Source organism: Gossypium hirsutum, chromosome A07, assembly GCF_007990345.1.
Source record: "Gossypium hirsutum isolate 1008001.06 chromosome A07, Gossypium_hirsutum_v2.1, whole genome shotgun sequence".
Classification (NCBI taxonomy): domain Eukaryota; kingdom Viridiplantae; phylum Streptophyta; class Magnoliopsida; order Malvales; family Malvaceae; genus Gossypium; species Gossypium hirsutum.
Window position 1 is genome coordinate 27,460,207 of NC_053430.1, and position 72,089 is coordinate 27,532,295.

General features: G+C 32.3%; 2 protein-coding genes and 1 long non-coding RNA gene across 4 annotated transcripts; 1 reads left to right on the forward strand and 2 right to left on the reverse strand.

The window, feature by feature from the left end:
- Positions 1–10,655: 10,655 nt before the first annotated feature.
- Positions 10,656–12,044, reverse strand: LOC107953040 (uncharacterized). 2 transcript variants are annotated; one of them, XM_016888267.2, is made up of 6 exons: positions 11,940–12,044; positions 11,688–11,779; positions 11,473–11,591; positions 11,197–11,385; positions 11,074–11,125; positions 10,656–10,993 (listed from the first exon to the last, which is right to left on the reverse strand). In XM_016888267.2, the coding sequence occupies exons 1-6, from the start codon at positions 11,965–11,967 to the stop codon at positions 10,874–10,876; spliced, it is 600 nt and encodes a 199-aa protein (XP_016743756.1). In that variant the 5' UTR covers positions 11,968–12,044; the 3' UTR covers positions 10,656–10,873. The 2 variants fall into 2 exon arrangements, with proteins under 2 accessions (XP_016743756.1, XP_016743755.1); XM_016888266.2 differs by having other exon boundaries at positions 11,688–12,005.
- A 9,628-nt stretch (positions 12,045–21,672) lies between these two features.
- LOC107953039 (gibberellin 2-beta-dioxygenase 2) lies at positions 21,673–24,635 on the forward strand. Its single transcript, XM_016888265.2, has 3 exons — positions 21,673–22,151; positions 23,660–24,020; positions 24,178–24,635. Exons 1-3 carry the CDS (start codon positions 21,769–21,771, stop codon positions 24,451–24,453), a joined length of 1,020 nt encoding a protein of 339 aa, XP_016743754.2. The 5' UTR covers positions 21,673–21,768; the 3' UTR covers positions 24,454–24,635.
- Positions 24,636–62,977: 38,342 nt separating this feature from the next.
- On the reverse strand, positions 62,978–64,043 carry LOC107953038 (uncharacterized). The gene is made up of 2 exons (XR_001699037.2): positions 63,654–64,043; positions 62,978–63,276 (listed from the first exon to the last, which is right to left on the reverse strand). It is a non-coding gene; the product is annotated as an uncharacterized lncRNA (long non-coding RNA).
- Between the last annotated feature and the right edge of the window lie 8,046 nt (positions 64,044–72,089).

Consider the following 72,089-nt stretch of genomic DNA (forward strand, 5'->3'; position numbering starts at 1 on the left):
TAAGTTGGTAGAAAACTTTGTAGAAGAATTTGCTATGCTGTGTGATTATGCTGATGAGTTGAGACTATAGAATCTTAGAAGTACTATAAATTTGGAAGTTAATAGAGTCATACCTGAATCTCCACCACATTTCAAGAGGTTTTATGTTTGTTTTGAAGCACTGAAAAGAGGTTGGAAAGAAGGGTGCAGACTTATACTAAGTTTGGTTGGTTGCTTCTTAAAAGGTCTATTTAAGGGTGAGATGTTGTTTGCTGTTGGGAGAGATGGAAACAATCAGATGTACCTAGTTGCCTGGTCTATTATTGAGGGGGAATGCACTGATTCTTGATCATTATTTCTTAGTATTTTGATAACAGACTTAGGAATGGAAGATGAGTTTATATCATCATCAGTGACCAACAAAAGGTAAACAATGCTATTTTTTTTGCACCAATTTATTATTGATGTTTTACTTATGTTTTGTAAATTAATTTGCAGGGTCTTGAGATAGCTATAACGCTTGGTTTGTGCAAGTGTACACAATCATTATCAAGTAATAAGTAAGTAGAAGAGTTATCGTCTCTACAAGGACTGTGTATGTTAATCAATATATTGCAAAATTAAAGTTAACAATTTAATGATAAAAACACAATATCTTGAGTGATGGGTGACTAACTAAACTAAATTATTTAGATGCAAGATTGATCCTTAATGCAATTTAAACTAAATATGAAGTATGAAATGAATAGGCTAGGATAATTACATCATTCAACTTAGCTTATTTTTATCGTGCTTAACAGTGTTCAAAAATTATTTCATGGCAACTTGATTTTTCATGAGTTTCGAAACCAAATTAAGTCATTTCGGAATCTTTTACTTAGTCAAACATGCATTTTACTAATCATATTAAACTAAGGGTTTCTTAGGATTCATATGAAGTAACAGGGACGAGTTAGGTTTGAAGCAATTTAATCACATAAACTTAAAAACTATGCAAGATAATAGAGCTCGATAAAGTTATTACAAACCTTTAATTTAGTCGGGTTAGGATCTAAATTAAGCATGCACATTTCAATTATTGTGTCCAATAGTCATCGTCTGGTTAGGATCACTCAGCTAATTCTAATGCATCCAATCACATATGAATGAAATACATACTTGAGTTTAATTGAAAACATGATCGACTGAGGTACAAACACTATAGACATGATTCAAAAAAACTTCACTAAATAAATGTAATCATCCTAGCTAAGCAGAATTAAGCTACCATTATTGATGACAAGATAATAAAACACATTGCAAACATGGTTAAAATCAAAATAGCAAAGTAAATGAAGAATAAACTCTGTCGAATCAACAATCTCTTGAACTCTGATTGAAGATGTTTTCCTTTGATCTTTGTGTTGCTCCTTTGCTAATGTCTCCTCAAGGTGGCCGACTAAGAGATGATCTTATTAAGGTATTGCTGACTAAGAAAAGAAAGAACTATAGGATGCTATGCGTGGGAATGAAGAGAGGAAATGAGAGAATGAAAAAATGATATGAAATGAGAGATGAATGATTGATTAAGGGATGAGAGATATGTGAGATGGGAGTGGGTATTTATATTTGAGGTTGGTGGAAGAGTTTACTAAAAATAGTGAAAAATATTCCCTCATTTACTCCTTTACTTGGCTGGCCACACATTGTGGAAAAGGGTGGATGATGACTGTTTGATTCAAGTATGAAATGCTAGAATCAAGCAAGGGTTGGACAGTTTCAAGGGCAAACTTTATGTGTTCTTTTCTAATTTAATTTCAATTATAGAAAACTAAAATAAATATCCAAAACTGATTTTTAGGCAGCCAACATGCTTGTGGCGAATTGGGCTTGTATTCCCCTTGTTTGGACGGTTTTGTGACCCATTAAATAATTAGACTTGTTTACCATGTAACATCATTTTTAACTAGGTCAAAGTAACATCCCTAAAACCCAATTTGCATGGTTTTTCCATTCAAGTAGGGTAAAATTGCTCATGTCCATGCAAGAATTATAATAAGCTTCGTATTATATCAACTTCATGGTCCCCCTGCATAATAAAATATAACACATTAATAAATAACATGAAATAATTTAATTTATACACAAAATTAATATAATAAAGCACATATTTGTATTTTTTTTTATAAATTCATGCCTATCATTGGAATATAAACAAAATTCACCTAATTAATTAACCAATATTTGGAATTAATAATATTTTTAAGTTATAAGGTGTTATAAACTGTTAAAAAAAAACCTATATAAATTAGAGTTTACAATAGCCATTAATGACATTCTGCCTAGAGTGGAACATAGAAATTGTGTTAGACATGTCTTATCAAATTGGTCTAACAAGAAGAAAGCAAAGGATGTGATTTTGCTTTTTAGAAAACTATGAAGTCTACAATAGAGAGGGAGTGGGAATAAAACAAAGAATATTTGTATAAGATTGATGAAGGTGTTGTAAAGGAATTGTTCTCCAAGAATTCGAAAGCTAGGACCAAGACCTTCCAAGGGCTTCACTTAGTGTCAGATATTGTTGACAATAACCTCCATGAAGCATTTAACTCTAGCATCGTGGAGTCTATATTCAAGTGCATAATAACCATGTTGGAGGAAATCAAAGTTAAAATGATGACCAAAATAGTGGATAAGAGGAAGCAATGCAATTTATGGAAATATAATTATTGTCCATTGATAAAGAAGAAATTTGATGACAACAAGAAGGAAGGTGTTGGTTGAAAGATGATTTCGAATGGGGAAAATGGGTGTGAAGTTAAGAAAGGCAGAAAGCAGTACATAGTAATTGTAGAGGATAAAACTTGCAGTTGTCGAAGTTGGCAACTATCTAGGATCCTTTGTCTCATGCCTACTCTGCTATATGGTATCTTGAACAAGAACCTGATGACTATTTACATAGGTGCTATCATAAGGAGACATATTTTAAAGCATATGCATATGCTTTACAACCCATAAATAAGTCACATGAGTAGAGAAAATCTGGTATTGATCTCGGGCTTCCACCAATTGAGAAAACAATACCTGGTAGGCCAAAGAAGAATAGAAGGTAGAAAATGAACAGAAAAAAGTGAGGCATGGACAACTCAATAGGGCTGGTCTAATTTTGAGATACAAGAAATGTAACACCCCTAACCTGTATCAGTTGCTAGAACAAGGTTACGGAGCATTACAGGGGTTTACGAATCAAACAAATATAAATTTCAAATGTTTCATAACATATCAATATTTATAATTAAACTAATCAAAATCATATATACTGTCCCTTATACGAGCCCTCAAGGCCCTAAATACACATTAGAAACAAGTCGGGACTAAATCAAAAATTCAGAGAATTTTTTAAAAAATAGAAAAAATTCAAAGCTGCAGGGGTCACATGGCCGTGTGACTCAAATGGTCAGAAGACACACCCGTATCTTAGACCATGTGGGCATTTGAAATAGGGACACACGGCCGTGTCCCAGCCTGTGTCCATGCTCGTGTAACTTTGTAACTTAGTCACACGGCCAAGTCACACGCCCGTGTGTTAGGTCGTGTAATAGCTTGACTTGTAACCCTTTAAAAACTACAGAGGACACACGGTCGCGTGTCACACACGGCTGAGACACACGCCCGTGTCTCTGCCCGTGTGGACAAAAATTGGATATTTTACAAGCCATATTTCTCACCCACTATGACATCCACCTACACTTAACATTGTACATATAAATAAGTCATACTATGGCATCCAAAACAAGCAAAATCAAGCCTTAAACATGTAGTATATTCACATACAACCAATATGCCCTTAGGCACCTCAAATGACAATTATAAACATATTTAACCATGTAATCCATGTAACCAAGTAATCAACCAACTTTTATGTATAATTGCATTAATACACAACATGTAAATCACTTACCAAAACTTACCATTTGGTACCAATTGTATCACTTATTCAATAGCATCAAATACATATACACTTACTATAACATAGTACCAAATCACACCAAGTTATAAAACATAACTCATATGCATGTTCAATTTTACCTTTCATCATTCAACCACAAATCATCCACACATCAACATTATAAGGCAAATTATGCACATACCAAAATACCAAACACAAGCCAAATAAGTGGCTAATCTCAACAAAACACATATAGGCCAACATTTAGCCAAAATAACCTATATAACCAAAATCAAAACATCCGAAAGTACTGATAGAATCGATCGATAGTGTGATATAACTCCAACAAGCCTCCAACCCAATTGAGCTTCCGACAATCTAAAATGTAAAGAAAAACAACTACATAAGCAATGAATACTTAGTAAGCTCGTATAAACTTTAATCATATCAATTCATTTCAAATATGAAATTTATACATATCAAGGATAATCCAATATCCATACCACAAGATTCATGAAGCTATATTCAACAACTCACAAGGTGAATAAAACCACAACATCACTTATACATATCATCTCTAGCATAGTAGGATTTTAAATAATTTTAAACATTACCACTCTTTTATGAGCTCAAGCATATTTTCATTTGAACACTTAACATTTCAATGTAATTTATAATTAAACATATTACCATTCAGCCAACAGCTTGACACTTGTCTAAGCATCAAACAACGACACTAGTTAGCATACTTGAACATATTTCATATAAATTCAACATCGATAACCTTGTTATCTCAATCTGTCACACTTGAGTTTATTACTCGTCTTAACTTACATAATTTCGACATATAAACATATCAAAGATATTCATATATGTACATGTCATGATACATATCATTCTCTTATCGTTTTTTCATATACATATATCATCCATTTCAATATATCAATATATCATGTACCATCATTTCCATATATTTCATGTATATACCTATATTAGTTCGTATCGAACTCATATCATCTCGTAACAGAACATTGCTTGTTGAACCATTTAGAATATCATTGGATACTCGGGTAGCACACACGAGGTGTATTGAACTGTAATCCGTCAATTCTTGTACATGTATGCTCTTACAAGTTGTAAACGGTAAGCTCACATGAGCTAAATATCGGTAAGCTCTCTCAAGCTGAGAATCAGTAACTCTAATGACATGCTATTTGTATCCTACAAATTCCTAAGGTTCAAATAGGACTCGGTAATTATCGTACGTCTTTGGATTTACGCCATTTCATAACACAATGAATTGCATACTAACATATATATATATTTATTTAATCACAATATAATCACATATTAACATTTAATTTAATCAAAATTATATAGAATATAGTTCATACGAACTTACCTGGCTAAATTACATAAAAACCAAGATTCAGGGGCATTTTGGTACTTTTTTTATTTTCCTTGATTTTCCACCCGATCTTGATCTAAATTAATAATTTCATTCAACTGATTATTTAGACAAAAAACAATTCATTTCATTCAATTTGGTTATTTTTTATATTTTTACAAAATTACCCCTAAAGTTTTACTTTTATTCAATTAGTCCTTGAGCCCAAAACATGCAAATTAACCATTTTTAATTCAAACCCAAGCTAGCTGAATGTTCATGATATTCAAAACATCCCATTTATGCAACAATTTCACATTAAATCCTTGTACTTTTATTAGTTTAACAAATTAGTCCCTAATTGAAAAATTCATCAAAATCATTTAACAAAATACTTTTAAATATCAATCAACATTCCAAATTCATAATCTAACATAAAAAATCACAAGATTCATCAATGCCAACATTCAAAATCTTTAACAGGTCAAAATTGAAGGTACGGGCTAATTGGACCCAGTTGAAATGAACTCAAAAACATAAAAATTATTAAAAACGGAGCTAAAATCACATACCAATTAGCTTGTGAAGTTGCCCAAAATTGAAGGTATAAAAATGACTTCTTTATTTTTAGCCATTCGGTGAAGAAGACAAAAATTAAAAGATGATGGTAACTTTTCTTTTTCTTTTATTTAATTTAATTTATCAAATTACCATTTTACCCTTTGTTAATAATTAATTAAAACACCAAATCAATACCCATATTTGTCCATTAACCTTTAAATGGTAGTTTAATTACCATTTAAGTCCCTTTTTCTTTATTCAATAAGCCATTTAATCACTTAAATCAAATAGTGATTAAATTTTACATTTTTTTATAATTTAATCCTTTTTAATTAATTAACCATCGAAACGTTAAAATTTTTCAACGAAACTTTAATACCACCTCAATGACACTCAGTAAATATTTATAAAAATATTTACAAATCGGTTTATAGAAACGAGATCCCGATACCCATTTTCTAAAACCACTTGACCTTAGGGTCTTACCACTTGAACTTAATAAATCGCTTATAAAATAAAAAATAACTATATCAGAAACCTTTTCAAAGTTACAATTAACTCGAAAATATTAAATAAAATTTTTACGAATTTACTCGTCAGATTTGGTGGCCTCAAAATCGCTATTTCTAACACCACTCAAAAACGGGCTGTTATAGGAAATGTGGTGGTGAGAGTCACAATAGAAGATCATGCATTCAACCTAACAGAAATAGATCATAGATATATCATTAACACTTTTTCACTATCAAGTTCTTAAATATTTAAGTCTAATTTGGGGTTTTACATTTTTTTCTTAGTCTAGTGCCATTACAAGAACTAAAAGCCAAAAAAAGAACAACAGAAGATCATGCAATCAACCTACCACAACTGGACATAGGTATATCGTAAACACTTTTTTACTGTCAAGTTTTAAAATATTTAAATCTAATAGGGGGTTGTGATTTTTTTGTCTTAGTCTAGAACGAGTACAAGAACTAGAAGCCAAAAAAGGATGGTATATCAAAAACCTATTAGCACACAAGAATCCACAGCAACAAAGAAAATGAAGAAATGAATTGAGATGTTATTCTAACTAAACCTTTTTTTGTTTGTTGAAATAGTTGCTTAAGATATATTTTGTTTGCCATTACATGTAATAGTCGCCTAAGATATTTTTTGTATTTCAGGCTTCTAGGACTTGCTTGAAGTTGGTATAACAATGATGATATATGTAACAAAATGATGTGTTATACCATTACTGCTATAGGCAAATATATGGGTCTAGAGTCATTTTGTTAGTTACTATTTTGAACATGACATACAAGGTCAAATATTCAATATTTTAGTACATGTAACATTCTTTTGTCAACAAACATTCTTTGGTTCATTTTGTTGGAATACCTTTCATTATACTTCCCTCAAATTAGCTACAAATACAAATTCGAATGTGACAATTTATGTCAACAACAAAGTTTGAAGGTACTAGATATACAAAACACAAGAACATGACACCATACTTTTCAAATTATAACATTCCTAAATAATGTGAAACATAAGATAAATAGTACACTGCAAATAAACATTTTCTTGTAAAACTCTTTCTCTTTCTTGATTCTTAATCTTTGTGCTTAATTTAATGTGATCTGTAACATCATCATTGACCTCTTTCGTTTTTTTGTCCTTGCCCACATTTTGTACACTGTCACTCTCAGACATCTCAACATTACTGTTTCTACTACCACTCTCAAACATCTCAACACTTCCATACTTCATAATCTATTTCCTAAGTCCCGTATCCTCTTTTGCAAGTTTTGTTTTGCTATCACGTAATTCATGTATTACTTCATTCGCCCTGTTACACAGCTTATCAACATACCACTTAAAAAATCTGAATCCACCAATCTATAATTCACACAAAAAAGTTCGACATTTTATTATATAAACCCTACAATTCACTTAAAAATTTAATGCTACAACGAATTGTAGCACCAATTTAATCCAACCGACATAAAAATCAAACAAATTAAAAAAATCTCCAATTTCATATGTACCCTAAAACAAATTGGTTAAATATATACTTACCTAAAAATTTGAGCAACCATAATACCTTCTGCCTAGGTTTAAATCGCTCCATAAAGTCTCTCTCAGAGCTAACTTGTTACAGAAACTTGTTATTTTCTCTCCATCATAAACAAACTCCATTCGTGATAAAGAAACTAGCTTTGAATAAGGTAACTTTTCCATTGATGGCTTCCAACCACTTTTTTCAGACAATACTTTTTATTCTTTTATTGACCCACTAGATTTCAAGCTTCGGTTTCTATAGAATTTTAAATTGAGAGGGAGAGGATTTGAGATTTAAGGTTCTTCATTTAGGAGCTCTTAGATTGTTTTGGTTGTGCCTATGTGTGTTTAGGGTTTTTCATTAATTTTAAAATTATTTACAAAATAATGTCACATTAACAATTAAAAACACTTGGAGCCTAGGTGGAATAAAAAAATTCCAAATCAATGCCATTAGTTAACTAACAGCCACATCAACATGTCCGTTAAAAATAGACCAATTTGACCCCAAAAAATGTTAGAGGCCAAAGTACCCAAAAAAAATATAAAGGACCAAAGTGACCAAACAACCAAACCTTAGGAGCCATTTTTGACATTATGCCTTTTGTTATAATATTGTATAATATATATTTAGAGAACTACAATACTCATAATACACGTGGTAATCTTTTATTGTGCCAAATGTCAAATAAAGAAGTTATCGAACTAACTAAATTTTCTTTATTTGTTAAAAAACCTCACTATAGAATATATATTAGATTTTTGTTTCATTAATGATACATGTGGCATTCTTAGACTTTGCCAAATGATATGATGTGTGGTGTATATATATATACATACACGATGTGTTCGCTTATAATTATTTGTAAATGCACAGTATGTTTGATTAATAATTCTAATATAAGATTAGCTTATTTAATTTATTTGGCTTATTATGTGTTTTATTCATACAATATAAAATTATTTAAAAGCAAATTTTATTAAATTATTATTTTTTATTTAAATTTTTAAAATTTTCATAAAATTAGGATAATTTAATAAATTTATTTTTATTATACCTTAAATTTTATAATTGTTGTCTTGAATTTGACAACCATTGAATTTATAATTGTTTATTTTAGAGAATTTTGTTTGCTTTTAATATGAAAAGAGCAGTGAAACTAAAAATATAAACCTCCATTTTTTATCTTCTATTTAACATTCTAGGCTTCCCAATAAGTTTAAGAAGATTGGTTTTTCTCTGATTCTTTTTTCTAAAATTGTTAATGTTTGTGACAATTTGGGTTTTGTCCAGTAATGCAAGCTAGTATAACATTATTTGTAAATTTTTATGTAAAATAAAAATAAAAATAAAAAATACGGAGAATTTATTTCCAAAAAATAAAAGCATATAAAGAAACTAGTAACTAACATTAATCAAATAATTTCATAAAAGAAAAAGATTAATAAACCACAAAGTAGTATAAAAATAAAAAAGTAATTTTATCAATAATTTCAGATTTTGTCTGGAGTTTTTAGATAATCTAAAAATGAAGTTATAATGATATTGCACCCTATATTATGATATGTTAACATTGTTTAAGAATTCAAACATCGTAATCTCTTTTTGAAATGTAACATTACGAGCCATAATGTAAAATTCGGTGAACCAAATGCCTCTTGAGTGTAATTAGTGCACCCTAATTCAAATTGACTGTGTTACCATTTGTTGTATAAAATATATCTTGAATTTTTTTCAATTTTTGTTCAATTCCAAACAAAAAAAATTCATTTATAAAATCATAAAAACTATAAAATATTAACATTGTTTTCAATTTAGCCTTATTTGATCCTTTTTAATAATACATGAACTAAATTGATCCATTTAATAACAAATGGACTAATTTAATATAACAGAGTTCTCCTAGGTACTTTTACCCAACCAATTACGATATGTTTTCCAAACACATCTATACATTATTTGCGTTTAAAAATTTATTTTTGTATAATTTTTTTATGAAGTTTAAGACATTTGATTTTTAAAATATAATTTTATGTTATTTTACTAATTTCATTTAAATAATTTAAAATTTTTATTGGTGAAAGATTGTTATACATTTTAACTTACTAAATATTAATGAATTGCATAGTGTTTAATTCATAATTAATTTTAATTAAATTATGCAATATTAATTATTAATTATTTATACTTGGCTAATAAACAACTAAAGATGACAAAGAATATATGTTATTGTTAGAGAAAGAAGTCAAATAAATATGAAATGCTAGAATAGTTTGATTTTTTTTGGTTAACTTTATTGGTAATTATATTATCAAATACGTTATTTAACTAGCATACATGATTTAATTTTAGATTTTGTTAATCATTTAAACAATTTTTTTCACTAGTATTATGGATAATTTTTTTTTATAATAATCAATGTTTTTTTAAAATTTGAAATTACATAATTACGTGATTATTTTAGTTCCAACATGAGATAAATAAATACAGCAAACAGGGGCGAAGTTAGGAAATATTTTTAGGGGCCGAAATTAAATTGTAATTTTTAATAGCTTAAATCTTTATAATTTTTAAAAGATTAAATCAAAATTTTATCATTTTTAGGGAGCCAAAATACAAATTTACCTTTACTAATTTAAAATTTTAACATTTCTAAAAGGACTAAATGAAGAAATTTTCATTTTAGGGGGCTGGCAGGGTAATACGCCACTGACAATAAACACGTATTAAAAATATTTGTAATTAGTGCACTTTCATCCACTTAATGATGTTTTCTACTTTTTCAAACAGGAGGGCTTTGAGATATTGCCTTCTTACACACCTGAACTCTGATGTGGGTTTGTCTGTTAACGCAGCATTCAGGCATTAGATATGCAATGCAACAACATACATTAAATCTTGTAAAGATTCCATTTGGAAACCAAATTACTGTTAAAATTCGATACTAGCAAAAAAATCCTTATTAGCTCCTCCCTCACTCGGACATGTCTGTACCACTAGCATTGCCATTGACGGTTGATTGTAGCCAGCGGGATAAACACACAAGGAATGGCGTGTAAGCAAAATAACAGGTCACCGTCCAAGTAACTAGCCCCTGCATGAAAACACAAAGAACTCTTTTTTAACTTTGGAATATGCCATACAAATTCATCAACAATCGACAGAGTTTCTTACCTGTCCAAAGATATCAATATTTGCTTGCGGGTAGTACCAGAGGTGGAAGAACCTGGAAGAAAGTGAGCATCAGCATTATTTTTGTGGGTGCTGAATTTGATGCAAATGAAAAACCAGTCTTACTTCATCAATGGGATTTCAGCCAAGGGACAACATATGCCAATGACAGATGCTAGGGTGAAACCAAGGCGTGTTCTGTCTAGTGAGTACCATAAAACCTCTGCCGCTGCAAATAAAATGTAGGCCTCAACGTGGTCCGGAACTCCATTTTTATACATTTCAGAACTCAGTTCGATAAATAGTACCAATGCTCTGTATTCATACGTCACAAAATCTGAGCTTCATATGGCGAATTCATTTTTCAGTAACTAGAAACTAGATAGCATTAGATTGACTCACATAAGAGACCCAACAGCTTTTTCAAGGCTTCCCTGGGGAACATTTGAAGAATTCTTTTCATCCAAATAGATTTGCAGTAACCCAACTGTAGTGTAGAACAATCCCAGCAAAGGTGCGACCTAAATGATACCATTGACCATTCCAACATATAATGAAACAACCATCGGAAAATTACAAGGAAAAAAGAGAAACTCCAGTTTACAAATTACCCTTACCCATTTATTGGTGTGGAGAGGACCGATGTTTATTGCTCCATTTTGGTAGACCACAAGGTCGACCCTTGAATGAAGGCCATCAATGAGGGGACCTAAAATGAAACCACAACCAAAAAGCGAGAGAGAGATGGAAGGCCATGAGCTTTTTAGACTTCTCTTGCGCTGTTTTCTTACAGTGCAACAATTTATAGAAGGGGAATGTTTGAAATTAACATTTAGAGGAAGTTTAGGAAGCAGATGAGAGGAACTTACAGCGATGAGGTTGGGCATGGTTTACCATCCCCTCAAGTTTTGCGACTGCTATATTTCTTCATTTTCAGATTGAGCTAAAGTTAAATCTCAACCACATAAGCAATTGTGTTTTTGGGTAAACTACTAGTTGGTCACCCAACTTTTAGGGTGATTTTATTTTGGTCACCCAAAATGAAATCCTTGCAATTTCATCATTCAACTTTTCTGACACGTTCATTTTAGTCACACAACCGTTTAATTTCTAATGGCAGTTATCTTGTACATGTCATATCATGTTCACATTTTCATTTTGGTCTCTCAACTTCTAGGTTGCTTTCATTTTGGTTACCTAAAAAATATTATTATTTTTTCTAATATTGATCGGGGTAAAAACCATTAAGGATTAAAGTAAAAAAACAGTAGAAACTAAAATATGCTTTAAAAATGATCAAATTATACTTGTTTATCCCCTTGCAGAAAGTTTTATTTTTTTTTCAATATTAAAATTATAAATTTCAAAACATCAAAGTCAATTAAATAAGTTATTGAATTTTTTTTAATAAGTGTACATGAAACCCAAATTTATTTTTATTATATGATCTCAAGTCTTTAATACTAAGCTAATAACAAAGAAAAATCCTTACAACTAATTAAAATTTATCTTTCCATGCCAAACAAAATCTAGTATTTATTCATCACTTTTTTACTCAAATGAAGAATAAGCAATTCATTTAATTAATTGGAATAATTTTTCTTTACTTTTAGCTTAGAAGAGAAGATTCAGGATTATATAATGAAATGAAATTTAAGTTTCACAAAGAATTATTAAATATGAGTTATTAAGTTGATTTCATTAATAATAATATGGAAACATAGAATAAATTTTTAAAATTTAGAAGGAGATTAATTCAATTAAATTCAATATTACAGTAAGAAATCGGCTAACAGTATCAATGTATAAAAATTTCCAACATTTTATTTAATTGATTTTGATGTTTTGAAATATAAAATTTCAATATTGAATTTTCTTTTTTAGAATTTTTGACAATAAGATAAACAAGTACAAATTGACAATTTTTAATGCATTATTTTAGTTTCTATCACTTTTACTTTAATCCTTAATTTTTTTTACCCCAATCAATACTTTCAAAAAAAGATTTTTATTTAATGAAAGCGACCTAGAAGTTGGATGACCAAAATGAAAGTGTGAACATGATGTGGTGTATACATTTAAACACAGTTAGAAATTTAACAGTTGGGTGATTAAAATGAAAGTGCTCTAAAAGTTGAGTGATGAAATTGCAAAGATTTCATTTTGATAAATCAAAATGAAAGAACCCTAAAATTTGAATGACCAATTAAGTAGTTTACCCTTATTATTATTACTTTTTTAATTCTTTTAATAATAACCCATGCATCGATGGGCCTAAAGACGCCAGGGAAATGAGGAGTCTACGAAATAAGACTGCATTTTTTACCAAATACCAATTAAACACAAGTAAGAGATTGAAATTTCAATTTAGAAAAATTAAGTGGTGAAAGAATAAATATTGAGAAAATAAGTACAGAAAAATTAAGTATTGAATTTATACTATAAAATATGCTTGGTATTTTATATAAAATATCTAGCAGTTTTCATTTTGTGTTTGTCCAAAAAAATTAAGTTGTTGGAAATATTGATTTTCAGTTTGTTGAATTTTTCAACACTTTATCAATTAAGATCTAAGTTTTAGCTTGGTTGGCATTAATATTGTTTCTAGTATAGGAAAATATAGGTTTAAGTGCGTTGAAACGTGTTTATCTTTTTATTTAATGGTGGAGAGGGGTTATGGGTAATTTAAACTTTGTAAAAAAAAACTAAAATTTAAATTAGAATCCTCCCTTAGAGCAAAAGCCTTAAAAGTTTTTTTTTGGGTTAATATACTATTTGATATATATTTAAATTTAGTGTACAATTTGGTATCTGGGTTTGACTTTAATGTTTTGTTTGATGCATGAATTTTTTCAAATTAATATGAGTTTTTTTTTTGGTCTCATACATGTACTTAAGTTTGACTTTAATGTTCAATTTGATACTTGAGTTTTTCTTTTGTATCAATTAAATATCTATGGTTTTTTTACTAGAGTATACGTGTCAAATATTTATTGTGCCACATAATATTTAGTTTGGGTATCAAATTGAACATTGAAGCCAAACTTAGGTACCAAATTGGGACAAAATAAAACTTTGATACTAAATTAAATATTGAAGCCAAATATAAATACCAAACGGTATATTAACCCTTATTGAAAATGTAGGGACAGTGGCTTGCTGTATATATAGATTACAGTATCTCAAATTGGGTTGGGGAAAATAGTTCAAATTGGTCTACCGATTTGGGTTACATAATTAATAATTGGGTTATTGAATTTGGATTAAGTTTGTAATTTGGGTTGAATTTAATATAAATTTTAACAATCGATACACAAAATCCTCTCATCAACTAAGTTTAAAAGTAGGTTTGAATAAGAGGTTTGGGTTATGAATGTTATACCTTATCTCCTTCATTCAAAACTGTCAGCTTTTATCTTACCCAATCTTCAAAAGCAGCATCACTCTTCTCTCTTATGACTTCAATTCAACATTAAAGTAATTGAGACAAATATCTTCTTAATCTTCAGTCCTTAAAAGGTGTTAAAGAAAGTTAAGAACTTGGATTGATCAAAGGTAATGGGTGATGAACGATAAATCAGAAATTCATATTTAACCATGGTCCAATACAAGTTGGATGGATTATGGCACCCAATAAAACAATAACAGACACTTATGTACAGCTGTGCATATTAGAAATGTGGGAGATATTGGAGAACAGACAAGAGAGTAAAATTTATGGATGGCGTGACCACTTTGTATCGGAGATATGGCAATGCCATTACCATTTCTCTCCACCCATTCATTGCCTCCTCCGTACTTTTCCCTCTTTTAGGCAAATATGTTTCTAACTTTTCTTTTGCAAAAACCAACCTTCACTAACAAACTACTACTATTGTTAAATTTGGAGTCAACGGCGAATTACGTCAACTTTTTTTTTTATATAATGACAATAACAGTTCAAAGATAGAAAAAGAGTAGGATAATCTCATACAGTTTCTTCTTTCAAAGCATCATGGTGATGGTCTTCTCCCTATAGACAATAATGGTCTAGCAATTTTGATTTGACCCTATATATCTCCTCCCTAATCCAAAAAGTTTGACAATAATGGTCTTCTCCCTATGTATATCATGTGGAAAACGGTTCTTCACGATAAAACTAGGCCCCCTTCCATCTTTCGATTGGTGGGCTACACGTGGATTATGTTTTTGGATGTGGACATACATTCTTGGACACTCTACCCAACCTCTAGGTAGCTATATTTTGCACATCTGTTGGCCCATTTTAATTAGGTTAAAGATTTATGTTTGTTTAGCTGTTCTCCTTTGTAAAAAGAACGTATGTCATATAATAAAGATGCCAAAATGTATAAGATTACTTAGTAGAATATTCTGTAGCATAGCACAAACATAATAAGACTAACCTGCCTCAAAGCCTCCTTGAATTATTTATTTATATATAATGAAAAAACTTATGTTGTTTTAACAGTCAGTGTCTGCAGACTGCAGTCCAAGATTCATTCCACATGCAAACATTCAGAAAGATTTTATACTCCCTATGGCTTTATGATGTCTGCATTAATTGTCTTTATCTTCTCCTTGCGTGTTTTCTCGCTATTTGTCATCATTTGCAAAGCTTTTTCACTTACTATCATAACTTTTTAATGTATATTAAAAACTTATTCCAATTGGCAGTCACTTTGAGTCTTGGGTTGGGGGGCCATATAATGAATGAACCCTTTTGACTGTCTAGCTACCTTTTCTGGTTGCCGACTAGAGTCGTTAGACAATAATAAGACACAACAGCTGGGTTCTAATATATTATGTTATAAAACTCATCCTTATTTAGGAGCTTTGCTGTCGGCTCCCTCCGTGTGTGTGTTTCTTTTATTTCAGTTTTGTCCTTGCAGATGTTAGGTTTTTCGATTAACAGATACAAAACAAGTTTTGGATTATTGGTTTTTATTTTTATTTTTTTGGACGTCATCAGTCGTTGAACATCTCTCATATTATTTGAATTCCAAGTGAATGTATTGATTACATGTACTTTAAATTGATTTTCTTTTGAAAAATATTAAATGAGTTTCAGTTTGTTAGTATCTGACTACAAAGATCACCCACCTCAAACTCAATTATTATGCAGCAATTTCAGATTATTCAAAGCTGGAAAATAACATTCTCTGATGATTGCAGGACGGCAATTACATCAGAAAAATAAAAGAAAAGGGCAGTTGAGAAGCAGGTAGTTCTTATCGAAAATAATCAATGTGTGGGCAAAACTTATATTGCCAAGGGTTTTGAATAAGCCAGGCACACAAGCTCATATCAATTTCATATTTGCCTGATCATACACAAATGCCTATATTGTCTTTCCAAAATAATTGATCCATGGTAAAAGTATTACCAACTATTTTAAATTAGGACTCAAATGGATAAATTAATTTTTGTATATTAAACTAAACAGCAAATTTATTTTTTTTTAAAAATTGCATCTATTTCTATTGTTAAAAATGAGCGTAACTAATGAAATAATCAAACAGTCACACATCGTGACGTATCATGTACACCTCATGCTAACGTATAATAACTAATTTTTAACAAAAAAAAATAAAATAAAATTTTGTACGTAAACGTGGAGGGTCTAATTATTACACCAATACATTTTAGCTAAACATGTTTATTACTTTCCATTTTGTCATGTCAAAACTACTGAACTTGTCTTAAAAAACCATCTACAAGAATATATTTGTCAAAAGGACAATAACTAATTCTCGCTGTGAATCAGGAAAATGGTTATAATGGTACAATTGTACTTTTGTCAAAACTCAGAATTATAAAATCTTATGGTAATCATAACTTAAGTACTTGACATACACCAAAAGAAATGTACCGATAGGATAAGATGTAAGATTGAAGAAAAATTCCCAAATTAATATTCTTTTTTTATCAAACTAAATTAATAAGATTTAAAACTTAATAGATATTATTCTATGTCGACAGTGTCAACGTCGGTGTCATAAATGCTAAGAATCGATAAATAGACAGTCTATAAAAATAAAAAAAGTAATAATGATAAATTTAGTTATTAATATTTACGGTTTTTTTATTATTTTACATTTATTCTTTTTTAAGTTAAGTTTGATCATTAAATTAAATCACTCTAATAGAAATATTGATTAAAATGTTAATTTTTTAAACAATGTTGGCGTGACAATTCGTATGGTAATATATGTATACTTCATGATGACATGTTATGTCAATAAATAATTAAAAAAATATTCAAAATTAAAAAGTATATATAAGTTCATAAAAAGTAAAAAAAGAGCATGAATTAGACGTGAATTGACATGCGAACTATCATATTTAAAAATGTAATATTTTAGATAGTATTTTAATTAAAAAAATAATTTGATTATTTTTAAAAGGTTAATATTTTGACTCTTAGACCAAATTTTGCTAATAATAATAATAATAATCGAATTCACAAAACTAAATTTAACATTAGGCTAAAAATAAAACAATTGCATTAAATTTCGTTATAGCACGAGTGAGGAACCATGGGCTTCAAAGTTAACATCAAAATATACACCACTCTGTGGTGTTGTAACGCTTTAATAATTTAGGATGTGTTTTTCTTTTCATTCCATTTGGTGAAAGCTTACCAATCAGAGTTATGTGAGTTATTGTTCTCTTCACGCCACGTGGCGAATGAGAAAGATCGTTGTGCCCACCACTTTTTGACCCCCCAAGCAATATATAAGAGAGAATCAGCATGCATGGGATGGCATGAGTTTTGTTTCAGTCGTTTGTCTGGTCTACATGTTTCGAGCTGGCCGGCCTTGTTGTTTAAGTGAGAGCGACCGCAATTTATGGAGAACAATATGACAACACCATCGACAGTCGTTTTTCTAGATTTAAGAAAGGAAAAAAAGAAAACAAGGCCTAAATAGTATGATGGTATTTAAAAAAGAAAATGTTGCAGATGTAATAAAGTTTTTTTTCTTTTTTATTCATGTTCACACACGTTTTGAATAAATTTACTCTTCCAATAGTTTTGTTTTCAACGATGAAAGTGACTTGAAATGTGAAAATTGACTCTTCTTGTCGTGCAAGTTATGGGGTTTGGTGACGTTGGTCAATAATATTTAGATGTCAAAATTTATTTAGTCAGGGTTGTTGGCTCATATTCACAAAATGGATGGTTTAGAGGTGGATAGCAATGGATTTGTGTTAGGGGAATGCGCACAGGCTGTTACTGGAATGAGGATTACGGATATGGTTGAGGTAAAGACTGGAATCCTTGCTTTCAACCATGCCGCTGGGCTTGGCTTCTTCAAAATTGTTGTTGATGGTATGATTGGATTGCATTAAATTAAAGGAAAGGAAACGAGAGTTGGTATTCACGCACATAGTACGGATATATTCGCTTACCTTCTAGAGATTTAAACCCGAGTAAATTCTACGAGTGAATAGCACTCAATCCACTCATAATATATATGAAAAAATTTTAAATTAAAAAGTAAAATCTTATATATAAAAAAAATTTAATGTCTTAAGTACAATTCCTACATATTTGAATTGATTTTTTTATTATTATAGATTTTATGTAAAAATATAAAAACAATATTATTTTATTAATCTTAATAATAAATTTTCCTTTTTATTAAGTTTTAACATATATATATTTATGTTTATTCTATTCTATTTTTATTCTTTACAGGGCATAAACATATTGTATAAAAATAATATCATGTCGAATTTACGTCTGGATTGTTTAAGACACGACCCAACATGCTCTGTAATCGAATCTCTTTGTTCTAAGGATCGTGGGTCAATTTACCTCGCAAATTATTTTTAAAAAATGTATTTTAATTTATAAAATTAATAAATTGACTCTAAAAATATTATAAAAAATATTTTATAAAAAGATAAATTAATCTTTCTCTAGATCCAAAAAAATCTTAAGTTTAAATTATTTTAAGATTGTTGTACAATGAAAAAAAAAAGTCTTTTTTTCTTCTCTCTTAAGTTTAAATTAAGTAAAATAGGTAAAACCATTAAATTAACATTTATCACTTTTCTCTCAAATTTCTTTTATTTTCAATACACATTTTCTAGGACTTTTACAAGATATGCAAACTATATTTTAATACTTTTAAGTGAGTCTCTTTAATTAATTTAATAACAATTCCCATTTTCTTTTCCAGATATATTGATTAATCTCTAAGAAATTAAGATTGTGACTTGTGATAGATTAGGATTTTTATTGTAAAGTTTATTTTTTATTAATTAAATGATTTTGGGATTTAATTATGTATGAGATTTTTTACCTCTTGATTCGGTAATAACTTTTAGATTTGTATTAATACAAATCCTTAAATAAATTAAGATTGATCGTATTTATGATCTTGAATTTCATGAATATTGATTATAAATATTTAATATTTTTATTTAGAAATTGTTGTCGCTAGTGTGAATTTCGTGTTTGTGTTAATCTTGTATTTGACATATTACATTGATCTTGCAACACCAAAACATGTGGTTTTTACTTTTGCAAAAAACTAATCATTTTTTAATACAATATCTAGAATTACCCGTAATCTATTTCCAACCTTTAAATACTAGTTATATGTTGACTTCATGAAAAACAATCATAAATGAATGTATTCTAGCTTCTCAATTCATCTTATACTTCATGTAATTTGCCATAGTAATTATATTTACTAAGTTGTTTTTTGATAAATGAAAAATAATTTAATGATGAATTTAAATTATTAACTTTTAGTATAGAAATTTATAAATATTAAATTTATATTATAAAATTGTTTGGTATACTAGTAAAATTTAAAACTACAAATAATTGTATCATTTGATAATACTAAATCTTGAGTAAAATTTATTTATTTATTTTCCAAAAGATGAAATTTATTTTTGAGTAAAACATTTTTATGTTATTTTTTTTTAAAAGTCAACAACAATGATCAATTTTCCATTTCTTGATTTGAATATGAGATAAATATCAAAATTATTCATGAATTATGGTTTAGTGTGCAATTGTATACATGAAATTTTGATTTGATTCAATTCTTATAAATTATTAACAGAATTATTGATATAACATCATTTTATGTTTATATATTGCATACATAAATAATTATATTTATCCAATAAACAAATATATATATATATGTTTAAATGTGTATGATTAAATCAAAATTAAAGTTTCAAGTATACATTTAAACCACAATTAGAGTTTCACGTATATAATTGTATCAAATTAAAGTTCATAAATACAATTACACATTAAATCAAAGTTTATATATTCCGCATGCATTTTTTATTCTGTAATATGAAGTTGAAGTTATAGAAATAAATATAAAATTATTTTTATTATAATTACAACTATATTACTAGTTAAGATTAGAATTAATTATTATAAATATTAAATTCAATAATTTAATTTGTTAAAATATAAATTGAGATTAAACCCACACGTAATGATTTTTAAACCTAAAAATTCAAAAGTTGTATAAGTATATAGAAAGTTTGCACGTAGATGTATGATTAATGTACGGCGTTATTCTCCATAATGTGGTGTTGTTCAGAAGTTTTCATACCAAATTTTTTTGATATAAATTTGTAATTAGTCTAAAATTTATCAATAAATTGAAAATATATTAAATTTGTTGAAACTAGGAAATGATTTGAGTTTATGTTAAAATAGAATTAGGTAATAACCATCTACCACATATAATACACAATAAATAAAGGATTAAACGAGAATTAGGCCATTTTGACTAATTATTTTAATACAAGGAGGATTAATATTTTTGTTGTTGTTCTGGATAAAGAGTGCATATTAAAAGATAGTAATTGCGTTCAAATTGTACCGACTTAAGACACAAAGATGTTGATATTGTAATTAAAAGAAAGAGATTAAGATTTGAAGCGAACAACGGTCTATTAAAGACGCAATTAGTTGCGGTTGGTCCAAGTTAGGGGTAGAAAATCTTGGTTTTCGAACAATATGGGTATTGGCCGATGTAGTTAGTCAAACACTCAAAGCAGGCAGCGATGCGGATTTAAAATCCACACGCTTTAGAGAGGACAAATCATAATTACCTAATACGCACATCCACCAACAAGTTCCCACTCCTTTGCTGCTTACAACTTCAATCTGGATTCCAACATTTTGAAGGATAAGTAAATTATATCTTTATTTTATTTTCTCGTTTAAATGATGATATTCCATGCTCAAACTGTGCTTCCCCAATTTTGTGTTTTCTTTTTTCACAAAATATTATAATTTAATTTATACCATAACCCCAAAGTTTAGTTAAAACATGCTGTACTTAACATTATATTAAAATCATCAAATATCAAATTCTATTTTTAAGCTAGAAGTTTTGACCCGCACGCGCATTTTTGGACCCCTTCATATTTTTATTTATTTTACAATACGTATATATATCTACCAAAAGATGTATATATTTTTTATAGAAAGTCCACGTCTTCCTAAATTCACGATACTCGCTCCATCTTTTATTATCATATTTATTTATTTAACATTTATATCACTGTCTTTCAATCTATCGTACTTGTATAAATAGTAGGTAGTTCCTTAGCCATGATAAAAGCTGAGAGTACTTCCTTAAATTCTCTACCCTTCCAATTGCTTTAACTCTCGAAACAAAACAAAAACAACAACAAAAAAAAAAAATGGTTGGGGTGCCTTCGCCGGCATGTTTGAGAGCCAAGAAAACCAGGGCAGTAGGGATTCCGGTGGTTGATCTTTCTCTTGATAGGTCCATCGTGTCGCAGCTGATTGTGAAAGCTTGTGAAGAGTATGGCATCTTTAAGGTTATGAACCATGGGGTTCATTGGGAGATAATATCCAGATTGGAAGGTGAAGGGGTTCAGTTTTTTGGCAAACCAGCTGGTGTTAAGCAACGGGCAGGTCCGGCCAACCCTTTTGGTTATGGTGTCAAAAACATCGGACTCAATGGCGATAAGGGTGAACTTGAGTATCTTCTTCTCCACACAAATCCTTTCTCCACTGCTGAACGTTCCGAGTCCATCTCCAATCAGCCCCAAAACTTCACGTATGCTCCCCATTTTTTTATCTTTTATTTTTGCTATCCTCTCTTCTCTCTTTATTCATGAAAAAGAAAGTTGCCCATTTCACGTAATAGTTGGAAAAGGGTTTTAGGAAGGTTGAAGAATAATACATATATATATGGATATAAAACCATAACCGATGGAGTCAGAGGCTAGAGGGAAAGCGTCTGGTTTCTGTTTCTTTGACAACAGCGTTAAAGAATGCTTTACCCCATGCCCTATGGCTTGAGGAGTTTTTCATATGGCTTTTTTCTAGTTTATATGTGAGTAAATACTATAGCAATGTGGCCCATTTGGTATACTTTTTAGAAATGAGATAGCTTTGAATTACACAGCAATTGGCAGGTAAGGGGAATTTAATTTTTGCAAAGTGTTTACCATTAATGCTTGGTTTGGTATCCTAGAAAGGGACATCTTCCTTTTATGATAAAAGGAAAAAAGTTTAACCTCGGGTTTTGTGAAATGTCAAGGTTTTATTTTTAACTCACATTGGTTGAAGTTTGATACTTGACTATATATAGAGTAATTTTAAAATTTATGGTTAGCAATTAGTTTTTAATGGATTTAAAAGCGTGAAGATTAGTTATTGACATCATTCTCATAAATATTTTAATATATATATTTATTATAATTACGTTGTATTTAATTTAATGCGTTTTTTCTCTATATATTTTGATTCATAAAAAACAAAAAAATTATTTTATGAATTATTCTCATCATATCATTTATTGTTTATTTTTAATTATTTAATGATAGTTGAGTGATATTTTTATGTCATTGATACATAATTTTGATATTGAATCCTAAATCTTGAACCTTAAATTCAAATTCAAATTTTGAACCTTAAATTTCGAACATAAAATTTTAAGTTTGAGGTTCAAGGTAAAATTCTGAGTTCAGAATGTAGGGTAAAAGAATTACTAAAATTATATATAAATAATATGAAAAAATTACTAAAAAATCGTTAAATAATAAAAAAACCTATGATTATAACGTCACACAATTAGTGGAAGGCCGCTTTCCCGTAATCTTTCAGCACTTTATCAACAAATTAACCATCGTATTTGATTGGTTTTGTGCTGTCAACAATTATCCTCAACGTGACATGCAATGCTTCTTTATAATCAGCCTAGGGCCAACCCTCCAAAGCCCATATTTATATATTGACAAATGGTACTAGCTAGCATTATTATCATTCATTGATTCTTCTTTAAACCCATTTTTTAGAGGAGTCATTGTCATATAGAAAGTGATTTTATTTGCATGAGAAAAAAGGTTGAATTATAATTAGCTTCATATAAGTCGACAAACATAATCAATATCTTCATGACTAAATCAAGGGAAAAACATAAAAGATTCCTAGAAAAAGATTGTTGAAAACTCCAATTGTCGAATACTAGATAAATGGGTACAATTATTTCAAATGAGTAACGATATTGAAGCGAAAAAGGAAAGATATTATGATCTAAATGTTTAATGTTTCTTTCTACAGTTGTACTGCAAATGATTATATAGAAGCAGTGAAGGAGTTGGCGAGCGAGGTTCTTGATCTGGTGGGGGAGGGTCTATCGATCCCAGATAAGCACGTATTTAGTAGGCAAATCAAAGACTTCCAAAGCGACTCGATCCTAAGGTTTAATCATTATCCACCGGCCAAGAACCAGGATCCATCTTCTAAAGCATGCAAAGAGAATCAAATTGGATTTGGTGAGCATTCGGACCCTCAGATCCTCACCATATTACGATCCAACGATGTTGCTGGGCTCGAAATCCGTTTGCAGGATGACGGGTTTTGGATCCCAGTTCCCCCTGACCCCACTCAATTCTACGTGATCATTGGGGATGCCTTGCGGGTCAGTGTTTTAAATCACCTTCTTTCAACTAATAGTGTAATATGTCCAGTCTGCAAGCAAACAACACAGACATATAATACTGTATTGGAATATAATGTAATCATGGCTTCAACAACAGAGATGTAATCCTAATAATTGTTCTGGGGGTATTGGGCAGGTTTTAACAAATGGGAGATTTGTGAGCGTGAGGCATAGGGCATTGGCAAACTCGTCTAGGAATTCAAGGATGTCGATGATGTACTTTGGAGCGCCACCACTTAACGCAATCATATCTCCTCTCCCGCAGTTTGTGTCACCTCAAAATCCTAGGCTTTACAGGCCGTTTACTTGGGGCGAGTACAAGAAGGCTGCATATACCTCGCGCTTGGGGGATTGCCGTCTTGACCTCTTCAAGCTTCATATCACCGATGATACATTGGCATTGTTTAGCTAGACAAACTTCCTGCTTTTCCCAGGAATTTTAACTAAGCAGGAACATTGAAATATCAATATATTACGCAGACCTACAATAGGTTTAGAATTCAAATGTCGATCTGTTTTTTTATTCTTACACTACAACCTCCGTTGTATGGAAAAAAATTAGTAGTATATAAGCACCACATTTCTCCTTGCCAACTACTGTACTGGGGACTTACAAACTCAAACAATCTTCGAGCCAAGCTACTCAATAAAATAGTTTATGCAACAAAATTTTGTTGCTTAAACAACAAATTGGCTATGCAGCAGTTTTTAATTTTCTTTTTACCATTGTGTATGCAACTGTTGCCTAAACAACCTTCTTAATTGCTTCATTGCAACATTTAATTTACTCCCATGGTCATAAATCATAAATGAATTGAGTGGTTTTATCTCATAACTTTGATAAGGGTTTAAAAGGGTTATAGACATCCAGTTTTAATGTATTTGCAACACTTCCCTTTGTCCATTAAAAAAAATCTGCTTAATTAAAACCTTACTAAAGTTAAGAGATAAAACTTCCCGGTTCAATTATGACCATGAGAGTAAATTAAATGTTCCAATGAAGCAATTAAGAAGGCTTCATTTACATGTACTTCATTGAATGTAAGTGAAAGTTGAATAGGAGAAATTCTTTTATACTTTTCACCTATTGTTTACTTGTTGGGATTGTTCTTTTTATTTTTCTCTAAGAACCTATTTTCTTTCCAATAACGGTTTAATTCAGTATTGTCATTAGTGTTTTAAGTAATGGTTGTTTAAAGTTAAATGCAACATGTTGTGGGTGAAAAAGTTCAAGGACCAAAATAGGAAGAGCGTTCATACTCAAGAGAGGGTAACATCAGGATCCTAGTTGAATAAGATGAAAATAGAGTGAGTCATGAAGAAGGAAGATGGGAAAAGGTTTCATAGATGTGTGGTGCAAGCTAGGGACTCTAAGGTGGCGGTGATGAGGCCTTATTGATGGCTTGCGAACTCTTTAGACTCCTCTCAACCTTTGAGGGAAGAAATTGTGAAGTATGTTGAGGGAGAAGCGACGGAGACTCTGGGGACAATGTATTGCATACCAAGAGGCTAAGAGAATACCAAGTTCCCTCAGGATTGTTGCAACCTATTACGATTCTTAAGTGGAAGTGGGAGAAGGTCACCATGGACTTTGTGGTTAAGGGTATTCAATTTGAGTTATTGTAGATAGGTTGATTAAGTCGGCTCATTTCATTCTAGTTAGAGTTGACTACTTCCTAGAGAAACTTGTTGAACTTTATATCTTTGAGATAGTGAGATTTCATGGGGTACCGATTTCCATCATTTTAGACATAGATTTGAGATTCTTACCTCGATTTTGGGGAAAATTACGTGATGCTCTGGTCACTAGATTGAACTTCAACACGACCTTCACCCTCAAATAGATGGATAACCCAAGTGTATGATTTAGATCCCTAGAAGATATATTGGGGAGTTGCATGATTGAATTCAATGGTAGTTGGGAGAGGTTTTTACCTCTTGTCGAATTTGCCTACAACTCCTCAATACACTTTTTCATATTTGCATTATCGATCCCTAATACTCTTTATTAAATTGTAATTTACTTCCAACACAATTTATAACTAAAACAATTAATTATCATAATAATAGATAGTGAACATGCTGAAAATATTTATAATATTCCAATAGTTATAATTGAAAAGTTACAAGTGGCCCAAAAGTTATATTACTTGGTTATAAACCAAGAGTTTTCCACTATTCATAGTGATGAGTTATGTCTGTAGTTATAAAAAGTTATGTCATTTGATCAATAATAAAGAGTCATAATTATTCAAGTAGATATCTATTGAATAATTATGTTTATTACTAGAAGATGTTACTATCCATTTGGATAGTTATGCCTCTATAAAGAGACATGATAACTCCTATAAATATGAGTGGAATTTCATTTTTTTGGTACACCAAAAAACACAAAAAGTTGAGAAATAAAATTTTCTTTTTGTTTTCCTCCATCTAATATTCTAAAATTGTTCTATAAAGAATTAATGAAGAAGTTCTTTATAGAAATTGATACTCTTACCATGCTTCACTCAATGCTCAATGGATTGTTTCCATCAGTGCAAAATGTAGACAATCATTGAGCTTTATTGTATTCTCGATGTTTATTTTTTAGTAACTCTTTTGCATACCAAAATATAGGTGCGGATGAATAGAACATTAAAGAAAGTGTCATGGTTACACGTCTTGAAGTCTTCTGTTAATTTCTCATAAGTTTATTTTATCTCCAAGCACCAATAGAATATATTTACTACTTATAATGTCAACATTTTGTTTTATATTAAACCTTATTTGATACATCTACCTTTGAAAAGAGTCAATTTCATTTTTTAAGTAAACTAATGTCATATACAACAAAAAATATATTAAAGAAAACAAAGACACTTTTTAATATTAATGTAAAGGGTAATAGAAAGATCTTTAATATTAGTTGTGAAAATTAAAGGAAAAATATCTGAAATAAAATCATAACAATTAAGGAACAACTTATCTAAAATATAATCAATGTTCAAAGTCCACCTTTATTCCTTCCATTTTATGCATGTATGAAGACATATAAATAGGATTCTTGCAGAGATGATCAAACAGAACAAAAAAAAATTATAATCAAATCACTAGCAACTCAAGGTTTTTTAACATTATTTTCCTATTTTTTATTAGTTTTTACTTTATATATTTTAATTCTATTTTACATCATTTGTTTTAATATCAATATTTATTCTCTAATTTCTTTACATTAAGATCATGAAAGGGAACTATCATTAAGGATTTGAAGAATAAATTCGATAAGAGAGTGATCAAGTAGTTGCAATATGTGGCTGAGATGTATAGGAAGGTTTACAATGAGTATGTAACGCCCCTTACTTGACCCGATTGTCTGCTCCAAGTTACGAGACGTTACATTTGTTGTCGGAGCAACTATAATCAAATCATTCAAACATACATTTACATGTTAGACACATTTATATTACACCATACAACCGAATTCAAGCCTTAATCAAGTTACACCATACAACCAAATTCGAGCCTTAATGAAGATTACGAAAGCTTTTTTGTTAACTCGAGTATAAAATAAGACCAAATTGTAAAGTTCTCAAAATTTCAGATCAGGTATCGATACCCCTACTTGGTACCGATACTAATCTGAGCTTAGAAGTTTAAGAAAAGTTGAATCAAAATCAACGGTATCGATATTTACCATAAGGTATCGGTGCCTTTTTCAAGGTATTGATATTTTACCCTTGTATCGATACTATTTTAAGGTTCGATGTTTTAAAAATTTAAGAAAAAAATGCTAAAGTATATTGCTAAAATAAAATCTAGATTTTGGTGCCTATTTCATGCCACTTTCCAATATTACCATTTAGTGAAATTCTCACAACATTTTTCCAACACAAAATATGTCAAAACACACACCAATATCTAACCATATCATCACAATTCAACTAATTCAAGATATCTTCTATTGAACATCAAACATACAAATATAGCTTATTCAATTCAACTTAATCTTTCATATATTTCACCATTCATTACCATCATCTAACTATGATAATTCAAACTCAAACATGCTACTTTAAGCTACCAAACATAATGCAATTCAATAAGGTATTATATTGTCAATTCAAGAATATGATATATTTCAACCACTCTATAATTCAAGATTAACTAAAAGCATATCACCTATATACATGCCACAAAATCGAGCTTCAGAAACGATTAAAACCTACTAAATCAACAATAGGATAGTGTGAGCTTCTCGATGATTGATAGCAAGTTAATTTTGTGCTTTTAATATATTTATTTTTAGCTAATTTTTGAATAAGATGCTACTAAACTTATGTCTTTCTTATCGTGGCCGAAATTGGAGTGTTGAAATTCAAAATCAAACAAAATTGAGGAAGGCCAAATTGAAGAATTGAAGAATTTGTGGTTAACTAGTTAAAATAAGATTTTTGAAATTGTCAAAATTCTATAAATAGTATAAATCTAATTTTTAGTTGATATTTTTAGGGAAAAAATCTTGCTAAATTTAGCATGATGAATGTGTATAAATACTTAGTGTTGGTGGCATGAGAAGACAGGCTGGGAAATACAAAACAATTTATTTCTTTTCTTTTTTTTCTTTCATACATCTGTAGCAATTTTCCTTCCCTTGAGAGCATTTTGCCATTTTCATTCCATTTCCTTGTTTCTTTACAAGTTCTGTTTAATTGCTTCCTAAGCCCCTTTTTTTTCACCTTTTACCATTTCTATTAAATCCATTAACATACACTAGCTAGCATGATTAATCTCATGCTTCACTAATTCCCTTTTAGCTTTAGCCTAATTATCGCTTCGACAAAATAATCGTGAGATATGAACCCGCATTAAAAAACCTTTCAACACAGTATTAGCTATCTCTCCAGTATATGGAATAGTCACAATCGTCCCTTAAAGTTAATTCAATTTTAATTTAAAAAAATGCGCGTTAGGTTAGAGTTGTTTGGCGTACAGTTTGGAAGTCGAGTTAGTCGTGTTGCATTCGAATTCTCGCGAACAAATTAGCGTGTCCAGGTGGGAAAAAACTAGTTGGATTTTATCAAGGGAGATAGTGATTGGATTTAAATGACCTATGCAGTTGAGGCTGTTGATTCGAGTTGGGTTTTCTAGATCGCAAGGTTGTTGAAATCTTAAATTACGGGTACAAGTTACATGGTTAGAAATTCGGCAAGGGTTGGTTTGCAGGTCGTACCAAAACTGACTACACAAGGAAAAGTTGGTGGTTGAGGCTAAGGCTAAGCTTTAATATCTTTAATTCACCAGTTTATTTTATTTCAATTTATTTGTGCAATCATAATTCTATTTTTACTTTATTTTATAAATTTTTATATTATTATCTTTATCAACTAAACCACATTTTTGTTTATTTTTCAGTTTTGCAATGAACAGGTCGTGGGCATAACTATTGCTGCGATAATAATTATGGTCGCGAGAAAAGGCGAAATTAGATAACCAATTTTTGTGGATTTGACCCTACTGCTCTATACTGCTAATTAGTGTTATTTTGTCGTAGAAGTTTATATTTGGTGGCTCCGCACCCATCAACGATCTGCTTGGCATGTTCCGCAAGTTAAAAATCTATAGGGAAAGGGAAAACAACAATTTAAGCATCTCTATTGCTTAGTAAGTTCATAGGCATCAAACAACAACTTACTTCAATTTACAATCTAATATAATAAGCTACTAGCTTGACAAGTTTGCCTAAACATAGAAGCCACATATTAACAAGGTGAGTATTAACATATATCGCATCATATAGTAATTCAAACATATAACATTCCAATCCACTTATATTCAACATTTATTCAATTCAATATCAATTTCCTATAAATTTTCATTTATTTATTAACAATACATTCAATTTCAATTTAATGTCAATCTCTATTTCGTTTCATTATTCGAATTTCGAATCAAATTCATTAATTCATCACATTTCTATATCGACCCTTCGACCTCGTATAACACCGCATGATCTTTTATATGCTATCGATATTTGTATATCACAAGATGTATTTGTATCATCAAATCATAATACCAATGCAATTTAAATATCATTTATCCAATTTACATTTTATATCCCTATTAACATGACTTGGACTCGAATAGATACACTAATCCAACCAACACACCAAATTTGGCACCCAGTGCCTCATCGGACAATTCCAAAGTAAAAGTTGTGTCCAATACTCATCGACACGTAATCGAAGTAACCTGTACTCTGTCTATCTTATAACATGCCAACTATATTCAAGTCTACTCGAACAATTAATAGGGTAATCAATAATTCAATTTCATTATAGGTTTGATTCCCATTCTATCGATTTCAGTATCATCAATTCATTAACCAAGTATCATTTCATACATAACATAGTACAATTCATCTCAATTCCAAGTCAATTTCATAGTTTCACCGAGTTATACTATTTTTAATTTTATTCAATTTAGTCCTCTTTCTCGATAATTATTCACAAACATACCAATACGATTCGATCAGTCATAATCATCTATCCATTCATTAAAAATCTAAAATTTCAATTCATCATATTCAATTTACCAGTTAATATATCATTTTTTTACAATCTAGTCCACATCTCACCTTTTGTACCAAAGAGTAAACAATTCAAATTACTATCAAACATACACAAATTCATAATTCAAATATACAACAATTTAAATATAAACATACCATATGAACTTACCTAGTCAAAACAACAAACAACCAAATCTTCAAGGACTAATAAACAAATTTTCCTTTTCCCTGATTATCCTCGGTTCGGTTCAAATCTCAATCTATATAATAATTCAATTCAATTTATCAATTTCAACCCTCTTATTTCATCTTATTATATGCATGTATCAGTTCAATTTCATTTTTTAAATGCTCCTAAAGTTTTGCTTTTTATTCAACTTAGTTCCTAAAAATGAATTTGCCATAACTTTCAGAATAGAGCTTCGATTTTGAAATCGATCTCAATTACATCCTTCTATAACCATCCATTATCTATAATTACAAAAATTTCATATCAATTTCAAAAGTTAAACATTTAGTCCTTATGTTCTTAACTAACAATATTCACTTTACAAACTAGTTTTTTTTTTCACCTCTATGCTTAAAATCTAACAATTTAGTACTAATTTCTTCAAAAATTCTTCAATGGAAACTTTTAAAAATTTTAACAAATTTATAAACTGGTATACATGCTAGCTAAATCTAGTTTCCGGAACCTCAAAAACATAAAAACAACAAGGCCTTAAAATCATACCAAATTGAGTGACCAATTGTCAAAGCTTTCAAAACCCTCTTCTCCATTTCTTCTCTCGCGAAAATAAAGAAGAGTAGTAAAAAATAGGCATGATCGGCCTGACTCAAAGGCCTGCCTGAAAAGTGGGAGGTTTTGGGTAAAAATATAGGCTCAAAAAATGGGATTAAGCAAAAAAAAAAAGGTCCATTTAGAAAATGGGTTGAGCCTCAGGTAATACTTTCTTGGCTCGGGCCCGGCCCGAATATGCAAAAAAAAAACTTTTTTTTACTGCTTTCTTGCTTTTTTATTATTTTGATTATTTTTTCTTGTTATTTTTTTACTATTTTACTACTATTTCACTATTATATTATTACTATTCATTGTTAATGTTTGGATATTGTAATACTTTTATTTTATTGTTAATATTATTACTGATTTAAATGTATTTATTTGTTAAATTGCACCTATTTTAAGCTTCTTTTGGATTCCAAATAGGCTAAGGTGAGATGGAATATTAGGGAATAATGCATTTTCATTGCACTCTGTTTGGATGGCATATGGTGAGGTGCCTTTTAGTATCCTAATCTCATTGAAGTTCTTATTTTCCATTGAAGGATAATGGTTCGGTGAAAGAAAAGCCCCTCCAGTAGAAACGCTATGACCACTTTAACCTTCTTTAGTTTTTTATTCAATTTCGTTACTATTAAGTTTAGTTAATTGGTTTGCTGGGTTTTATAATTTTTTAAGGGGATTTTTATAAAATTTATATATAATATAATGGAATAGAAAGTAAAGATATTACTGATTATGTTATTATATAATAATGATATAAGTTTTATTTTTCTATATCATTTTTAATCTCATTTTAAAAAACTTTTATTTTATATCAATTTTAATCTAATATTTTTAATACTCATTTTCTATTCTCACCTCACTGTTATAATTGCGTTTGAATCCAAACACACACTCCACCATTGTTTCTAATCTCACCGCTACAATATTCAACCTCACCGCTCAAATAACCAATCTTACTGCCACCATTATTTTTAACCTCACCGAAGGTAATAGCACTGCACATACAAACTAAGCCTTAGTGTTATTTAAGTATAGATATTGTTTTTTAATTTGTTGAAAAATATTTATTTTAACATTTTTAGTATTTTTGATATATTATATTTTTTAAAAAAATTATATAAAAAATAATAATATAAAAAAAGTCATACGGGTGGGCCAAACCCAAATTTTAATATTTTTATTCAGGCTTTGATGAAATTTTATGTCCATTTTTTGGCCTTGGCCTATCAAATAGGCCTAAATTTTGATTGAGCCTAGCTCGAACTCGGCCTGACCATGTCCTGCCCGACCTGGTCCATGGTTACTTCTAGTAAAAAATATTTTGTTTTCCTTTTCTTTTGCTATTTACACTTAGATTAATATATAATAAATCGTAAGCTTAATCATGATTATAAAAAATTGGTAGAACACAATTGTCATCCACCACCACCGTTTGGTAATTCATGAAGGGTCCAATTGTTGAATTGGTATTTCAATTAATTAAAATTTTTCAATAATTAATTTTTATCATTTTTACAATTTAGTCTTTTTACCTTATTTGATTATCCGATTAACAAGATTAAATGACCAAACTTTAATTTACCCTTATAATGACCTCGTTACGGACTTAAACATTAGAAATGAGATTCCGAAATCATATTTTTCGACACCACTAACTTTCGAGTCATTACAGAGTAACTTAAAATTAATGAAAAAAATTGATAACTAATTGATGGGTTTAACAATATACAATATTTTATACAATATTTCAGCTATATAATTTTATATTATTTGTGAGAATATACAATTTAAAAAACATAAAAATTATATTATATTATAATTAATACATACAACTAACTATGGGATAAAAACTATTTTATATAAAAATAAATATTTATTTTAAAGATAAATGATGACTAAGTTTAGTTTTCTCTATTTGTGAAAAGTTTGGTTTAAATAAAAAATATTAAATAATTAAAATAAAATTAAAGCAAACAGATAGATATAGATATAGAAATTGAAATTGAAATTTTCGTTAAAAATATGTATTTTAAAAAAAATGGAACTAAAAGTTTCAAATTTAAATTTTAAAAGAAGAATCAAAATAATTAACCCACAAAAATAGATAAAGGAAGTCCAATATTAATAAGAAATAGAAAAACAACAATTTTGATTTCATTTTGTACTTTAAAAATAATATTAAAGAATTACTTAAACTCTGTAGCAAGAGTCTCTCCTACTTTAACCAGTGGTCGAGGGTTCGATTCTTACCTTGTGTATGGAGCAGTTTTAAAACTCGTGGTCAGCATCTATCTTCTTAATAAGCTTACAGAATGCGGAAGATATTGGACTGGCTCTAATAGATACATTAAAAAATAAAAAATAAAAAATAATAATATTGAAGAATTACTTAAACTATGTAAAAATGCAAGTTTCAACAGCAAATTATTGTAAATATCATCATATAGAGGGGCGGATACTCTTAAGCAAATCTTTAAATGTATGTTTAGAAATTGTTTGAATTGAATGAAAGTAATTTTAACAAATTTTGCTCCAATGGACAATAGAAAGGAAATAGGAAGAAAAAAATAAATTAATGGCTTAGTATTTGGTGTATTTTTTTTTAATTTCATAAGTAAATTTAAAAAATTGTCACATTTTTTTAATATCTATTTTTTAATGTTTTATTATACCCTATACGACATTTGTTAATTACTTGACTCTACTTGTGGAGTCTAAAAGTTCTACAGGTGGTGTTCCAAATATTTTCTCATTATTAATTATATTGAATTTTTATAATTATAACATTTTCATCAAACTATTTATGAAAAAAAAATCTACATTTTAAAATTTTGTTTTACTTGTCGGTTGAGTTTTAACTTAATTGACATTGACATTATTGCCAATGCAAGAGGATAGGGGTTCAAATGCGTTGAAGTATATTATCCTTTTATTTAAATATTGAGAGAAGGGCTATGGATAATTTTAGGTATTGTATCAAAAAACAAAGACTAGGAATCTATCCAAATTGTTAAAGGTTGGGGAATCACATTAACATTTAAGAGAAAGAAAGGATTTATCATTCAAATCTATCCAAACAAAAGAAATCAAACCCTTTTCTTTACTTTCCCTTCTTAGCAATGTTAGTAAGGAAGATATTAGAGCGTTCTTTTATTTTAAGAGAGAAAAGAAAATTTGTATTAAATACATTATGTTAATCATAATCTTAACTAGAAAAATGCTTATCATTAAAAAAAGTGGTAATTATTCTTATTTATTCTAATGGCTCCAAAAAAAATTCATCATTTTGACCTCATGAAATTTCCACGCTTAAAAAAGAAAATTTGAGACGTATTTCTCAAATCATCGGTCTAGTCCGGGCAAGATGCCTAATATTTACAACGCCCTAGTAGTTAAAGGTCCAGATACCACCGTTCAACAAATTAATGTAACTTGTGAGGTACAACAATTATTAGGAAATAATCGAGTTAGAGTTGTAACTATGAGCGCTACGATAGTCTAACGAGAGGAATGGAAGTGATTGACACGGGAACTCCTCTAAGTGTTCCAGTCGCCTGAGCGACCTTAGGACGAATTTTTAATGTGCTTGGGGAGCCCGTTGATAATTTGATATACAAAATTTAGTCAAATTAATTTACTTTGGACAGAAAAACTGAATGGACTATTACAAGTTCAAGTTTTTAAAATTTTTTCTTAATTTTTTTTAAAAAAAGTATACATGCCTGCCATCAATGAAGTACATATGAATTACCACATAGTTGTTATTTTAAATATCATTAAAATTTTAATAGTTTGATCCTATTTTCTATAAAAAAAAGTAATTTAATTAAATATTGAAAGTTAAGGGCCAAAATAATAGAAAAATAATTAAGAAAAAAGTTACAAAAAAAATAAATATTCGAGATTAAATTTGTCATTATATCATATAAAAATGATAAAAAAGAAGAAGTTGTTTTTCTACTTTATATTAACACTTAGACATTTTTGCTCTTCACCTATACAATGTCATTTAAAAGATTTAGGATTGCCTACAATTCATAAACTATAGTAAACTTTCTACAATAATTATATTTATAAAATAAATTTTCAATAATTACAATAAACTTAAAAGCAAATACATAGATCTAGAAATTGAAAAATATATTAAAAATACAAAATGGAATTAAATTTTAGAAATGAATTTTAAAAATAAAAAACAAATTAACAAAAGGGCTGGAGAGTAAATCAATTATGCCCAGCCAAATTCAATTTAAATAATAAGAATATTTTAATATTTAAATTTAATTATGAATATATATTATATGTTAATGTATAATATATATTTATAATATTTTAATAAATTTGAATAGTAAAATGAGCTTTTTTAGGTTGAATGGGATGACTTGAAAATAAACTCAAAATTGATTTTTTTTATTTGAACCACGACTCAGTGTGACTTGTCAATGAACAGCTCTATTAACAAGTAGAAAAACAACAATTTTAATCATCTTCATAATTTAAAAATCATATGAAAATATCACAATCATTAACTATTGAGATAATTTCAAATTTAACTTTTACTTATTTTATCATTTTGATTCTCAACTTTCAAATTTTAATTAAATTCAAAGAGAGAGAAAGAGTATTATTTGGTATAAAATATTTTATTAAATACATTAATGTTAATGACAATTTTAACCAAATCAAATGGGAGAACAATGATGAGAGGGAAAGGGAGAATCCTGACTTGAGTTGGGTAGAGGTTCTCAGTCCTACTACAATTGTGGTGAATGACGATGGAATGGTCAGTGTGTAACTGTGTGGTGGAAGAACGCTGATGACAAAGGAAGCAACAACTTGACCGGGGGAAGCAACAATGTCTTGATGGAAGCACTTAGGGCTTTTTTTTTTAAATTGATTTGGGATCTGGGAAGGCTAAGGGAGGGGGGAGGGCGAGACATGGGAGGTTAGTAATTAGTATGAAAATTTTAAATATTGTTAAAAAAATTAGTATTACAATTCTGGTCTAGATCGCACTCGAGGCTCAACCCATTTTGAAAATGGGCATTGTTTTTTGTTCAAATATATTTTTCAAGCCTAAATTTTTACCTAAACCCTCTAACTTTTCGTATGGGCTTTTGGGCTTGGTCAGGTGGGCCTACCCATAATCAAGTCTAATTTGAGTTAAAGTTGTTTTTTTAGTTGATTTTACTAGTTGGTTAATTTGAGTGGAAAATCTAATTGGTGTTGGGGTTTCAGTTGGGTGGACCATTTACTTATTTGTTTAATTATTTTTTCTACTCCATGTTATTTTATCCATTTTTCCCTCAAGTCCCTTAATCCAGTAATATGGATTTTTGGCACTCCACATTAATACCATTTGCAATGTTAAGATGTTCCTCAATAGAGAAATCAGAGTAGCCTATACATAAATCAAATGGTGAAGAAAATTGTCCAAGAATCAGGGTGGGTTTGGATGGGCGGTAGGGTGTGGTGCGGTATGTTTACCTTACTTTTTGTCTGACGCTACAGTATCGCTACAATATCTAATCTTACTGTCACCGCTATTTTTACACTACCCGTAGATAAATGCACCACCCATCCAAACCCACCCTCATTAAGTACTTATTTTGATTGGACATGTTTACCCTTCATATGGTATTCTAGAAGATGTAGATTATCCAGATCATAACCCTTTGATGTTGCTATCAACATCAAACCAAGAAATGTGGGTGCTTTGTAATTATCATAAGGTTAGACATTAATGAAAATTTTGACTTTAGTTTACTTCTTCTTCCCAGCATTAATGAAAATTTGAACTTTGATTGTCACTACTTGTAACAACTCATTTTTAATGAAATAGGAACAATAGTTTCGAGACCACAAATTTGAGGTCAAAATATTTATTTTATTATTATTTTAGTATCAAAAGCATGTTAATAGGTCATATGAAAATTTCATTAAGAAATTCTGAAGTTTGCATGCTTAATTTGGTAAAAAGGACTAAATTGCATAAGGTGCAAAATTAGAGTTCTATAAGTAAAAGGTGTCGAATTGCTATGAATTTTGAATATGAGTGGCCTTAATTGGTAATTATACCATTAATATTATTAATGGACAAATATGGACATCATTTAAGTGATTTTTAAAGGTTTAATTAAAGGTTATTTAAGTAAATTAATAATTAAAGTTAGTAAAATGATAAAACAAAGGCTATCATCTTTGTTTTTCTTCCTTAGCCAATCTTCAACCTAAGAAAACACCATTTTTGTGCATTCAAACATTCAACCATCTCTCTCCTTTGTATGTAAGTATATTTTCATTCCGTTTTTAATGATTTTTATGTTTTTGAAGTCGTTGTAGCTTAATCCAGCTAACCTATGGACTAATTTGCAAAACCGTTAAAAGGTTAGGGTTTTACCATGAATGTATATTGGTTGTTTGTGATGTTTGGGTGGAAGAAAATGAATGTTTGTTGTTAGCTAAACAACATTTTTAAGTGATTTTGAATGAAATTGCAAATTAGGCGATTAAATTGAGAAATGTAAAAATTATCTGGTAAATGTGTGAAATAATGAAAAATACGGGTTGCTATGTGTATATATATATTTTAGCTAGCATGGGTGTGGGTTAAATTGCATGAATTTGCACTTTTATGAGCTAGGGATTAAATTGTAAAGAAGTTGAAATATTAGAGGCAAAATAGTAATTTTTCCATAATTGTATTTTGGGCTGAATTGAATAGAATGTATACTAAATGGATTGAAATTGATTATATACTAAATGGATTGAAATTGATTATTTAGACCAAGTTATGTAACACCCCTAGCCTGTATCCGTCGCCGAATTAAAGTTATGAGGCATTACCGATCATATTACAATTCATACAAACACGCATTATAATACAATTCGAGATTTATAATCACATTAATGTTTATAATAAAATCAAATATCAAAACTTAAAAAAAATTATATCATTCACAACATAGCATAAATAAAATTTAATCCAAAATATATCAAAACAACTTATACATATACTGAACATATAAGACATCAACGACTTCATTATTGAATATTAAACCTATTTTTATATAAGACATGCACATACACAAGTTAACATCAATTGAAAAAAATTTCCTCACCAATCCCTTTTTTTCATATATGCGACATTAATATATTAATGTATATGAAACTCATATATTTTTGCATATTAACATAAATTAAAACCTAGCATTCAGTCATAATTAAACTCATCTCATTTCTTTGTCTACTCGGTTAACATAGGTGAATTGTACATATTCGTAAACTCACAAGTAGCTAACAATTTATCTTGCCATACCTATACATATAACATTCATATCATAAACACCTTTATGCACATGTAAAGAATATAAAAATTCAACTAATATAATAAGGTCGAATATCATGTACACATTTCTTAATATAATCCATAAGTGAACACCAAATTTATATCATGCATATGTCCTGATTTTTACCTAACAAATACATGACTTACCTTAGTTCAATTAACTTCCATTATGAATCATATGACCGAATACATAGCATCTTCACAAACATCATATATTTTAGTTAAACTTTCAATATAGGTTCAAGACAAGACCAAACTTATATATAGCCTAGCCGATTCATTCATGCCATATCCAAATTCAACAACCAACCACAAAATACAAATACAAAACATAAATTATAGTCAACGATGACACCTTGCATAACAACCAAAAGAACTTAAGTCATAGTTCAACAAACCGAATTTAAGCATGGAAATTAAGCCATTTTCACATGGCCTTTATACATACACTTTTCAAAATAAACCAACTCCAAAGATAGGCTATACATGCCATAGATTTGATAGTTCACTTATAAAGGTACCGAAAAAAAATCGATAGTGTGATAGGCTTAGCTGACGATCCCCGAGCTCGTAACTTGAATTCCAAAAATCTATAAAACAGAGTAAACATGAACACATAGAGTAAGCTATCATAGCTTAGTAAGTCATAAGCAAATAAACAATTCAATAATATAGTCAACTCATGTTGTAACACCCCTAGCCCGAATCCAACACCGGAACAGGGCTCGAGGCATTACCAGAACTTTACACTTTCAGTATACTAACTTGGATCACAAAATTTCATTTGAATTTAAAACCTTTCAATCATGAACATCTCGTCCCTTGTATAGGCCTTCGAGACCTATAACATATCGGAGAGCAATGCGAGAAAAATACGGGCACGTTCGATATACCTTTGGCTACTCAGAAAATTTTCCTTAACATAAAAGGACCCACGCCCGTATAGGTGGGTCGTGTGGACTCACACGTATATGGGCTCATCCGGTGTCCAAAACTTGAGCATTCTGTTAAATTAACACGGCCAAGACACACGCCCGTGTGTCCTACCCGTGTGCTAATTTAGCTTAAAGTTTTAGGTGTAAGGGACACATGGTCATACCACATGCCCATGGGGATGGACCGTGTGTCTCACACGGCCTAGACACATGCCTGTGTGTCTAACCATGTGGACCTTAATAGGCTATTTTTCAAGCCTTTAGTCACCTATTTCTACCTCTTATGCTTAAAAGTTTCCAAGTTAGAGAGAAAACACAATTCTACACTTGCAAATAATCTTAATAAAACTAATTGTATGGAAACCTCATATCATTGGTTTCATACATGATAGGTTATTTCCCATTTAGTGTTTATGGGTTCCCATGCTGTATTAATCCATCCGAAATTAGCTCGTTCAAGAGACTCATTGCCAATTGATAACAACCCATCGTTTGTAAATAAAACCATGCATAAAATCGTAGGTCATAGTTCACTTAAATTGAGCCAACTTTCATGGCTTTATTCAAAGAGATAAATATATTTCTACATGCCTTCATTTGTTAAATCAAATGACACATATAACAAAATGCTCAAAAATACTATACATGCCATTGAACAAAATGAACAAAGTCTCGATACCAAAACTTATTTAGTTGATAGTGTGTTGACTCTCCAGTTGTCCTCCAATCCTTTCGAGTCCTCGACCTCTGTGAAATAGGGAAAAAGAGAGGGGTAAGCATTTACATGCTTAGTAAGCTCGAATAACCGGAAAGTAAACTTACCGAGTAATTAGCATACCTCCATACTTAAATCATGGAATCATCTATTATAAAATGATTTCCTATCACATGCACTCAATCAATGAGTTAGTCACTTAACAAAACATCATGTAATTTATATAGATGAGTTCATCATTCATCATATTGTTAGCATACATCATATTAACCCCGTTGAGTTTCTAGGAAATCTCGATGGAATACCCAGTATCCGTCAATTCTCACGAATGATCATTTTACATATATGCTCTCCCGTGAACCTCACATTTCATGGCAGAATTACCAGTCCAGGCTAAATTCCCTATATCATGAACTCGTAAGGTGATGTCGATATTACCAGTTCAGGCTAAATCCCTTATAGTGACAAACACCCTTAATGAGTTCGAATCTGAATTACCAGTCCAGGCTAAATTCAGACCCTAATCGGATTACTCGTCTAGGCTAAATCCATAGTGCACACATATTCTTCGGGAGGCTTGATCATTCAAGGAACACCCGTCCGGGCTAGATTCCTTTTTATACTTAAGATCACGGATTACCCATTCGGGCTAAATCCTTATTGCAACACATGAAAGATCTCATTCCACATGTAAAACATGGTTTATCCATCGAATTCCCTTTTAAACCTCAACTGAGACGGTTATCAACAATTCATTATTAAAGATGCATTTCATACATTTTCATGCCATCAACAAATGCAAATATCATGCATTCATAAATCATGCAATTATACATATTAGGGGTTTACTTTAAGTTATCCGAACTTACTTGGTACTCTTCTCGAAAATGTGTTTCGGTTATTTCGAAACCTTGCGTTTACCATGATCGACCTCCGGAATTTATTCCTCGGCGTCTATATCAGCAAAATTAGCCCATTAATACCCCAAATTATACATTTTGAGTTTAATATCTACCCCTGGTCCAAATGACCATTTTCTCCCTAATCTTTCATATTTTTACGATTTAGTCCCTAGGTTCGTATAATGAAACACAAGCACTTTCTACCTTACCTAAGCCTAGCCGGCAACTTTTCCTTCTTATGGTAGCCCACATTATCCATTAATTTCTCATTTCTACCACACATTTACATCTTTTACAAAATGGTCCCTATAAGGGTTTCTTATGAAAATCGACTAGAAAAAGATGTTTAACACACATTAATCTTTCATATTCCTCCATAATCTATTAAAATACAAGCAACTCATGCATGGGTAAATTTTTAAACAAGAACCCTAGCATGAAATTTGGGTAGAAATGGAGAGATCAAGTTACCGGGATTTCAAAAATACAAAGAACGTCAAAAACGGGGCTTGGGAGCACTTACTATTAAGCTTGAAAATGTTGAAAACCCTAGCTATGGTGTCTCTTCAATTTTCGGCAGCCATGAAGAAGAAAATGGCTGATTTTGGCTTGATTTTTCCCATTTTAATTCATTAAAATAACAAATGACCAAAATGCCCTTATGCCATTTCTTTAAAATTTTATCCATGCAAGCTCATTTTTGTCCAAAAATTTTGAATTTGGGCAAATTACTCTCCAAGACCTAATTTATAATCTAAAGCAATTTCATATGAATTGCTTCTAGAAATCAAGTTTTTCAATTTATTCAATTTAGTCCTTGATTTCTAATTGGACACATTATACTTAAAATTTCTTCATGAAACTTTAACACATGCATATACTCATATTTTAGGCCTCATAATAATCATAAAATAAATATTTTGATTCGGATTTGTGGTCCCAAAACCACTATTCCGACTAGGCCCTATTTCAGGATGTTACATTTCTCCCCCCTTAAGGACTTTCGTCCTCGAAAGTCTTACCAGGAAATAGATTCAGATATTGACTCCTCATAGTTTGTTCCGGATCCCATGTAGCCTCTTCTACACCATGTCGTTGCCAGAAAACTTTTACAAGAGCCACATCTTTATTTCTTAACTGTTTAACTTTGCGAGCCAATACTTTAACCGGTTCCTCTCCATAGGTCATGTCCGGTCGAATTTCAATCTCAGTCGGGGAAATTACATGAGAGGGGTCTGGTCGATATCTCCTTAACATAGATACATGAAACACATCATGAATCTTTTCTAGTTCAGGTGGCAACGCCAAACGATAGGCTAACGATCTGATTCTTTCCGTAATCTTGTATGGTCCGATAAATCGTGGACTCAGCTTACCTTTACCTTTCCATGGAGATACTTTCAAGAATACTCTATCCCCAACTTGAAACTTAATTTTCTTTATTTTTAGGTCAGCATAAGATTTTTGCCTATCTGATGCCGCTTTCAAATAATCCCGTATCACTTTAACTTTTTCTTCGGTTTCTTTGATCAGATCAACTCCATGAATCTGATGTTCCTTGAGTTCTGTCCAGTACAATGGAGTTTGACATTTCCTACCATACAAGGCCTCATAAGGTGTGATGCGGTCGTTGAGAGCACCAAAAATATCCTATTCCCTGTAAAATAATGAAAAAGAATAGTAAAGGGGAAGTAGGGTCGAATCCTCAGGGATCAGATTATACGAATGCTTGTTTCTCGAAATCCTGGGCAGAATCGCGCCCAAAAAAACCTCTGTGACAGAAAAATAAAAAAATAATAGAATTAAAGATTTGATTTGGAAAAAATAAAAAACAGAATCTAAAGTTGACTGAAATTGTGATTACAGAAATAATAAAAATAATAAAGAGAGTTGAAGGAAAATAAATTCTTATTAGTAGATTCCAGCCTCCAGTTGTCTCATTCCACCTTGGGTTCGATCCTCGGCTTTTAAATGACCCTTCTCAGCTCAAGTAAGCCAGTTATAGTGGAAGAGGACGCCTACGACCACGAGCTCTAAAGATTAGACTTACGATTTGTAGGGAACCTGACTCTAGCCAGTAATCTATGCTAGATCAACGCTTCTCAATGGCGAATCCCATGCCATTTCGTCTCTTTGGCTCACCAACCTTCGACGCAGTAAGTTAACGAACCAACTATGCAATCCTTCCAAAACATACAAAGTGGCTGCCTTTGCATATGCTGAAAAGCTTACTTCTTAAGGGCCATGGACGGAAGCGTCAGCCTGTAGTGCGGAGAAATGATGAATACTTGGCGAGAAGGCTAAGTACTGATTCTAGGCCTCAAGAACTCTTTTTGGGGAATATTGACAACTTTCAGCTAGATAGGTTTTAGTGACTGCTCATGATAATGTTGGAAAAAGAATTAATATAAAAATAGAAAAGGGAATTTTATTGAAAGAAAATATGAAGAAACAAAAGCCTAGACTTTCTGGGGGAGAGTGTTTACAGAAAAAGATGAACACCAAATAGAGTCACTTCACCCCATATTTATAGTGCTAGGGAGATAGTCTAATTTAACTTAAATTCTAAAAAGATAAATACATTTAATTAAAGATAAATAAAGATAATTAAAATAAAATCCTAAAATTAAATAATCCTAATAATAATCTTAATATTAATTATCCTAATATAAATAAAATGGAGTCTTACAAAATAAAATATCTTTTTTTTTGCGTTTTTAGTCCTTGTGTCTTCCATGCTTGCACTTTTGGCACAATCTTTTTCCTGTGTCGCATATTTGCCCATTGTGTCTCCAAATTCGCACTTTTGTCCCTTAATTTTGCTTTTGCCTCCAAATCAGTCCCTAATCGATAAAAAGACATAAATAGCTCAAATTAGTAGGATAAAGCTCAGAATAAACACATGATTAATACATAAAAATACGTTATTCTAGAGCATTATCAAATTCCCCACTACTTAGTCCATGCTTGCCCTCAAGTATGGTTCCTGTCCACTGTGAAAATTAAATCCTGCCATAAAAGAAATACTACTTCAAAGTTTTATAAAAATTAGACAAAATGCATACGAAAACAAAGAGAACCCTTAGCTTGCTTTAAGTAAAATTGAAAAAGTATTCTAATTAACACAAACAAAATTAAGATCGACTTAGATTATTTCATGAAAATTAGGTAATTACCAAACGTATCAAGACACCTTATTTATTTCTCCCTTTAATCCCCAATTTTATTAATGCATATTTATTTATTGTTTTTTCTCATCTTTTTTTTACTTTAATTTCAACTTTATTTATTTACTTTTACTTAGGAAAAATATTGAACCTTTTGACGCGAAGAGAGATGACAGCCAAGCACCCTACCCCGGTTACTCAGCCCAACACATTCCTAATTTTTATTTTTCGTAAGAACATATCGAATCTTTTGACGCGAAGAGAGATGACAACCAAGCACCTCACCCCGGTTACTCAGCCCAAAACATTCCTAATTTTTATTTTTCCTAAGAACATATCGAACCTTTTGACGCGAAATAGGATGACAACCCAAGCACCTTACCCCGGTTACTCAGCTAGTCACGTCTTAAGCTGCACTCATAACCACAGAAACATTATTATTATTAAACGAAATTTTAATTTTGGAGGACTTAGAAAAACAATCAAGTGTCAAAAATAAGTTTCAGTAACCACCTTAATAGTCATGAAAATATTTTAAGCATGCAATTATATTAAGTGTCCTCTTGTATTTAGACTTAATCAAAATTACCAAAATTAAGATAGGGTTAACTTCATTAATCATAATTATTTAAACTAAAATAAATAAAACAGTGGAGATGAAATCTATCAAGCAAAATCATAATTAACTCAGTAGATAAGAATCATGCATGTGGGTCAAACAGTGGGCAAGTCGTGGTCAAAGTCTTGGGCATGAAAATAGGTAAAATATTCTTTAAAAAAATATGGGCAGCAACAACAAAAATTCAGCATTTAAAATGACAAAAATAATGAGGAATGCCTCCCCCCTACTTAAAACACATAGTCCTCGATGTGGAATAAATAAAATAGGAGAAAAAGGTGTAGAGGAACTCCCCGTGTAATTACTATCGTTCACGTATGATGGCAATGAGATCCGCTAGTTGCTGGCCAAAAGTGTCGAGTAGGGGCTGTTTGGCTTCAGATTTGTCGTTCCTCCTTTCTTCCTATTGTAACGCCCCAATTTTCGGGAATTCTGTGAATGTTGGCATAGGTTTAATTATGTTAGTGGGCCTCTAGAAGGCCCAAGCTTAAGATAGAACCCGGTAATTTTAGTTAATTTTTGTTCCATAAGAAAAAGGGGGTGAAATTATGAAATAGGACCTATGTGAAAATGTTTGAAAATGCTATAGGCTAAATTGAAGTGGCCAAATAAATAGGAGTGCAAAATAGGAGGATTTGCATGACAAACCCCCCATTTTACATGAAGTGGCCAGTCATCATGTTGTTGTAGACAATATGAGCACTTGATATCCATAATTCATGGTACAAATTGATAATGGGGTAGGTAAATGTTCCATGATAATGGATTAGGTAAATATTCCATGATAATGGGTTAGGTAAATGTTCTATGATAATGGTTTAGGTAAATGTTCCATGATGGGCATTTCATGTCTTTTGTATTAAAGAATTAAATGGATGAAATATGAAATTTTATTAAAAGAAAAAGGGGTGAAAAGAACAAAGTTTTGTCCTTCTTTGTTCATCATAGCCGAAAGTTAGAGAAGAGAAAGGAGAGGAGAAAGCTCTTGAATGTTCGGTCACTTGGGGAAGAAAATTGAAGGTAAGTTCATGGTTTTTAGTTTGTTGTGAGCATTTAGTCATGAAGCATATTTTGGTTTTTAGTTTGTTGTGAGCATTTAGTCATGAATTAAAATGAAGGAAATGGTTGTTGTTTCATGTTCTTTTGATGAAAAATGGTAGATAGGAGAAGTTGAGCCAAACAAATGAGCATGCATGTGCCTTAGATGCTAAGGGGAAAAATCGGCTAACATGTTGTGCTTTAAAATGATGAAATGGAGATTATACTTAAGTAAAATCATAGATATGTGATGATTGATTGGTGATATACATGTTTAAATAACAAGCATGCAAGTTGGGTGTGAAAGAGTGATTCGGTAATAAATCTGCTTGGGACAGCAGCAGTAATGTGACTTTGGAAAATCACCATAAATTGTGGGAGATGAGTTAGAAGCTGCATAAATTATGTAATTAAAGCTTAATGAGTCTATTTTCAAATTAAATAAACGAGAACATATTTTGAATTCTGTACAATGAGAAATTTGATTCGTAATGAAGAGTGGTTAGATTAGTCAAACAGTGAAACATGGGAAACTTTAAGAAAAATATGGTATTGATTGGCTAAACCAAAAATTCTGAAAATTTTATGGATAGAAGATATATGAGTCTATTTTCAGGTAAAATTAACGGAACTTGATTTGGAGTTTCGTATCTCTAGTTATAAATGATTTAGTGACTGTTGTTCAGGAAGACAGCTTGCAGTGAGATTATGATTATGTGGTAAACATTGACAAAAATTTGTTAATGAGTTGCTTATTGATTTCTTATAAGCTTACTATGATCTGTAGGTATGGTTGGCCAAATATTGTAAGGGGTTAATGCGTAGTTTGTATTTGAATAGTTAGATTAATGTGTTCATAATCCAATTGTAGGCAGTTCGTGTGTGGATCTCGTTAGAATATCGTCGCAAACAGGTATGTAACTAATACCCTCTTTCTTAGTCTGGATCGGCAAAAGTCGAAAAGCCGAAATGCCGAAAAGTGGTATTTTGTAGATTTGCGAGTGTGCGAATGCTCGTGAGGTAAATCGATTAATGTTTTTGGTAAGCTGCAAAATTTGGACTGCAAAGTGCATGATTTCTGCGCCTTCGATATTTTTGGGCTTAATGGGCCAAAATTGGAATGATGGGCCAACGGGCCCAATTCGGTAAGAACCCTCGGTACGTGATTCTGTTAGTACGTGAAAAGTAGGAATATGCATGAAAAACCCTAAAATAGATAAATTACTGAAATACCTTTAAAAGTGGAAAATTTACAGTTTTACCCTAGTAGATAAATTACCGAAATACCCCTAGGGTTAAATTGACCTAAATGCATGTTTGACTGTTGTTATTTACTGCATGCCATGTTGTTATTATCTGATGCATGGGATTGGGATATTGACGGAGGAAGTACTGAAAGTGGCTTGTCCACGTACTGGAGGCTTTGCCTCAATTTACTGTTAACTGAGCAGCAAGGCTGCAACTGTGGAGTGTTGGGCTGGGTGGGTTGAGCTATTCCCCACATGGAGTGTAGGGCTGGTACGGGTGGAGTGTAGTGGTTGGTGGGTTGAGTAGTCTCCCCAAATGGGCTTGCATATGTTATTGATGTTGCATGTATTTTGAAATGGGCCTATGGGCCATACTGTTATCTGAATAAGGGGCTAAGGCCCGTTTATTGTAATATGAAAAGGGCTCTGGTCCAGTACCACTATTACCTGAATGGGCTTAGGCCCAATAGGTTGTAGCTGACTTGGGCTTTGAATGGGTTTTCCTTACACACTGAGTTTCCCCAAACTCACCCTTTTTATTTTCATTCACGCAGGAAATCCCCAACCATAGTGGGCTTGGAGCTGTGAGGGAATACGGAGTGGCCACCCGTTCTGAAAGTTTGGTTTTCTTCTGGTGAACTGGACATCCTATTATTTACGTTGAGGTTTGGGTTTTTAAATGTAATAAGGCCGCTTAATTATTTTTGATGGTTTTAATATGTATTACTAAGGTAGGTATTACTTATTTTAACTGTTGAAATTGGATAGCTTTAGGGCGCGTTTTCAAAAAAAAAAAACAACAATTGATTTCAAAATAACACGACAACAAGCAAAGCTTCCGCAATGAAAGTATTTTCCAAAATTAATCACTTTTCCTAAAAATGACTTAATCAAATCGGTTTCCTAGAAATATACATGAAGTTAAGGTGTGGCAATGGCAGTGTGCAGGTCTAGGATTGGATCCGAAGGGAGCTTGGTACTTAAGTAGTCCGATAGACTCACCTCCTCTTTTCCGGTTTCCTACCTGGTGCACAACTTCCATTCACTTTAACCTATAATGAAATTATCTTTTAAAACACTAAGTAGATTTTTCTGGATCAACAATATAAAATGTTTTGAACGCTTCGATATGGTTTGTCGGATCCGGCCATAACGTCTGGGCCGAGTTTGGGGTGTTACACCTATCTTCGTTTCGGTTTACCTAGAATAAGAGAATTTTATTAATATCTGAATAAAATAAAATAATAAGATAAAATAAATAAAAATAAAATGAAATGAAAATAAAAATAAAAATTGGGTTGCCTCCCAACAAGCGCTTGTTTAACGTCGTTAGCTCGACGCCTTGAACGGTTTTATGGTGGTTCTAACTGAATTTTTTTGACCGTGTGGGCCTGGAAATTTTCGTAAAATGACTTCAGCCGTTGACCATTGACTGTGAACCACTTTCCTGATTCTTCACTTTTTATTTCAACTACGCCATGCGTAAATACTTCAGTCACAATAAAAGGTCATTGCCACCGAGATTAAAGCTTAACTGGGAACAACTTTAATATGGAGTTCTAAAGGAAAACCTTTTTCCCTACCGAGAAATGTTTCTGAGCTATTTTCCTATCATGAACTAGTTTTGTTTTGTCTTTATAAATTCAAGCATTCTCGTAGGCATCATTGCGAATCTCCTCCAATTCTTGAATGTCAAATTTCCTTGCCTTCCCTGCGGGCTCTAACTCCATGTTACATTGTCGAATAGCCCAATAAGCTTTGTGCTCCAGTTCTACTGATAGATGACACGCTTTGCCAAAAACAAGTCGATATGGGGTCATGCCAATCAGGCCCTTATACGCCGACCGATAGGCCCAAAGTGCGTCATTGAGCCGAAGACTCCAATCCTTTCGGTTGGGCTGAACTATTTTTTCCAAAATAGACTTGATTTCCCTATTCGAAACCTCTGCTAGCCCATTCGTTTGGGGATGGTAGACCGTCGATATACGATAATGAACTCCGTATTTGGATAATAGTGCCTCTATGACCTTGTTGCAAAAGTGGGTACCATGATCATTGATCAAAGCTCGAGGTGTGCCAAACCTAGAAAAAATAGTTCGTTTTAGAAACTCCACAACAGTTTTAGCATTATCATTGTGAGTACGCTTTGCTTCTATCCACTTAGAAACATAGTTTATTGCAAGAAGTATATATACGTTTCCAAACGAAGAAATAAAAGGGCCCATGAAATCGATGCCCCATACATCAAAAATCTCACATACATAAATCGGGGATAGGGGCATTTGATTTCTTTTAGTGATGTTACCTGTATGCTGGCATTTATCGCATGACTTACAAAAGTTATATGCGTCGCAAAAGATTGTGGGCCAATATAGTCCACACTCCAATACCTTGTGAGTTGTCAGTTTAGGGCTAAAGTGACCTCCACAAGCTTCTGTATGACAAAAAGTAAGGATAGAGGTTACCTCGGTTTCTGGAACACATCGTCTTATTATCTGATCTAAGCAGTGTCTCCATAAGTATGGGTCATCCCAAATGTAATACCGAGCTTCCTGTCTAAGCTTGTCCTTCACGGAACGTGTTAATTCAGTGGGTAACGATCTCGTGGTTAAGAGATTAACTATATCTGCATACCACAGATAGTGAGGCTTGGTCGAAAAAAGCTTTCATTAGGGAACTCATCCTTTATGGGAACATCATCGAACGGAGTTTTTATCCTACTCAAGTGGTCGGCCACTAGGTTTTCACACCCCTTTTTGTCACGAATCTCGATGTCAAATTCTTGGAGCAGTAAAATCCACCTAATGAGCCTTGGCTTTGCTTCCTTCTTTGCTGTCAAGTACCTAAGAGCTGTATGGTCAGAAAAAACAATCACCTTAGATCCCAGTAAATATGATCGAAATTTATCTAAAGCAAATACAATAGCTAAAAGTTCTTTTTTTGTGGCCGTGTAGTTGCTTCGTGCAGCATCTAGGGTTTTTGAGGCATAGCAGATGACATGAGGATTTTTGGCTATCTTTTGTCCCAATACGACTCCCACGCTGCGTTCTCTTGCATCACACATAATTTCAAAGGAATAGTTCCAGTCTGGTGCCTGTACTATAGGAGTAGTTACCAACTTTTGCTTGAGTGTATCAAAAGCCTCTTTGCATTTTGGATTGAACTTAAATTTCTTATCTTTCTGTAACAACTCGCACAATGGTTCAGCTATTTTTGAGAAGTTCTTAATAAAACGTCGATAAAATCCTTCATGGCCAAGAAAAGAACGTATCTCTCTAACAGTAGAAGGATATGGCAGAGAATTTATAATGTCAATTTTGGCCTTATCAACCTCAATTCCCTTAGACGAGACTATATGACCTAGAATCAAACCTTTGTCTACCATAAAATGACACTTTTCATAGTTCAAGACAAGATTAAATTCTATGCACCTGTTCAAAATTATCGTGAGATTTTCAAGACATTCAGTAAAACAGTTTCCATACATGGTAAAATCATCCATAAAAACTTCAATAATTTTTTCTATATATTCAGAAAATATACTCATCATGCATCTCTAGAAGGTAGCTGGTGCGTTGCAAAGTCCAAATGGCATCCTCCTGTACGCAAATGTGCCGAAAGGGCATGTAAAAGTGGTTTTTTCCTGGTCTTCTGGCGCAACAGGGATCTGGAAGAAACCTGAATAACCATCAAGACAACAAAAGTGAGTTTTACCAGCTGAACGTTCAAGCATTTGATCTATAAAAGGAAGAGGGAAATGATCTTTTGTAGTATAAGCGTTTAACTTCCTGTAATCGATGTGGACACGCCAGCCGTTTTGCACTCGGACAGGTACTAAGTCCCCCTCAGCATTTTTCTTTACTGTCACCCCCGTTTTCTAGGGCACGACTTGTACCGGACTTACCCATCTGCTGTCAGAAATGGGGAAGATAATGTCAGCATCCAGCAACTTAATTATTTCTTTTTTTACTACTTCCATCATATTCGGGTTTAAACGTCTTTGTGCCTCTCTCCTTGGTTTCGGGTTCTCCTCCAAGTAAATCTTGTGAGTGCATGTCAAAGGGTTTATCCCTTTTAAGTCAGCAATGGTCCAGCCAATCAGCTCCTTATGACTTTTTAGTACCTGGATCAAACTTTCTTCCTCAGGTTTAGATAGTTTATTTGAAATTATAATGGGTAAGGTATTACCTTTTCCTAAAAATGCATACTTAAGATGCTCGAGAAGCGATTTCAATTCCAAATCTGGAGCCTGCACAACAGAAAGTAGAAGTTTAGTTTCTGATGGGGACAATAATGTATTAACAAATTCATAATCATCAGTTCTATATTCAGATATGTCTTCATAAGTTGACTCAAAAGTCTCGTCTACTAATGAGTCAATCATGTCGACACGGTTTACACTCAAGATTTCACTTGGATGGCTAATGGCATCGTAAACATTAAATTTCATTATCTCCCTATCAAATTCCATCGTAAGAGTGTCGCTTCGAACATCGATCTTGGTGCTAGCAGTACTAAGGAAGGGTCGGCCCAACAGGAGGTCTGAAGAACCAGTAGTATTGTCCTCCTCCATCTTTATTACGTAGAAATCTATAGGGAAAATAAGTTCATTAACTTTTACCAAGACATCCTCGAGACCTCCTTCTGGATGCACAATAGACATGTCCGCCAATTGAATAATGACACCTGTTTTCATCAAAAAACCCGCGTTAAGTGATTCATAAATAGAATAAGGCATTACATTTATGGCGCCCCTAAATCACACATAGCCTTTTTAATTCCTAAATGGCCAATTTTACATGGAATAGCGAACATACCCCTATCTTTGCATTTAATCGACATTTTCCGCTGTAGCACTACGGAAACATTTTCACCAACACTTACGTTTCCATTGCCTGTTAACTTTTGTTTGTTGGTGCAAAGCTCTTTAAGAAATTTGGCATATCTTGGAATCTGTCTAATGGCATCCAACAGTGGTATGTTGATCTCGACATTTCAGAATGTTTCTAAGATTTCTTTGTCTTCCTTACCTTTCTGACACTGGTTTAGTCGCCCTGGAAATGAAAGTTGGATTTTTGGCAGTTGGGGTTTCGCTTGGATCTGTTCGTCGTTTTCTGGAGTTTTCTAGGCGATTTCTTGGCCAAGATTCTTGCCAAGAATTGGTTCCAGCACCTTTCCACTTCGCAACGTTATTGCATTTGCATTCTGTCTCGGGTTTGGTTCTGTTTGCGGCTGCAGCTTCCCTTGAGAACTCAATTTCTCAATTGACGTAGTCAATTCTCTTATAGATACCTTCGTTTCTTTTTGGAAATTAAGAGTTTGCTATTGAAAATCAAGGACATTAGCTGTTAATTTATTGACCAAAGTTTCCAGAGAATTACCTAAATCTTGTGGCTGTTGTGGGAGTCGATTTTGGTATGGCTGGTTATATCATGGATTAGCCCCATAACTAAAGTTAGGGTGGTCCTTCCATCCTGGGTTGTAGGTATTGGCGTAAGGGTCGCATCGCCTTTGTGGTTGCCTAGGAAAATTTTCCACAGCATCTAAATGGGCCATAGTATCGTCACACAGACTAGGGTACGCATCTATCGTATGTTCAGGTGTAGCACATATTCCGCATACTCGGGCTGGTTTTGCTTTTTCTGCAACAATAGAATTCACAATATTAGTAAGTCTATTAAGTTTATCCTCAAAGGTAGAATTACTTAGCTGGTGAACCCTTATAGGGGGTTCAGGATTAGCTCGAAATTGCTGAGAATTTTCCGTCATTGTGGAGATCAAGTCTCTTGCTTGTTGGGGAGTCATGTTGACCAATGTTCCTCCACTAGTGGCATCTACCATATTCATCTCCATGGGTTTCAGGCCTTCATAAAAGTATTGGAGTAGAGATTGCTCTGTTATACCATGTTGTGGGCAACTCGCACACCTCTTCTTAAATCTTTCCCAATAGTCGTACAGAGATTCTGCCTCTTTTTGCCTTATTCCCACGATCTCCCTTATTAACTCAGACGCTCCTGATGCAGGGAAAAACCTGTTAAGAAATAAGCGAGATAGATCAGCCCAAGTTGTAATGGATCCAGGAGGTAAATAAAATAATCATTCCTTAGCTGAATCTGCTAGGGAAAAAGGGAAAGTGCGCAATTTAATTTGATCCTCAGTTACCCCCTGAGGTTTCATACTCAAACAAACCATATGGAATTCTTTTAAATGCTTGTGGGGGTTTTCATTTGTAACCCACGGAAAGTTGGCAGTAGCTGAATCAATCCTGATTTTAGCTCGAAATCAGTATCCATAATAGGATACACGATGCATAGTGGCAGTTATTCCGTCAGAGCTTCGGCTAATTGCCGAATTGTCTGAGCCTTAGGTTAAGGTGTTAAATTAGGGTTTACGTCAACCCTAGTGTTAAGCACTTCTTCTGGGGAATCGAATTCTAATTTTTCGCCTTCAAAAGTTTGAGTAGGGTTTTCGTTAACCCCAGACTCTACTTCGTCGTCGATTCTGATTCCTAGCGGTGGATTAATTTGAGTCCCAACCACCGTTGACTGCTTTTTCTTTAGCTTTGTTTCCTTGCGATTAGTTCTTGCAGTCTTTTCAATCTCTGAATCAAACGCAAGAGTTCCTGGAGCAGATCTGGTCATAAGGAACAAAAAAAAACAAGATTAGTACGTTACCGATCCCCGGCAACGGCGCCAAAATTTGATGCGGTCATTGAGAGCACCAAAAATATCCTATTCCCTGTAAAATAATGAAAAATAATAGTAAAGGGGAAGTAGGGTCGAATCCTCAGGGATCAGATTATACGAGTGCTTGTTTCTTGAAATCCTGGGTAGAATTGTGCCCAAAAAAACCTGTGTGACAAAAAAATAAAAAAATAATAGAATTAAAGATTTGATTTGGAAAAAATAAAAAACAGAATCTAAAATTGACTAAAATTGTGATTACAAACATAATAAAAATAATAAAGAGAGTTGAAGGAAAAGAAATTCTTATTGGTAGATTCTAGCCTCCAGTTTTCTAATTCCGCCTTAGGTTCGATCCGCGGCTTTTAAATAACCCTTCTCAACTCAAGTAAGCCAGTTATAGTGGAAGAGGACGCCTATGACCACTAGCTCCAAATTAGACTTACGATTTTTAGGGAACCTGACTCTAGCCAGTAATCTATGCTAGATCAACACTTCCCAATGGCGAATCCCATGCCATTTCGTCTCTTTGGCTCACTAGCCTCTGACGCAGTAAGTTAACAAATCGACTATGCAATCCTTTCAAAACATGCAAAGTGGTCGCCTTTGCATATGCTGAAAAGCTTACTTCTCAAGGGCCATGGACGGAAGTGTCAGCCCGTAGTGCGGAGAAATGATAAATACTTGGCGAGAAGGCTAAGTACGATTCTAGGCCTCAAGAACCCTTTTTGGGAATATTGACAACTTTCGGCTAGATAGGTTTTAGTGGCTCATGATAATGGTGGAAAAAGAAATAAATATAAAAATGGAAAAGGGAATTTTATTGAAAGAAAATATGAAGAAACAAAAGCCTAGACTTTCAGGGGGAGAGTGTTTACAGAAAAAGATGAACACTAAATAGAGTCATTTCACCCCCTATTTATAGTGCTAGGGAGATAGTCTAATTTAACTTAAATTCTAAAAAGATAAATACATTTAATTAAAGATAAATAAAGATAATTAAAATTAAATCCTAAAATTAAATAATCATAATAATTATCTTAATATAAATAAAATGGAGTCTTATAAAATAAAATCTCTTCTTTTTGCGTTTTTAGTCCTTGTGTCTTCCATGCTCGTACTTTTGGCACAATCTTTTTCTGTGTCGCATATTAGCCCATTGTGTCTCGAAATTTGCACTTTTGTCCCTTAATTTTGCTTTTGCCTCTAAATCAGTCCCTAATCGATAAAAAGACATAAATAGCTCAAATTAGTAGGATCAAGCTCAGAATAAACACATGATTAATGCATAAAAATACGTTATTCTAGAGCATTATAAATGTGCCATCTTCAAACTTGTTTGGAAACTGTTATTGTAGGCAAATTCTACCAATGGCAGGTATTTTTCCCAACTACCCTGAATATCAAGGATGCAACAACGCAACATATCCTCAAGAATCTGAATCATCCACTCAGACTGGCCATCGGTCTAAGGGTGAAAAGCTGTGCTAAAGCTCAACTTTGTACCCAAGGCTTCTTGTAACCTCTTCCAGAATCTCGAAGTGAACCTCGGGTCTCTGTCAGAAATAATCGACAGTGGTACTCCGTGCAATCTTATTATCTTAGAAATGTACAAATCGGCCAATCTATCAAGAGAATAAGCCGTCCTTACCGGAATAAAATGAGCCGACTTTGTCAATTTATCCACTATAACCCAAATGGCATCGTTCTTTTTTGGAGTCATAGGTAATCCTGTCACGAAGTCCATGGTAACTCTGTCCCACTTCCATTCGGGGACCATTACAGGTTGTAACAAACCTGAAGGCACTTGATGTTCAGCTTTAACTTGCTGACACACCAGGCATTTCGATACAAATTCAGATACATCTCTTTTCATACCATTCCACCAATACTTCTTCTTTAAATTGTTGTACATCTTGGTACTTCTTGGATGAACAGACAAACGACTGTTATGTGCTTCTTGCAAAATCTTCTGAATAAGTTCATTATCTTTGGGTACACAAACTCTATCTCTGAACATCAAACATCTATCAGGACTAATTCAGAAATCTGACTCAACACCAAACTCACATTGAGCTCTTTTTTCTTACAAGTCATCATCATTAAGCTGAGCATCAAGAATTTTCTGTAGAAATGTCGGCCTAGCCTCTAGCTTGGCCAAAACTGAACCATCATCAAGCAAAGTTAAACGAGTATCCATAGCTCTCAAAGCATACAGGGATTTTGTACTCAATGCATCGGCGACCACATTCGCCTTTCCTGGGTGATAGTCGATAATCAGGTCATAATCCTTAATTAGTTCTAACCACCTTCGCTGTCTCAAATTTAGTTCTTTCTGAGTCATCAAGTATTTCTAACTCTTGTGATCTGTGAATATACGGTAAGTCTCACCATACAAATAATGCCTCTAAATTTTCAAGGCAAAAACAATAGCGGTAAGCTCTAGGTCGTGGGTTGGATAATTCTTCTCATGAGGCTTCAATTGCCGTGAAGCATATACTATCACTTTGCCATCTTGCATAAGCACACATCCCAATCCATTTAAGGATGCATCAATATAGACCACAAATTCTTTTCCCGATTCAGGTAGCACTAAAACAAGAGCTTCTGTCAGCAATGTCTTTAACTTTTTAAAACTTTGCTGACACTTCTCCGTCCATTTAAACTTAGCATCTTTCTATAGCAACCTCGTCATCGGCGTCGCTATCATAGAAAATCCTTTTACAAACCTTCGATAGTAACCAGCTAAGCCCAAAAAACTTCTAACCTTGGTTACATTCTTAGGTGATTTCCATTCAACAATTGCAGAAATCTTGGATCAACTCGGATGCCTTCACCCGAAACTATATAACCCAAAAATTGAACCTCCTGGAGCCAAAATTCACTCTTTCTAAACTTAGCATATAGTTGCTTTTCACGCAAGGTCTGCAACACAATTTTCAAGTGCTTCGCATGCTCTGTCTCATCTTTTGAGTAGATCAAAATGTCGTCAATAAACACAACGACAAAGTTATCCAAATATGGTCGAAAGATCCTATTAATTAGATCCATAAACACAGCCGGTGCATTCGTTAGCCCAAATGGCATGACAAGAAATTCATATTAGCCATACCTCATTTTGAAAGCTGTCTTTGGTACATCCGAGTCTTTAACTCGCAGCTGATAATAGCCAGACCTCAAGTCTATCTTAGAGAACACGGTGGCTCCTCTCAATTGGTCAAATAAATCATCGATCCTTGGTAAAGGATACTTATTCTTGATAATCACCTTATTCAGTTGCCGATAATTGATACATAACCTCATTGAACTATCTTTCTTCTTTACAAACAACACAGGGGCACCCTAGGGTGAAAAACCTGGCCTAGCAAATCCTTTATCCGTCAGCTCTTGCAACTGTGCTTTTAACTCCTTCAACTCGGTAGGTGCCATTCTGTAAGGGGCAATAGAAATGGGAGTCGTTCTTGGCACCAACTCAATACCAAACTCTATCTCCCTTTCAGGAGGTAATCCGGGTAATTCCTCTGGAAACACATTTGGATACTCACATACTATCGGCACAGACTCAATCTTCAATTCAATTTCCTTAGTGTTCATCACAAACGCAAGGTAAGCTTCGTATCCTTTCCTTATATATCTCTGGGCAACTATTGCAGTAATTACAGCCGGCGGCGAACCCAATTCTCTTGATTCGATCCGTAGAATCTTACCATCCAGACATTTCAACTTAATATACTTACTACCACAATTCACAATTACATCATGAAAGGCTAACCAATCCATACCAAGTATTACATCAAATTCATCAAATGGTAACATCATAAGGTTAGCCAGAAAAAAATGACCTTGAATCGTCAAAGGACAATTTTTACAGACTTTATCAACCAGGACTGATCTACCTAGTGGGTTTAACACTCTAATGATGAATTCTGTAGGTTCAACATATATGTTCATACTAGACGCCAATCTCATACAGATATATGAATGCGTCGATCCCGGGTCAATTAAAGCAACTACACTTATATTAAAAAGAGAGAAAGTACCCATAATAACATCAAGAGCAGAGGCTTCCTCTCGAGCATGTATCGTATACATTTTTGCCAAGGCTCGAACTTCTGGTTTTGCAGCGCCTTTCGTTTCGACTCGACTGCCACTAGCACTCCCAGGATATCTCGGGGGTCTACCTCGTGAAATGGGAACATTCTTCTTCTAAACTAATTTCTCATCTTTTTCAGCTCGTTCTGGGCAGCCTCTAAGAAAATGATCAAGAGAACCACATCTGAAACATGCGCAGCTTTTCATTCGGCATTCTCCGAAGTGAAATTTGTTGCAGCTCTTACACTTCAGTTTTTAATCGTCTACACTCCCCACACTAGTTACCAATGGGGAGGAGGACTTTTGACCTCGTCGCTTAGAGCTTCTTGATCTACCCAAATATCCCACTGACGAATTGGAGCGTTCATGCAGGCTTCTGGCTTTCTTCATGGAGAACGAGAGTGTCTTACCGCTAGTCCTCGTACTCGTAACTCGAGCCTCTTGCTTAGCTTTTTTTTTCATTATTGAGTTACTCGGCCTTCTTGGCTCGATCGGCCAATGTGGCAAACTCTTGTATTTCCAAGTTCCCAATCAACAACTTGATGTCCTTATTCAAACCTTCCTTGAAGCGTTTACACATTTCCGATTCCGTTTGGACCCATTCAGTTGCATACTGACTTAGTCGTACGAACTCTCTCTCGTATTCCACTACAGTCTTGTTCCCTTGTTTGAGTTCCAGGAACTCATTTCGCTTCGAGTCCAAAAAATGTTGGCTAATGTCTTTCTTCCTAAACTCTACTTGGAAGAAATCCCAAGTAATCATCTAGCACCCGCGTAGTGTGCATGACAAATCATCTAGCACCCGCGTAGTGTTCTCGAGCCAGAACTCAGCTCTTTCAGCGTCATCATCAACTTTCGCTCTAAATTCCTTAGCCCCATACTTTCTAAGTTTATCTACCGGGGCTTTACCGATTCTCACTGGTGCCATACCTCGTGGCACACCCTCATCAGTTTGGTTAGGGGGCGGGAGAGGTCTTGGTACATTGAAGCGATTTCTTAGATAATCCCCAAACCATTCATCCATCATATCAAAGAAGGCAGCTTGGGCCTCTTCTCGGCCTTCTGACATCAGTCTTCTACTACTACTAGATACAGCTCGTTGTACGGAAGCTGGAACATGACTCTCGGCTCCCTCGGACTCATCTTGTGCTTGATTGGAAGGCATTTACTATATTCAAAACAATTTAAACAATTAGGAGACGTCACACTATCAACACTCAAACAATGGCATATATAGCGAACTTTAACAATCCTCTACGGTAGTCCTAGAACTGACTAAACCGTAGCTCTGATACCAATAAATGTAATACCCCTAGCTCGAATCTAACACGGGAACAGGGCTCGAGGCATTACCGGAACTTTACACTTTCAGTATACTACTTGGATCATAAAATTTCATTTGAATTTAAAACCTTTCAATCATGAACATCTCGTCTCTTGTATAGGCCTTCGAGACCTATAACATATTGGAGAGCAATGCGGGACAAATACGGGCACGTTCGATTTACCTTGGGCTACTCAGAAAAGTTTCCTTAACATAAAGGGACCCACGCCCGTGTAGGTGGGCCATGTGGACTCACATGCCTGTGGGCTCATCCCGTGTCCAAAACTTGAGCATTCTATTTAATTAACAAGGCCAAGACACACGGCCGTGTGTCCTACCCATGTGCTAATTTAGCTTAAAGTTTTAGATGCAAGGGACACACGGTCATACCACACGCCCATGGGGATGGACCGTGTGTCTCACATGGCCTAGACACATGCCCGTGTGTCTAACCATGTGGACCTTAATAGGCTATTTTCAAGCCTTTAGTCACCCCTTTCTACCTCTTATGCTTAAAAGTTACCAAGTTTGAGAGAAAACACATGATAGGTTATTTCCCATTTAGTGTTTATGGGTTCCCATGCTGCATTAATCCATCCGAAATTGGCTCGTTCAAGAGACTCATTGCCAATTGATAGCAACCCATCGTTTGTAAATAAAACCATGCATAAAATCGTAGGTCATAGCTCACTTAAATTGAGCCAACTTTCATGGCTATATACAAAGAGATAAATATATTTTTACATGCCTTCATTTGTTAAATCAAATGACACATATAACAAAATGCTCAAAAATACTATACATGCCATTGAACAAAATGAACAAAGTCTCGATACCAAAACTTATTTAGTTGATAGTGTGTTGACTCTCCAATTGTCTTCCAATCCTTTCGAGTCCCCGAGCTCTGTGAAATAGGAAAAAAGAGAGGGGTAAGCATTTACATACTAGTAAGCTGGAATAACCGACAAGTAAACTTATCGAGTAATTAGCATACATCCATACTTAAATCATGGAATCATCTACTATAAAATGATTTCCTATCACATGCACTCAGTCAATGAGTTAGTCACTTAACAAAACATCATGTAATTTATATAGATGAGTTCATCATTCATCATCTTGTTAGCATACATTATATTAACCCCGTTGAGTTTCTAGGAAATCTAGATGGAATACCCAGTATCCGTCAATTCTCACGAATTATCATTTTACATATATGCTCTCCCATGAACCTCACATTTCATGGCAGAATTACCAGTCCAGGCTAAATTCCCCATATCATGAACTCATAAGGTGATGTCGAGATTACTAGTTCAGGCTACATCCCTTATAGCGATAAAACACCCTTAATGGGTTCGGATCTGAATTACCAGTTCAGGCTAAATTCAGGCCCTAATTAGATTACCCGTCCGGGCTAAATTCATAGTGCACACATATTCTTCGGGAGGCTTGATCATTCAAGGAACACCCATCCGGGCTAGATTCCTTTTTATACTTGAGATCACGGATTACCCGTCCGGGCTAAATCCTTACTGCAACACATGCAGGGTCTCATTCTACATGTAAAACATGGTTTATCCATCGAATTCTCTTTTTAACCTCAATTGAGACGGTTATCAACAATTCATTATCAAAGATGCATTTCATACATTTTCATGCCATCAACAAATGCAAATATCATGCATTCATAAATAATGCAATTATACATATTAGGGGTTTACTTTAAGTTATCCGAACTTACCTGGTACTCTTTTCGAAAATGGGTTTCAGTTATTCTGAAACCTTGCGTTTACCACGATCGACCTCCAAAATTTGTTCCTCGGGGTCTATATCAGCAAAATTAGCCCATTAATACCCCACATTATACATTTTGAGTTTAATATCTACCCCTGGTCCAAATGACCATTTTGTCCTTAACCTTTCACTTTTTTACGATTTAGTCCCTAGGTTCTTATACTGAAACACATGCACTTTCTACCTTACCCAAGCCTAACCAAACACTTTTCCTTCTTATGGTAGCCCAAATTATCCATTAATTTCTCATTTCTACCACAGATTTACATCTTTTACAAAATGGTCCCTATAAGGGTTTCTTATGAAAATCGACTAGAAAAAGATGTTTAACACACATTAATCTTTCATATTCCTCCATAATCTATTAAAATACAAGCAACTCATGCATGGGTAAATTTTTAAACATGAACCCTAGCATGAAATTTGGGTAGAAATGGAGAGATCAAGCTACCGGGATTTCAAAAATACAAAGAACATTAAAAACAGAGCTTGGGAGCACTTACTATTAAGCTTGAAAATGTTGAAAACCCTAGCTATGGTGTCTCTTCAATTTTCAGCAGCCATGAAGAAGAAAATGACTGATTTTGGCTTGATTTTTCCCATTTTAATTCATTAAAATGACAAATGACCAAAATGCCCTTATGCCATTTCTTTAAAATTTCATCCAAGCAAGCCCTTTTTGTCCAAAAGTTTAGAATTTGGGAAAATTGCTCTTCAAGACCTTATAATTTATAATCTAAAGCAATTTCATATGAATTTATTCTAGAAACCAAGTTTTGCAATTTATTCAAGTTAGTCCTTGATTTCCAATTGGACACCTTATACTTAAAATTTCTTCATGAAACTTTAACACATGCATATACTCATATTCTAGGCCCTATTTCAGGATGTTTCACATGTTAACTAAACGAATTACATTAACATTACCATGCTTGACCTCAAACCCAAAAATTCCATAATTAATCCATTTTCATAGACAATTGCCCACCTTGGCCGAATACTCATATAGTCATTTTAAGATATTATTAATCAACTTCCAAACAAAATAGTCACAATAAACCATACATACATTTGGTCATATATGCAAGCTCAAGAATCATATTGTTGTAACAGTCCGATTTAGACCCTAATCGAAACGGTGGCTTCAGGACCACAAATCCGAGTTAGAAAAATATCTGAATATTATTTTTCATGTTTATTATATGTGAATTTGCATGTGTGAAAGTTTCATATAAAAATTTGATCGTTTGTGTGCTTAATTGAATAAAAGGGTTTAATTGCATAAGTTGAAAAATAGATAGTTTATTTTATAAGATCCAATTTGTTAATGGCTTTCTAAATTGAAGTATTTAAGTTGCAAATAAACCTTTAGACTATGTGGTTGCCGAATGTGTCCATATTAAGTATGTTTTATTATTAGTTTTAAAAGGTTAAATATGTAAATTAATAAATAATATACATGTTATCATAAAACATAAAATAAACATAAGTTTCATTTTATTTTCTTGGTGACCGAAACCTTAAAAAAGAAAAGAAAGAAAGAAAGCTTAGGTATTCGGAAACTTTGAAGCTTGATTAAGGTATGGACTTTGCTCGATTTTTTGATAATTTTTACGTTTTTGAGATCGTTGTTTTGAGTACTACCCGACCCATGCTTAAATTTTTGATTTTGGTGAATATTTTGAGTTATGCCATTGATAAATATGTAAGTACCCAAATTTACCTGGGCCCAAAATCATTAACTAGCCCAAACAATTAAAAATATATACATAAAAACAAAAAAAACAAATAATTAAATGTCCACTGTTTAATTTACACAGCCCAAAGTTAAAACCCAGTTACAAGCCCAATCCTACAATTACAAAAACCTCACAAAATAGAGCCCGATAGGCCCAATCCTGACAAAGTTTTTGGAAACCTTAACCCCAGCCCCATCTGCTTTGCACCGTAGCAGCCTCCAGATCTACCATCGCTTGCGCATCCACGTCGACACGCCCGTACCACCTCCGTACACGCCACCTAGTTCCTCCGTACCTGCGAACCAATGCAAACACAACAGAAAAAAGAAAAAATGGGACAAAAAGATTATATTTTTATTTTTTGGCTATAAAGCCATTTTTCATTTTGGATTGTAACTCTTCTACGCACACAGAAATACACACGCATACTGAAAGAAAGAGAAATCAATTTGAAATCAGTTTTTAAGGGGATTTTAGATCGTTTTCTTCTTTAATTTTCTTTTCTTTTTCTTGAATCTTTTTACACGGAAATTGAAAAAAGAGAAAGCAATCTTAAATCAATTTTTAAAGGGCGATTTTAGATATCGATTTTTTTAAAAAAATTCTGGTTCTATTTCTCTGGTTTTGATCCATTGAAAATATAAAAGGGAAAGAAGAAAAGGGTTTGCATACCTGCCTCTTTAGAGTCATCCTTGTCGACGCTCACTCCTCCGGCTCAGAAGCAAACGGATCCCTAGGTCCGATTAATGCTGCGGCGGAGATGATGGCACAATAGGTACTTGTCAGAGGGGCTTAGGAGAGTTTTTTTAAAAGAGTTTAGGGTTTTTTTTGATGAAATGATCTGTTAATTGATTCCTAGGGCAGATTTTAGCCTTTATATGTGTTTAAAAATGGTGTCGTTTTAAGCTAGGAATATTGGAATTGAAACGGCGTTGTTTCATGACGTGATCCGATGACCCGACCCGGATTCTCCTTAGATCCGCGGGTCTCATGGGGAGGGGATAATTGCGAGTGTAGTCCTTTCACATTTCTGTTGCGTTTTAATGCAGTTTTTCTTTGCTTTTAATTTCTCTCCTTAATTTCAATATTACTTTAAATTAGCCCATGATTAAATACTGCGTTTTGCGACTTGAAATATTTACATTTTTAATCCTCATATGTTTGTGCGCATTGCGCTTTAGTCCCTTTTTTATTTCAATGGTTTATTTTATTTATTAAGTATCTCTTTTATCTTAATCTTATTTTAATTGAGTCCTTTTAATCTATATAATTCATTCTTTTTTAAATTCACTTGACATTCATTTTTTTATTGTTTGTATATATTTTGAATTACTTTGATAATTATATTTTGTTTTTTTTATAAAATTATTATTTTAAAGTTCCCTTTTATGCCATATCATTTTAAATTTTTTGTATAATCATTAGTTTAAATTATCCTTACATTAATATATATATACATAGTCTATGTAAAAGTTAGTTGTATTTTGTGAATATTATTAATCTCATGTTATTTTATATATAAGTAAATTCTTTTTAAATCTATTTATATATATATATATTAAAAAAAAACCTATCATGTACATAATCCATTCTTTAAGAACATATTTTAGCCTTACATATTTAATTATTTTTGTTATTGTATGTGCAATGTCAACTTTAAAGAGATGTATTAATTTTTAATATATTTTTTACGTTATTTGATTCAAATTTCTTCTTTTATAATATATATTTTAATAATCATTTATATATTTGAAGTTTTTTTTGTATACATGTAAATTATTTTAAATTCTAGCATGTGTTATTTGTTCATCAATTCATCATTTTTAAAATTGTTTTGTATCATATTGGCTCTTAGTTATATTTCATTTGGTACACTATGTGTTGATTATTTTATATTATGCCATATACATTATTGTTACATATTTTTTATTGGTTTTTTGGTGTTGTTACCTCAATTGTTCTCCATCCATGCTTGAAAATTTAGTTACATTTTTCTTAGATTAGTTATATTTAATTGTTTGTTTTGTTAGTAGGTTAAATAAGGTTATATTATCCTCATTCGTCAAGTATTGTACTTTATTTGTGCATGTTATCCCATATTTATTATTTCCATTTTTGTTTGCAAACGTTGCTTGGTAATTTCTGACTTTTTTTGTAAAACTGATTATTTTATTTTATTTCAAGTCAAATCAAGGCATTTCAAGCTAGTTTACAAATTATTTATTTAAATTTTTTTAAAACAAGGCAATGTTCAATATTTAGAAATTCGAGAAATTGTGCCCTACCGTGCTGGGTTTCTATTTCTCGTTGGACTAAATAAATGGACATCCTTTTGTAATTTTTAACCTAAGAGCTATTGGAAGTCAAAAACCAATCGAGTTTTCAAAGGAATGAAGAATCGTGTCCAATCGTGCTGGATGTGATGTTATATACCTTTGAAACCAGAGAATTTTAACAACCAGCTTGAACCACTCGAATACTTTAAAAGGAACAATATTTCAATTTTTTTTAAAAAAACCCTAGACATAAGGACAATACTTAATCAATTTGGTACCCGTTTTTGGGTGTAGTGAGTGTGCTAACCCTTCCTCATACGTAATCGGCTCTCGAACCCATTTTTAAATTTACATGGACCAAAATTGATATGAATGGAACAAAATGTTTAGTAGGTGATCCAATCACACCTAAACAAAAATAGTGGTGGCGACTCCACATTTTACTTTAAAAGTCGATCCCCATTTTTCCCTAAAAAAATGGTTTCGACAGAATATTTGTGTTTTGTGATGTTTGATGATAAATTATGAAAGATATGTTTTGGATTAATATGTTTTGTATTGGGTTAGTATGAAATATATGGATTAGTATGAGCATAAGGAAGATTCGGCCTAACTATGATGTGGTGAGATTTTGTGTATTTTGTGTTTTGTGCAATTAGGACTAATTTGTAAAAGTATGAAATATCAGGGGTAAAATGGTAATTTTCCCATTTTGTGTTGTTGGATTAAATTGAATGAAATTGTGTTTAAATGAGGTTAATTTGAAATTATATAGATCAAGAACAAAAGAAATTGGACTTGGATAGGGGAAAAGCAAAAATAGTCGAATAGCCGATTTAAATCATTCGTCGATATCCGAGGTTAGTTTATAAGCAATAAAGTTAGTTTATAAGCAATAAACGTTGTTGAATTTGAATGTGTATGATTTTTATATGTTGAATTTAATTGTATAAATTTCTATGGTTAGAGCCGAATGCATGAATGTTTATGATATTTGGGAATATTTTCGGTTCAATTGAGATATGAATTATGAATAAGATTAACTTTGTAACAGTGATATATCAGGCATATTGCCTAGCAGGCTTTGATGCCGGTGTATGATATCAGGCTTATTGCCTAGCAGGCTTTATGCCGGTGTATTGAATCAGGTTTATTACCTAGCAGGCTCTGTGCCGGTGTTTTATACAAGGCTTTATGCCTAATGAATTTTATGTGAGCAACGGTAAAAGCAATCAAATGTGTTAAGTGAGCTAAAGCATTCAGGTCTGTGAATATGGTTTTTCTATTTGAAATGAAAGTTAATTCATTGAAAGATATATGATAGAAATGTTTTGTGATGATATTGGAAATGTATGAAATTATGAGTAAGGTATTCGGTTTTATGATAAGTATAAGTATGTGATTTAAACGTTTGATTCATGTGATTGTATATATATGAATACATATGTATAATCGATTATCTATGATATTATGACTTTGAAATTGGAGAATATATTGATAATATATATATGGTATATGCGACCATGGTATATTAATGTATAAATATATGTTTGATTAGGGTTATTTTATATATATAGAGAGGTTGTTAATTTGCTTAAATTGCTTATAACTTACTAAGCTATGATAACTTACTGTAAGTATATTTATTCTTTGTTCTTATGGATTTTTAGAAGTTTGCTACAAGTTCAGGGACCGTCAGTGAAGTTATCCACACTATCGTCAATCTTCTGTACTTTTAAAAGTCTTATTTCAAACTTATGGCATGTATAGGCTAATATGTATTTTGTCCGATCTTGGATATGTATAATTTAAACCATGCGAATATGGCTTGACTCCTAAGCTTGAATTTGGTTTTCTTTGATTATGGTTCAAGTTCATTTTTGGTTAAAATGCTATGTACTTTGGATAACTAGTATTTATAGTAAGTGTTTGTGTATTGAAGTTGATTAAAGAGTTTTGGATGTGATATGAATGAATTGGCCACAATATATGCATAGGTATTTTTGATTGGTTTGAATGTGATTTTATATCTAAATAAAGTATATAAATGAATTTAGTAATTTGCCTAGTTAAGGTTTATAAATGATTTGGTGTTAAAGGATATCTTGTATTAACCGAATATGGTTGGAGCTATTTTAATATATATATATTTATGATTTTTATAAAATTTTTGTATTGATATGTATGTATATATATATTCAAATGAGTACATATATTTATATGTGCATAAGTCATGAATATTAAAGTGTAATGAATTGGCTAAGTAAAGTCAAGTAGTATATGTTATTTAATCCTATCAATATGCTTTATATGTGTTTCGGCAAATATGATTAAATTAGGTCATTATTTGTTCTCTTGTATGTTTATGTTATAAGTAAGATATTCTATATTTACAGTTAAGTATTATATGTTATTAAGGTTTGTTAATATTGATAAGTGAAATGGTCATTATCACACATGATATTTATATGAAGTATAATGATGTGTTTTGGTTATGTGTGAATGGGAATGTATATGGTGTTATATGTGGTATAATAAATTATGAAAATTACATGTGTTTTATGTGATGTATAAATGTTTAACTTAATATTAAATGAATACCTAATATGATATGATTTTTATCAAATGATTATAAGTAGTACATTTCGTATAATCCATTTGTGTTTGGTTATAGTATGCGACTAAAGTGTAATGAAGTCTATTTATTTGCATGTATTATGCGTTTAAATTAAAAGTATATTCGACTATACGGCAATAGAGGTTAAATTGACTATTGAAATTCAAGTACGTGTATGTGAACGTTTTAAGTTATGTTCGGCGACGGATATGGGTTAGGGGTGTTACAAGTATAACATCACATATATATGTATTACCTATATGGTCGAATATACCACATCATATTTGCACATATTTAAGAAACATTTCAATGATACACAAGTTATTCATTCACAAGCCGAATATACATATCACAAACACATATATTCTTCATTTGCATCGTACATGATTTAAAACAAATATTCAAAGTACTTATTACCTTATCTTAAGTAGGTATCAAGTTAATTCATACCTGGCCATTTAGCTCGTTTTACACATTCGAACACAACTTATCTTTGCCCGATGAACCATTCAAAATTGGATAGAACACTAAGATAATCACACATATAGTACAATTCCAACATCCCAGACGTGGTTATACATGTAATCACATATCAATGCCACTATCCCAAACAGGGTCTTACTCACACACATATATCAGAATCACATATCGATGCCATGGTCTTACTCGCACATCACATATCGGAATCCTATGTCATGGCATATGTATCCTAGCTATTCCTAAGGTTCATACGGGGATTTCAGGCATCGTAACTCAATCGAAACGAAGTCATAAACATAGTTGCTAAGCTTAACAACATTCGACTATTGCATATATAAATTCATATATTCCATTTCAGCATACATACTTTGTATTTAATTAAAATTAAGTACGTCTATTTGCTTATAAACTTACCTCGGACGATATAAAACGGAACATGACAGCTAGTCGACAACTTTTGTTTTCCCCCGATCCAAATCCGATTTCTTTGGCTCTTTATCTAAACATATTAAGCTCATTCAAACATATTTTCATTCAATTTAGTGCAAAAACACATAAATCAGCTAATTACCATTTTACCCCTGACATTTACACTTTTTACAATTTAGTCTTTATTGTACAAAATACAAAATATACAAAATTTCACTATACCCATGTTAGGCCAAATTTTACCCATATTCATACAAGTCCATATATTTCATTTATTTCACATTTTAGTCCCTCAAACTATTATTTTTGCAATTTAGTTCTAATTACTCAAAATCATCAAAAATTCCAATACAAAACATGTTAATCCAAAACATATCTTTTATATTTCATCATCAAACAACAAAAATCACAAGCTCTCATTAATGTCATAACTCAAAATATTCATCAAAATAAAAAATTCAAGCTTGGGTATTGAAGATAACTTAGCAACGGTCTCAAAAACGTAAAAATTATCAAAAATCGAGCTAAACACATACCTTGATTGAGCTTAGAAGTGGCCGAACCCTAAGAACTCTTTTTTCTTTTTTTCTTTTCTTTAGTTTCGAAAATAAGAAGAAATATGATGAACATGACTTTATTTTATGTTTTATTATAACATATATTAACATTTAACTTAATTACATATTTAACCTTTGTTATAATATTATACTATCACATGTTTTATGTCCATTGTCGTCCACCTAATTTAATAGTGGCCCAATTACAACATAAAGGCTTCATATTATAAAGACATTAACAATTCGGTCCTCACACATTAAACTATCAAGTTTTCACTTTACGCGATTAAGTCATTTTATTTAATCAGGCACCTAAACGACAAAATTAAATCACGAAAATTTCACACACACAAATTCACACATAATAAACACAGAAAATAATTTTTAAATATTTTTCTGACTTGAATTCATGGTCCCAAAACCACCGTTCCAACTAGGGTCTAAATCGGGCTGTTACAAGTTAAGCCTCGTAAGGATCAAGATCAAGGACAAGATAAAGTAATGAACTAGTCGACCCTATTACATCGTTTTTGTGATTTAGGTAAGTTCGTATGTTAATAAGCATTAATGTAATTGTATTTTAAATGATTTATTATTACATTATCGATGAATATGATTTCACAGAAATATTAGACAAAAAATTGACGACGTATGAAATCTCAGTTGAACCTTAAGAATAGATAGGATACGAATGACATGTCATTAGGGGGTACTGTGTTTTGGGTGCTGGTCCATAAGTTCTACCGGTGGCTAAGTTTTTCAGCATGTGTTGTGGTTGCTTGTTTGCTTGTGTGAACAACACTGTGTAGCTACGTCTTGACCGTCAGCTTGTGTGAGCAGACCCATTGATAGCTCGAGAATGAGCATTTATATGAGATATGAGATTGAGATGGTTTCGACCATGTAATAGAACTTAGTGTACGAGATTCCTGAGTATCTGATATTATTTTAAATGGTTCAACGAGTATATTGATGATATGAAAGGGTAAGAGATTAATAAGTATCAGTGCAGGTATGTACGTAAACCATATATGCATTCAATCTATGAAATTTGTGAGTTTAATAATTTACTATGTGGATGAATGTATTTTAGCCTTGTTATTAAGTTTAGTTGTAGTATATTATGTTTTATATTACTTAAATTGTGAATGAATGGTAAGTTATAATTATTAAGCATACAAGCTTACTAAGCTTAATAGCTTACTTTGTTTACTTTTTTGTGTTTTATAGTGATTTCGAAGCTTGCTCGGATTGAAAGTTGTCAGAGATCTCATCACACTTTCCAGCAGTTGTTTTGGTACTTTTGAACTTATGTACTTGGTTATATGGCATGTATAGGTATTGTGGTTAATATGGCCTATATGTTTGTAATGTATGTAGCCAATTGATTTGGAGTATAAATAATGTATGTTTTGGTTATGTGTTTAGCCATGAGATTTGGCTTATTTTGGTAAACTTGCTTATGTGAATATGTGCAAATGGCCTTTGATATTTGGTTTATAGTTTCTATGTGACGCTTTGTTATGAATTGGTATTTTGCGTACAAAATGATTGAATTTAAGAATATGGTATGCATGCTGATTTAGGCACAAAGTCTAATAGGTGAGTTTGATCGTTTAGATATACTTTGGAGGCACATTGGTATGTTTTTTGAATGGCTAATTGTGATGCTTATGAGCATTGTGGCTGTTGTATTGATATTACATGATATAAGCTTGAAATTGGTTGGTTATATGTGTCTATTTATGCATTGGTTGTATGCATTGTTGAACCTTGGTTGACAACAATTTGGGTAAGAAATGTGGCTTGAAAACAAAGCCTATTTTGTCCATACGAGCATGTGTCTCAACACACGGTTAGGTGACACAACCGTGCGTCCCCTAGTGCTTATTTAGAAATCAAGTCAGTAGCTTCACATGGCCTAGGACACAGGCATGTGGCTTGGTCGTGTGGCATAAGTCAGTATACCCTCTAGTTTTTGCATGGCCTAGCACACGGCCTGATACATGGGCGTGTGAGGCCATTTCGAAGGGTACACGGGCCAGTTACACAGGCATGTGGATAGCTGTGTGACCCAAGTTAGAGAGTTACACAGGGTCGACACGGGCTGAGACACGCATGTGATCCCATTTCAAATGTCCACACGACCTGTGACACAAATGTGTCACTTGGCCGTGTGAAACACATGGTCAGTCCGCATGGGCGTGTGTCCTTTGTATTCGATTTAGTCTCGAATCATCTCTAATACTTGTTTTGGGCCTCGAGGGTTCATATTAGGGACCATATGATTTTATTTGAATGGTTTTTAATTAGTATGAGAATTGTAATTTGAATTGTATGATTGTTTATGAGATTAGTCCGGTAATGCTCCGTAACCCTATTCCAACAACAGATATGGGTTAGGGGTGATACACTACTTCTTTAATGACATTGGAGAGCACATGAAAAAAAGTCCATGGCATTGCCAGATGATATTACCTTTCGATGAAATTTAACCCAAAATAAAAAGACTCAAATTTAACCTATATTGTAGTAAACATATAACTGTTTTATATTTATTTGAACAATGAATAAATAAATAAAGTTAATTTCACATTTCACTATTATATCTTATGTGTTTATGTCTTTTATATTTTGCATGTATAGCAAACTTGTGACAAGCAAATATTAGCTCATTGATTGTCTAAAGTTCAAGCTGAAGATAAGTGACATTGTAAATAATGTTTACTTGTGAGAAAGACAACTTCCA

What these genes read in the sequence shown, in the direction of transcription:
- LOC107953040 (XM_016888266.2), bottom strand. Translation starts at nt 11,957, where the DNA reads ATGCCCAACCTCATCGCTGTAAGTTCCTCTCATCTGCTTCCTAAACTT. An exon ending in AAAGCTGTTGGGTCTCTTAT is followed by an intron (nt 11,386 to 11,472) that starts GTGAGTCAATCT and finishes GTATGAATACAG; the next exon opens with AGCATTGGTACTATTTATCG. An exon ending in ATATTGATATCTTTGGACAG is followed by an intron (nt 10,994 to 11,073) that starts GTAAGAAACTCT and finishes GTTTTCATGCAG; the next exon opens with GGGCTAGTTACTTGGACGGT.
- LOC107953039 (XM_016888265.2), top strand. Translation starts at nt 21,769, where the DNA reads ATGGTTGGGGTGCCTTCGCCGGCATGTTTGAGAGCCAAGAAAACCAGG. An exon ending in AATCAGCCCCAAAACTTCAC is followed by an intron (nt 22,152 to 23,659) that starts GTATGCTCCCCA and finishes TTCTTTCTACAG; the next exon opens with TTGTACTGCAAATGATTATA. An exon ending in TCATTGGGGATGCCTTGCGG is followed by an intron (nt 24,021 to 24,177) that starts GTCAGTGTTTTA and finishes GGTATTGGGCAG; the next exon opens with GTTTTAACAAATGGGAGATT.